This window comes from Schistocerca serialis, chromosome 7 (assembly GCF_023864345.2).
Source record: "Schistocerca serialis cubense isolate TAMUIC-IGC-003099 chromosome 7, iqSchSeri2.2, whole genome shotgun sequence".
Taxonomy (NCBI): domain Eukaryota; kingdom Metazoa; phylum Arthropoda; class Insecta; order Orthoptera; family Acrididae; genus Schistocerca; species Schistocerca serialis.
Window position 1 is genome coordinate 190,249,142 of NC_064644.1, and position 72,089 is coordinate 190,321,230.

The 72,089-nt window shown below is 44.0% G+C and overlaps 1 non-coding gene and 1 pseudogene across 1 annotated transcript; both read left to right on the forward strand.

Annotated features, from left to right (window-relative positions):
* Positions 1–9,982: 9,982 nt before the first annotated feature.
* On the forward strand, positions 9,983–10,057 carry Trnas-cga (transfer RNA serine (anticodon CGA)). Its single transcript has one exon. It is a non-coding gene; the product is annotated as a tRNA-Ser (tRNA).
* A 28,187-nt stretch (positions 10,058–38,244) lies between these two features.
* On the forward strand, positions 38,245–38,362 carry LOC126413681 (5S ribosomal RNA; annotated as a pseudogene).
* Positions 38,363–72,089: the final 33,727 nt, after the last annotated feature.

A 72,089-nucleotide genomic window follows, 5' to 3' on the forward strand; every position in this document is an offset into this window, starting at 1 on the left:
TGCGAGTTGGATTCCCCTAAATCACTTGAGGCAAATTTTGGGATGGTTCAGCTGAAAGGGCACGGTCAACTTCTTTGCCCTTTCTCATCAAATACGAGATTGTTCTCAATTTGCAATGACCTCGTTTGCGACGAGGCATTAAACAGTAATCTACCTTCCTTTATGCAACTGACTTTCGTATGTTATAGCCAAAAAGAAAGGCAGAAGTAGCGTGACCTTCGGCTCAAAAAAGGTAGTGTGGTAGCATGTTCAACCATGAAGTAGCCACAAGCTCAGAGCCGTATAAGCTCATCGCTTCTCAAATCGTGCTCATGCAGGTAAGCAGTGCCTAGATGTGAGCAATGCTGAAAGGAGACAAAGTAAAATAGGCACTTTTCAGTGCCACCGCAAATATTTCTGAAAGGACACTTGCATCTGAGTGGGGGTTTTGCCGGCCAGGGTGGCCAAGCGGTTAAAGACGCTACAGTCTGGAACCGCGCAACCGATACGGTCGCAGGTTCGAATCCTGCCTCGGGCATGGATGTGTGTGATGTCCTTAGGTTAGTTAGGTTTAAGTAGTGCTAAGTTCTAGGGGACTGATGATCTTAGAAGTTAAGTCCCATAGTGCTCAGAGCCATTTGAACCATTTTTTTGAGTGGGGAGTTTGTGTGATGGGTACCCACAGGGACTCTCAGTGTTACAGTACGCATCTGTAATGGTGTGGCTCAAATCATTATTCAACACGGCAAGATAACAGAGGCGATCCTTACAATGATGTACACGTATTGTAATCATAGCTTGCAGCCTTTCTTTCCTATCATAAAAAGAAGGCTAAGTGGACCTCAGCGCAGGGACAATTCTTGACAAATCTGAGCACTGAACTCCTTCATCCTATTCAGTTACAAGCATCGCTATGAGCCTTTTAATATCCAGAACTGAATAAAGGCATCATCTGGCATTTTCCATACCCTACGATATTTAATCATGCACTTTCTGCGTGTTTTCTCTAGTCATATAGCCTCCTTCTATTAGATCGTTGTCTCTGTCATTTCCTATCTCTATGCAGCAAGAAACATACTCTGTGCACCTGCTATCCAACCTCCTGGTTACATGTCCCACCCATGTGATTCACAAGGTCTGCCTCTCAACTGTTCGCTGAGCAGTCTTTACTTTTGAATTGATTTGACACTAAAAGACCGTGTCTCAATAATTCAAGTCAGAACTGGTAATAGTCATTTATTGTAAACTTTCCTCTTCGGACACATTGACTACTTGGTTTAGAACAGGCTGTTTACTCTACCAAAAGCATCTGAGGCCATTTTTAATCTTATACTCTCCATCCAGTCGTTGTCTTCCATTTTCCTTAATGCCAAAATCCATCAACTGGTTCTACGAATTAATTATTAATTGTCATGGTTTTCAAAAATGGTTCAAATGGCTCTGAGCACTATGCGACTTAACTTCTGAGGTCATCAGTCGCCTAGAACTTAGAACTACTTAAACCTAACTAACCTAAGGACATCACACACATCCATGCCCGAGGCAGGATTCGAACCTGAGACGTAGCGGTCGCTCGGCTCCAGACTGTAGCGTCTAGAACCGCACAGCCACTCCGGCCGGCTCATGGTTTTCTTTGAAGTTTATACATTGAATTTTATTTTAGTCTTATCCCAATTCTCTTTCAGGCTTACTTCCAAATTTGCTTTATAACGTTCTTCCACATGTTTCTGAAGTTTATCCGCACTAGAGACAAACAGGGCACGATCACGAGTGAAACGAAAATGCTGTAGATTATTCCATTGACACGTATTTCAGGCGCTGAAAACCGCTTCTGGGACTGCTGAAAATACTTTTGATGACATGGAATCTACTTGCCTGACTCCTCTATCAACTTTGTTTTTCCCTCTTTCCTCGTGAATTCTAATTGAAGATTAAGTATTACGGTACATATTTTGAGAGGACGAATCAATGCACAACCTCTTTTAATAGCTTTATAAACGGGCCAATTAAGTGGTGGACTGACATATCTCGCATATCACTGCTTTTTAATCATTTTATCGAAATGCATGTCCTCTTTTCATCGGCTGATGAACATCTAGTGCTGATAATATGGGTGATATTGGTGATTGCCAAAATCGAGTCGCTAACACACCTGTTAATGTCCCTCTTTCGTTAATTGCACACCCTGTGTTTGTTGTTCTGTGTGAATCTGACCGAGTGTTGGATGGGGCTTCACGAAAGGAGGGAGCAGGGCGCGCCGGTGGGCAACCCCCGGAGCTCCCAACGGAGAATAGCCGACTTTTAAGGACTACGTCGCTCGGAGCAGGAGCAATGACCCGGACACTGGTCGTCAGGTGGGAATTTTCAGGATAAGTGTATAGTCCGGCTTGGCACCGACGCCGCCCAAGAAGTCAAAAATGCACCTTCCGCGGCCACGCGCTGTGGTGTCCCGGAGCGTGTTTAATAAGGACCAGTGTAGTGAACTGTGTCTCACATCCGACCAGCGCAGAATAAATTATTTTTAGAAGTTGGTTTCTCTGCTCAAAGTACAAATTGGTGGGATACTTTTTCGCCATTAACGCTTTTCCTAGGAAACAGGAGTGTGCCATGTTGGCACAGCTTCCTCGTGGGAAGCTCAGCAGCTGTTTACTGGTAAAACATTGTTCTTCTTTCCTTTTAGGGGTGGAAGTGAGACACAGGTCCACGTGGAGTGAGAATTTCTCTTCGTCGTTAAGTGGGTAAACAACCCACTGCATGACGTAAAAACCTATCTCAAAAATGGAGCTCAGTTTTCTCTGGATTGTATGCACCGGAAGGGAGCCCACTGGGTACCTTATAAAACGTTTGCTAGCTGGACGGTGGGCTGCCAATACTTGGCAGAACCTTCTCATGGAGGAGAATTTATTGCTCAGGTTTTTTGCAGGGTAGAAACAAAAGACAGAATTTTTGTACACTGGATGGAGACACGGAAGTAGAAGCTTGGGGCTTAGCGACGTGGAAAGGCGGACGTTCTGAAACACGATGGAGGCATGACTTGTGTTTCTGAGAGTCCCCCGATCACAGCGCAGCTCGTCCGCAGCTCGTGGTCGTGCGGTAGCGTTCTCGCTTCTCGCGCCCGGGTTCCCGGGTTCGATTCCCGGCGGGGTCAGGGATTTTCTCTGTCTCGTGATGACTGGGTGTTGTGTGATGTCCTTAGGTTAGTTAGGTTTAAGTAGTTCTAAGTTCTATGGGACTGATGACCATAGATGTTAAGTCCCATAGTGCTCAGAGCCATTTGAACCATTTGAACAGCGCAGCTGATGACTAACAGTTGGCAGGAGGCTCCGCCGCATGCAGGACTCGATGCTCCAACTCATCAGCTACGATGAGATTATCTTGCAGCAAGGGCTAACTCCAAAGGAAAGCATATAGGCTTTTTTCGGTCCTTTACTTCTAAATTTGAATAGTTTCCGCAATTTAACACCTGGTTAGCAGTTCGAGGGCTTATATATCACCGAGCAGACTTGCCATTAGCATGCGGATTTAATATATTTTTCCGGGATGATGTGGTCAATCTTTGTACCCCCGTATGCAGTTACTTTCGAGAATGGCCTGTTGAAACGATAATCACTCCCGTCTCACTTGTTCCTTGCAAACCTTGCAAAGCCAACAAATCTCTGATTTAAAAGTGTTTCAATGTACGTAGTTGTCAGCTCCTCTGTCTTTGCAATGCATAATTATTGCTTTCTTGATTATTGACATGATTACGAAGAATAATTGAAATAAATTGAGGTTAAGCTTGCCCAAAAGTTTTAACTCGGTACTAGATAAACCACCTTCCAATTAATTAAACCTTTAATCCTTTTTGTAAGAGCTAGCACCCAGAAACTCATTTACGAGGGCACTCTTCTCATGTTGTACAATCCGTTGCGTGACGGAACCATTTTCGTATTTGGGCTCGTAGGGAACGATCCCTGTCTTGGTCTACCCACCCGGTACAGATCATCATAGTAACCAGAAGTCTTGTAACATGGCTGACACCTTCTACCATTACGCTGAGGAAACAAAAATCATGGGATATCTCCTAATACCGTGTCTGACCTCCTTTTGCCAGGTGTAGTGCTCGTTGGAAGTCCCCTACAGAGATGCTGAGTCATGCTGCCTCTATAGCCGTCGATAATTGCGGAAGTGTTGGCAGTATAGGATTTTGTGCACCAACTGACCTCTCGATTAGGTCCCATAAATGTTCTATGGGATTCATGTCGTCTGATTACGGTGGCCAAATCGTTCGCTCGGACTGTTCAGAACGTTCTTCAAACCAGTCGAGACCAATTCTGGCCCGGTGATATGGCGCATTGTCATCCGTTGTTTGGGAACATGAAGTCCATGAATGGCTGAAAATGCTCTCCAGGTAGCCAAAAATAGCCACTTCAGTGAATGTTCGCATCAGTTGGACCAGATGACAAAGTCCATTCCATATAAATACAGCCTACACCATTATGAAGCCACTATCACCTTGCACAGTGCATTGTTGACAGCTTGGGTCCATGGCTTCGTGGAGTGTGCGCCACACTCGAATCCTACCATCAGTTCCTACCGACTGAAATTGGGACTCATCCGACCACACCACAGTTTTTCAGTCATCTAGGTCCCAACCGATATAGTCACGAGCCTAGGAGAGGCGCTACAAGCATTGTCGTCCTGTTAGCAAAGGCACCCGCGTCAGTCATATGTTGCCATAGGCCATTGAAGAAAATTCCTCTGCACTGTCCTAAAGGATCGTTCGTCGTACGTCCCACACTGGTTTCTGCAGTTATTTCAAGCAGTGTTGCTATTCTTTTAGCAATCACAACTGTAAGCAAACTCCGCTCTCTCAGTCATTAACTGAAAGCCGTCGGCCACTGCATTGTCTGTGGTGAGAGTTTATACCTAAAATTTGTTATGCCTAGAATTTAGTGTTCTCGACACACTCTTGACACTGTGGGTCTCGGAATACTGAATTCTCTAACAATATCCGAAATGGAATGTCCGTAGCGTCTAGCTTCAACTACCATTCCACGTTCAACGTTTGTTAATTTCCGTCGCGCAGCCATAAATCACGTCGGAAACCTTTTCACATGAATCACCAGGGTACAAATGACAGCTACACCAACGCACTGCCCTTTTAAACCTTGTGTACGTGATACTAGGGCCATCTGTATATGTGTGTAGCGCTAGCCGATGACTTGTGTCATCTCAATGTAACACAGACTTTGTATTAAGTGAGACAAATGCTTTTTTAAATACCTTTGAATACTAGGAAAAGTTTAAATTCATATCCATTGCAAATGTTCCATTTGCCGTGTCCACTATAAAACCTGCTTGTTCCTTTGTCTGAATAAAAATCCTTTGTTTTTTATGTGATTGCTGATAATTTTAATGTATATCTTTTACTTTGTGGTAAGGAGGCTTATTGCCCTGTGTATTTCGTGTTTTGCTATTGCTTTTCTTATGAGATAGATTAATCATAGCATTTTTCCAGCTATGGGGAATTTCTCTTCCTTCGCGGACATGCTGTAAACAAATGCTCCTCCAGTTTTAACCATTTCTATCGGGCCAGCTCCATCTCCCGTTGCCTTTCCCTTCTTCATGCCTAGAATGGATCTGTAGAGTGATCTGGAGTTACTAACGGAAGATTACTGCTTTCATTATTAATTTCTGTTTCATGTGTTGAGCTGCACAAACATTTATAGACATACAGGTCTTTTCCATTGTAGACACAATCACAGAAAATAATTTCAATGATTACCGATTTTGACAATACATTGGTCATGTTCAGAACCTGTACGTTCTAGGCAGCGTTTCACAAATAAACCGTACATCAAATTCATTGTAGTGTATTGTAAGTCGATCACTGTTCTACGTAAACAAAATGTCGTTTTGCCTAATAATTTAAAGAAATATTGGCTGTACAAGAGTATCTCCGTTGTTTGTTTCTGTGCCATTGTCATCTTAACTGACAGAATGTGATGTTTACTAAGCATAAATTTGTGTTTCCTTTTCCTCTCTTCCTTATTGTTTTCAACTGTTTCTCCTATCCAGTTTTCATTTTATCTTCTCACATTTTCTCAAAGACTTTTTCGGATAGTTTTTACTAATTCAATACATTCTAGAATCTCCTCTTTATCGTTTGCCTTAACCTCTCCCATTCTCTTTGATAGCTATACTATTATACAACAACAATGATTAATTCGAATATATACTTGTATTACGGATTTGTGTAACTTAGTTGAGACATGTATCGTTTGTGCTACAGGCCTACCATGTAGTTTCCCATCTTTGGTTTCACATGTGTTCCTCTTTTGTTACTCAATCCATTCCACGCTTCTAATATCCTCTCACTCTCCAATTGCGAGGGGGTGCTGAAAAATAATGCCTCCGAATTTTTTATATGTAAACACTTGGAGTTTTTAAATAAAACATACATTATTTACATTCTACATCTTTATTCTTCATATCTACATATCTGCAGCCACCCGCCGCTAAAGGGCTCCGAATTGTTGTGTGTAGCATGGCGGCGTCTAACGTAACTATGTCTGTGGGTGACAAACATTGAGCTGTAATCGGGTTTCCAATTCTAAGAGTTTGTCCAGACATCGAGCACTCTATGAGAATCCTAGACCACGCAGACAAAAACGCTGCGACATCTGCAATACTCCGACGCCTTGGGTTCCACTATCATCGATCATCCTCCACAGAGTCCTGATCTGACCCCATACGATTTTCACTGTTTCCAAAACTTAAAGAGCACCTTCGAGGACTTCACTTGGAGAGTGATAAAACGCTGCAAGCAAAGGTGAGGTTGTAGTTCCGTCGCAATGTGAAACATTCCACAGTGACGGTATCAGCAAATTTGTCTCTCGTTGGGAGACAATGTTGAGAAATAAATATGTGGTTCCATGGTGCAGACCTTGGAAAATATGCGCTTTATAGATCGAAATCTTGTTCTCAGGTTAGAGAACTCAGCTGAGACATAAATTTCGATTACGGTATAACACTGAGACATCACCGGACCATGAAGACAATTCAAAGGAGAGACGGAAAGTCACTGTTTTGTTTCGACAGAAAGAGTATGGATATGCACATAAATGACATTCGTAATGTGTACGGTCAAGCTAACTATCATCAGTATTTATTATTGCAACCATTATTCGCGGAAGTGATGGAATAAACGAGGTGATATTTGTATTCTGTTTATGTAGTTAGCGTTTATTCGGGTCCTTGATTTTAATTTCTTTGAAACACAGCTTTTATAATTGCCTGTAATTAATATGGGACGAGCGCAAGTAACATCACTCCCCTAACACTGGTGAGACAAACTAAGGTAAATACTAGAGTAAGGTCTGGATATTGTAGGGGCGGACGTGACAGAACGTACGAGGCGATTCCAGCCCAGAATACACTCATGGAAACAGTGCCAAAGGATAGAAGAAATATATGTGAATAGATGTCGGTAGCAAATGAATCATTTATTAATTGCTCAGACACTGTCATATTTACTCAATGCCTGTCGTTGGCGGGAATTTTTGCACGTATCTCCGAAATAAATTAACGTCTTTGCCTGTGTTGTCTTATGGGGTGGTGTAATGTAATAAACCAAAAATTTTTATTTGTTTTGTGACTATTAGTGTAATGTAATAAAATAAAATATGAGCCGTGACTTATATAAAAAGAAACACATAAAAGAGAAATAACTAATGTAGGAATATTATTAACAGTGTAATATGTTGTTTAATTTAGCCCGACGTGTATAAGCACTCAGTAAACTAGCTCAGCTCTCAGGGTAGTTACGTAATCGTCGATACTTAATTGTCCTTTTCTTATTTATTCAACACTAGAGAATATTTGCCAAGTCTGTTCGATGTACACTACTGTAATACGTAACTTAATGTTTCGTCTCGATTCCCCAGTATAAGATAACAAGAGTAGCATCTACAAATGAAATCCTGTAATGCTACTGGAATCCTGTGACCAGACCTCTTCTGCCTGTGATGCTATCTCGTTATATACAGAAAATCTGTAAGTAAAATTGTTAAATTATTAGTAGCTGCCTCCGGTCTCGTGGGATCTGAAATAAAGTTAATTTCCTAACCGACGGCACGTCTCGTAGATGAGCTAAAAGAAAAATGTTAAAGATTTTCTAAGATGGCGCCTAACAATGAAAATTCTTTGTTAAGGCCCATATCTACTTAAGACAATAAAGGTATAGATTGACCACCTACACAAATTCTTTTGACAAAATAACCATTATATTTTTCGGGTTTTAAGTACAACTTACATTATCAGCTGGTACAGCAAGATGAGCTTTACACAAGAACGTCCTCTTAGATCCGAATCCAAGCAGATAAGACAAGCGAATGGCAAAGGAAAGATAGTTCATGCATAGAAGCGCAAGAGTCCATGGAATAACATGTCCATTGTAGTTCTATTTCTTCTTCTTTGGCGTACTTGTCGATTATTTATAAAATTTGTCGTAATATTTAGTTTACATTTATTTTTTTAAACCCAACTCCACCCAGGAGAAACAGTACAGTGGATATTACATGGTGAGTCGAAGTGTCTACGAAAAAGAGACAAATGAACAAAGAGGACCCTCGTTTCATCGTACGATACAGACGTGCTGATTTGCTCACAGTTTTTTCCGAAATTACGCTACACAGCATTGTAATGATTCATTGCACTGAAAAAAGCAATGTTAGGGTACTTAAACACTAACTTAATGGAAGTGTTATGATTTATTTATATTTAAACTGCCCCTCATAGCGACGTTTCAGAGCTAATATTTTCCATATTTATTAAATAACTGCAGAAAGGAACAGCACCTGGGACACGCTGCAAGGCCTGTGTCTTGTTACGCCAGCAGTAAGCAGCAATTTGTTACAACGTTGACTCAGATGAAGACATAATTCTGTTACTCGAGGGTAACAAGCTAAGTTCCCCCGGGCTGACAATATCCCGTAATGAGAAGATACGAAGTTATCAGTTTGCTTCCTGTTTGCAGAGTGACCAGGCCGCTGTGGGACGGACACGGCCCCGCCACCTAACTGCGTAATGCGAGCAGCGGTCGATCCCCTCGCGCGCCGCCGAGATTGGAATATTCGTGGAAGACGCAGCGAGCTGAGAGTTCGCGGTTCGTTTAGCACGCGTGGGTGGGAGGGCGTGAGTCCGTGCGCGCAGTACAGGCGCACGCGTGCGGCGCGCCGTCGACGGCCGCGTCTCCCTGTCGCTCTCCAGCTGACGTCTGCGAGCGTCAACACGGCTCGTTCGGAGGCCACGTACGGAAGAGATGACCGGCCGAGGTAAGTGCGTGGATGCTGAAATCGGCTATGCTGCAGTAGAGGAAGCATTACTATCTACTGTGGTAGTCATGTTTTAATTGTGTGACATTACATAATTAATTTTTCTTTTGAAACTTCTTGGCAGATTAAAACTGTGTGCCGGACCGAGACTCGAACTCGGGACCTTTGCCTTTCGCGGGCAAGTGCTCCACCATCTGAGCTATCCAAGCACGACTCACGCCCCGTCCTCACACCTTTACTTCTGCCAGTATCTCATCTCCTACCTCCCAAACTTCACAGAAGCTCTCCTGCGAACCTTACAGAACTAGCACTCCTGAAAGAAAGGATATTGCGGAGACATGGCTTAGCCTCAGCCTGGGTATGTTTCCAGAATGAGATTTTCACTCTGCAGCGAAGTGTGCGCTGATACGAAACTTCGTGGCAGATTAAAACTGTGTGCCCGACCGATACTCGAACTCGTGACCTTTGCCTTTCGCGGGCAAGTGCTCTACCAACTGAGCTACCGAAGCACGACTCACGCCCGGTACTCACAGCTTTACTTCTGCCAGTATCTCGTCTCCTACCTTCCAAACTTTACAGAAGCTCTCCTGCGAACCTTGCAGAACTAGCACTTCTGGGAGAAGTTTGAAAGATAGGAGACGAGATGCTGGCAGAAGTGAAGCTATGAGGGAGGGAGGCTGAGTCGTGCTTGGGTAGCTCAGTCGGTAGAGCACTTGCCCTCGAAAGGCAAAGGTCACGAGTTCGAGTCTCGGTCCGGCGCACAGTTTTGATCTGTCACGAAGTTTCGTATCAGCGCACACTTCGCTGCAGAGTGAAAATCTCATTCTGGAAACATACCCAGGCTGAGGCTAAGCCATGTCTCCGCAATATCCTTTCTTTCAGGAGTGCTAGTTCTGTAAGGTTCGCAGGAGAGCTTCTGTGAAGTTTGGAAGGTAGGAGACGAGATACTGGCAGATTGCCGGCACGGTATCTCAGCGTGTTCGGTCAGAGGGTTAGCTGCCCTCTGTAATAAAAAAAAAAAAAAAAAAAAAAAAAAAAACTGAGTTAATGATTCAACGACGAACTGAAATGGGTGTCTTGCGACGTCCGTCACGACCAGATGCAACGAACGAAAACGAACAGAATGAGATTAAAAAAAAGAAAAGAAAAAGATGGTAGAGCACTTGCCTGCGCAAGGCAAAGGTCCTGAGTTCGAGTTTCGGTCTGGCACACAGTTTTAATCTGCCACGAAGTTTCATATCAGTGCACACTCCGCTGCAGAGTGAAAATCTCAATCTGGAATTTTTCTTTTATTTGCAGATCTGCATTCAGAATGGACACGTTATTAACACTTGCAGATGAACAAGTTGCTTCCACAACGAAAGAAGACTGGGAAAAACCTGTGAACACGTAAATAAAACAGATTCGAAAAATGATATTCATAGTGATGGAAGCAATACTGATTCCTCAAGTGAAGATGCAAGTGAATCAACTGAAGAGTCTCATCTGAGAAAAGGACACAGTGCAAACAGTCATCATCTTTCTCAGTCTCGGCCAACATGGAAACAGCAAAGTCATAACGAGCACTGTAATCCGTTGGTTGGATGGTCTTCACGATCTGGACTTTGTACACCTGGAAAAGCAGTTGTTTGTGTAAATGGGGTGCACCAATCTCTTTGGAATCTGCAACTCACGTGAGGCTCTGCGAACTGGCTTCTTGGAACTTCTCACGAAGGCGTTGCCCATTGTCTGAATTGTCCGCACTAGGTCCAGGCCTGCCTGTTCTAGGGAGATCACAGATCTCGCTTGTTTCCTGAAACTTCGCATAACACAGGTTGATGCTTTTAACATTTCGGGCTGTCTAAGGTATGCCATCTGGAAGTTTCTGTTCGCTGTTTTTGGTGAATGTGTCTCGTGATACCAGCGGACACATTGGGCTTTCTCCTGAGTTGAGTACGTGATGTTTACAAAAGCTGTCCGCGTCCGTTGTTGTTACGTCACTGGACCGTGTAACAAACAAAGTGGCACTAAGTATGTATGTACAAAAACTTGAATATGTCACACGCAGTTCATGGAACCGTGCGGAGTGGCCGCGCGGTTTGAGGCGCCATGTCACGAACTGCGTGGCCTCTCGCGCCGGAGGTTCGCGTCCTCCCTCGGGCTTGGGTGTGTGTGTTGCTCTTGGCATAAGTTCGTTTAAATTATTTTAAGTAGTATGTAAGTCTAGGGACCGATGACCTTAGTAGTTTGGTCCCTTAGGAATTCACACACATTTGAACACTTGGGCACTTCATGGTAAAAAGTATTTTTCTCTATCATATTTTATGCTTTACGAACGCTTGTTATGTGGGACGCTCGATATTATGTCAGAGGATGAACTGTATTGTTTAATTACATTTTCTTATGTATGCACAAGTCGCTTCTAAAGCCTTTTCTCGTCCGCTATGGTAAGATACTTCATCCCCTCCCTGGGCATACGAATGTCTTCTGTTTGCATTAAGTGCACTGGCCAACGCAACAATCATTTATAAAAGATAAGACGCAGAAGTGATTGAGGTTTCCAAGACTTAATGTACACTATTGGCCACTAAAATTGCTACACCACGAAGATGACGTGCTACACACGTGAAATTTAACCGACAGGAAGAAGATTCTGTGATATGCAAATGATTAGCTTTTCAGAGCATTCACACAAGGTTGGCGCCGGTGGCGACACCTACAACGTGCTGACATGAGGAAAGTTTCCAACCGATTTCTCATACACCAACAGCTGTTGACCGGCGTTGCCTGGTTAAACGTTGTTATGATGCCTCGTGTAAGGAGGAGAAATGTGTACCATCACGTTTCCGACTTTGATAAAGGTCGGATTGTAGCCTATCGCTATTGCGGTTTATCGTATCGCGACATTGCTACTCGTATTGGTCGAGATCCAATGACTGTTAGCAGAATATGGAATCGGTGGGTTCAGGAGGGTAATACGGAACGCTGTACTGGATCCCAACGGCCTCGTATCACTAGCAGTCGACATGACAGTCATCTTATCCGCATGGCTGTAACGGATCGTGCAGCCACGTCTCGATCCCTGAGTCAACAGATGGGGACGTTTGCAAGACAACAACCATCTGCACGAACAGTTCGACGACGTTTGCAGCAGCGTGGCCTATCAACTCGGAGACCATGGCTGCGGTTACCCTTGACGCTGCATCAAAGACAGGAGCGCCTGCGATGGTGTACTCAACGACGAACCTGGGTGCACGAATGGCAAAACGTCATTTTTTCGGGTGAATCCAGGTTCTGTTTACAGCATCATGATGGTCGCATCCGTGTTTGGCGACATCGCGGTGAACGCACATTGGAAGCGTGTATTCGTCATCGCCATACTGGCGTATCACCCGGCTTGATGGTATGGGGTGCCATTGGTTACACGTCTCGGTCACCTCTTCTTCGCACTGTCGGCACTTTGAACAGTGGACGTTACATTTCAGATGTGTTACGACCCGTGGTCTACCCTTCATTCGATCCCTGCGAAACCCTACATTTGAGCAGGATAATGCACGACCGCAAGTTGCAGGTCCTGTACGGGTCTTTCTGGATACAGAAAATGTTCGACTGCTGCCCTGGCCAGCACATTCTCTAGATCTCTCACCAACTGAAAACGTCTGGTCAATGGTGGCCGAACAACTGGCTCGTCACAATACGCCAGTCACTACTCTTGATGAACTGTGGTATCGTGTTGAAGCTGCATGGACAGCTGTACCTGTACACGCCATCTAAGCCCTGTTGACTCAATGCCCAGGCTATCAAGGCCGTTATTACGGCCAGAGGCGGTTGTTCTGGGTACTGATTTCTCAGGATCTATGCACCCAAATTGCGTGAAAATGTAATCACATATCTTTGTCCAATGAATACCCGTCTATCATCTGCATTTATTCTTGGTGTAGCAGTTTTAATGGGCAGTAGTGTAACTTTAATAGAGTAGAGGCTTCCGACTTCGTGTTTCCAGCCATCGAGGAAGTGAATACAGAGCTGCGGTGCACGAGGGATACGAACAACGTCCTGGAACCGACACGGCGATGTATTTGACGAACTTTCCCCTCTCTTCCTTTGCCTGTTTCGCTTCTGTAAAATGATGATGGCCCATCAATAGTAGCTTTAAGAATTTTACCCAATAACTCACCTTCAGCCTAAGCGCTGAAAAACTGTATTTCTACCCTATGAGGATGGTCCACTAACGGTAGCCGGAGGAACTTTGCACAACGTCTTCAGCACAATTGCTGGAAAACTCCTTTTTATTAGTGAACGCGACATTAGTCTCTGACAGTATTCAGCTAACCGAGGACGCTACGAGATCCTGTAGAAGATCGCAGCAGAGTGGTCGAAACGTCGATCGAGCGGAAGAAATTGAAGACAAAAATGACGCGGCGTGGAAGATTTACCCTAAATCGATGCTGACTTAGTGGAAGCGCATGGGGATAATGCATCATCGTATGATACAATATTCAGATGGCAGGACACAAAATGTTCAAATGTGTGTGAAATCTTAAGGAGACTTAACTGCTAAGGTCATCAGTCCCTAAGCTTACAAACTACTTAACCGAAATTACCCTAAGGACAAACATACACAGCCATGCCCGAGGGAGGACTCGAACCTCCGCCGGGACCAGCCGCACAGTCCGTGACTGCAGCGTGTCAGACCGCTCGGCTAATCCCGCGCAGCGGCAGGACATATTCAGTGCAATCAGACATGCTAGAATGAAGAAGAACGTAGGTGTAGGCCATCTGTGGAATACCAAGAGAGGTGGATGCCGTGATGATCAAAGACTGGCGTGTCACAACCTCGGCAAAGGTGGAAAAAAGGGAAGATCAGTCATGGACCAGTTCTCAATATCTTGCACGACATCTGATAACGACAAACGTGTTTGCTTTCTGGGTTCCCATACCAAATATCCAGAGAACCCTGGCAGGAGGGGGAATGGTAGAGTTGTGTCAGACCAATACAGATCACTTCTTCAGCAACCTAACCAATATGTACGAGTTCCAGGTGAATTATTAAGACCCTGAGACAAAGAAGCACAGCAAGCAATGGAAATATATCAGTTCAGTAGCACCGAAAAAGACGAAGATCCAACCAGCATCAGCCAAAGTGGTGCTGGAAGTTTTCTGGGACTGCCATGCTGTAGTGCTAACATGTTACACTCGTAACGGGCAAACCTACCCAAGCCACCTGACGAGGTTACGTCAGGTTACAAGATGCAGCGTTTTGGAAAGCTGTCCGAAGAATGTGGGGCGTCGAAGAGACACACCTCCACGTTAGTTAACGTTAATCAGTTCCCAAATATGCTGCAGAAAATCAAGTAAAGGTTATCTGGGCATCACTGATTCGCTTCGTCTGCTGGTGCTTGCGTGTAACCTGACTTTCAGCTGTCGATTTCTACTCACCGGTCACGGACTAACCTTCCACTTGTTGAAGTGTGACGTTTGTGTCTCTCCCTTGTCACGTGGTGTGTGGAGCAACCGTTAAACAAACCCACCTTTGGTCGGCATTCTGTGAGGTTTGCTCCCAACACAAAATTAAATTAAATAAATTTACTCGCTTCTCAAAACTAAGCTGTATGACATGAAATGAAAACATTTCCACGTGAGCCCCTCCGGTGACGCGGTAAATTTCTAGTCTGTAGTCAGTTTGCATACAGGTCTGCTGTAACACTTCCGGAGGGGTAGCACCGATGACTTCCACAAACCGAGTATAGACGTCTTGAAGGTCCGGCACTACTGTCAGTCACGAAGCTCCAGAGAAAAAAAATCCAATGGTTTGAAGTCAGGGAATGTGGAGGCCAATTCATAGGTCCATCATGTTCAGTCCAGCAATCTACAAATGTTCGATTTAAAATTTTCCGAACATCCAACGACCACTGAGTGGAAGTATCATCTCAGTGAAACCAAACATATGATTGCTGACCTTTAACATAGAGGAACGCAAATTTCTGCGACATGCCTAGTTGAGTCGTTACTGTGACGTTCTCTCCAGTAAAGAAGAACGGTCTAGTCTATATCTGAATCCATACTCGGCAACGTACCTGAAGGTGTTTGGTGGAGAGTGCTTCTGCTACCAATAACTTAGATTCCCCGCTCCCCGCCCTCCCCTGTTCCACTCATGAATGACGAATGGGAAGAATGATTGTCGGTAAGCCTCTCTATCAACTCTAATTTTCTCGAATGGTTAGTTACTCACATACTTACGGTAGACACTGTTTCCAGCAATTTCACAACTGTGTAATTGTAAAGTATTGGATTTCTTTTGCTATGTATTACACTTTATTTACGTTCAGAGTCAACTGCCAAAGCCTACACCATTCATCAATGTTACGTAGGTCATTTTACAAACTGATAGTGTATCTAACGTTGCTATTTTCTTATAAAAAATACTTAACTCCTCCCGAACAGGCCACGAAGGCCCAACAGTACCAACCGACCGTCGTGTCATCCTCAGTCAACAGGTGTCACTGGATGCGGATATGGAGGGGCATGTAGTCAGCACACTGCTCTCCCGGCCGCAGGTCAGTTTCCGAGACCGGAGCCGCTACTTCTAAACCAAGTAGCTCCTCAGTTTGCCTCACAAGGGATTTTAACTGTTTTACAATCCCAGATACACTAAACACTATATCAGCCATCCTTTCGTTTGTTCGATAATTGAAAGGAAGAATGGTGCTGCAGTCCTCTATCGTAAACGAGTTTTTGAAAGGTAGGTTTAGAATTTCGGCCTTCTGTTTATCATTAGCTGTTACATTACGCGTACTGGCAGCAAGAGAATATTTTATGTTGACTATGCTACAAATATAGCACCATTCTTATCCGTCATCTATCAGAGACCATTGGAACGGCGGCAAGTTCCACGGGACTGGAAGAAAGCCCAGGTCATAGCAATCTATAAAAAGGGTAGAAAATCGGATGCACATAATTACCGGCCAATTTCACTGTTGTAGAATCATGGAACATATTTTGTGTTCAGATATAATGACGTTTCTAGACTCTGAGAAGCTCATCTGCAGAAACCAGCATGGTTTTGGGAAACAGCGGTCATGAGGGACACAGCTGGCCATCTTTGTGCATGATATACAACAGGCTGTAGATACCAGCTCCCAGGTTGATGCCATATTTCTCGATTTTCGAAAGGCGTTCGAGTCAGTCCCGTACTGTCGCGTGCTACAAAAAGTGAGTGCTTACGGTCTATATGATGAAATGTGCGGTTGGACAGAAAATTTTCTAACAGACAGGGAACAGTATGTCGTCCTGAACGGGGTGACTTCAACACAGACAAGCGTAACTTCAGGTGTGCCCCAGGGCAGCGTAATAGGTCCTCTGCTTTTTACGGTTTACATAAACTATCTGGTTCATAGTATTGACAGCGGCCTTAGACTGTTTGCCGATGATGCTGTAGTCTACAGGAAAGTAGTATCACACAAAAGTTGTGAACAACAAATCAATGAGGATTTGAAGAAAATAAATGCGTGGTGTAATGACTGGCAGTTATCTCTCAATATTAGTAAGTGTAACCTACTGCGTATAACAAGGTGAAAATCCCCATTAATGTACGAGCAGAAAATAAATGCCCAGTCTTTGGAAGCGGTAACGTCCGTCAAGTATCCGGGTGTGACTATTCGAAATGATCTCAAATGGAATGATCAGATTACACAAGTAACGGGTAAGGGGAACTCTAGATTTATTGGTAGAATCCTGAAGCGATGCAGTCCTTCAACATAGGAAACAGCTTACAATACGTTTGTTCGTCCAGTCTTGGAGTACTGTTCGTCTGTGTGGGACCTTTACCAGTTGAGTCTGATTCAAGAGATTGGGAAGGTCCAAAGAAGAGCGGCAAGATTCGTGACTGGTACATTTAGCCATCGCGGGAGCGTTACAAATCTCATAGAAAGTTTGAAGTGGGACACACTTGCAGATAGACGGCGCGCTAAACGGAATGGGCTGCTCACTAAATTCCGAAATCCGATCTTCACCGAGGCTGTAGAGCATATATTATTACAACCAACTTTCAAATCGTACAATTATCACCATTCAGAGGTAAGGGAAATTAGAGCTCGTACTGAGGCGTTCAGACAGTCGTCTTTCTCTCTCGCGATCCGCGAGTGGAGCAGAGGGGGGGGGGGGGGGGGGGGGGGGGAATATGATTTTGGCGCGAATTGTGCCCTCCACCACACTCCGCTTGGTGGCTAGTGGAGTATATATGTAGATGTAGACAAGGGGGTGAGTGCACCCCGCTTGCCAACTGCGCTCGGCAGACTGGATGGTCACCCACCCAAGTCCCGACAGCGCTTAAATTCGGTGATCTGACGGGAACCGGTGTTACCACTGTGGCAAGGTCGTTGGCACTTTCTTATAGACAATCGCATAATCAGCGAACAGTCTTGGAGAGCTTCCGACGTTTCTAGTAGCTCATTTCATGGTACTCCGTAAATTATCTTTGCATCTGCTAATTTTGTTCCGTTAAGAGCGACGTGTTGAGTTCTATCTGCAAAGATGTCTTGAATCCAGTAGAAAATCTGGCCCGATACTAAGTAAGTTCGTATTTTATGTTCACAAAACGGCAGAGCATTACGACGTAAAATGTTTTCCTGAAGCCAAGGACAACGGTATCAACATGAGCTCTATTGTCTACAGCGTCATGGATCTCATGGTGAAACACTGCGAGCTGTGTTTCGCAAGATCTCTGTTTGCGGAATCGATGTTAATTTTTATAGAGGAGACTTCCGTTTTCCAAAAACGTCACAAATCTTTAGGCTAAAACACGTTCAAGAATTAGACAACAGATTGACGCCAACGATATAGGGCTATATTTATGTTCTACTACTTTTTTTGAAAACTGGAATGAACTGCGCTTTTTTGCATCTTTTCTTAACTTGCCGCACATGAAGCGACGCGACGCGTTCACTTTCGGGCTATTTTGCACCTTTTCCCTGATACTGTGTGGATTTTGTGATTCCCAAATGGGAAGGCTTTGCTTAATCGCAGATCCAGGGACAAGACGGCGGGATTCCGAGAGATTCGGTTAAGCATTTTACACGCAAATCTACATCGCCATTGCTTGTCATCGGGCTTTATGGTCTGCGGTATCTTGTATGAATACAGACGGTACTGATTTTTGAGGATATTTGAACAGTTACGCTTGCCATCTGAAGGTCCTGTGAAGCCTGACGAATTGATGTGCGTGAACTTTGTTGGAAGGCTTCGCGGACATTTTCAAGTAGCTCTTCAGAGACACGCTGACCCTCTGTAGGCTCTTCAGAATGCTGCCAATGTCAAGAAACTGTCTGTGCCATACTGTTATGCTCTTGGCATCTGGTGCTACTTTCTTTTAAATAGAAACTATTTTAATCCGTACTTGCGGCTGGATGGTGTTTCAAATAGTAAGCCTTATAATGGTAAAGTCTGCTGACGATATTCATGAAAACAAAGAGAAACTTCAAAAAGTGTCAGCAAAAACGAAAAAGATCTTCATAGAAAAGCTTTAAGAAAATTAGTACCAAGAAGACCGATACTGCGGTATGCAATAGTCAACACATCACATTAGGCATGTACCACTCAGAGAAGTAAATAGCTTCAACTACTTCGGAAGTACAATGACCTCAGTTGGTAAGCGTTTAGTCGACATAAAGAGCGGAATTGCACAGGCAAGAAAATCCTGTCACAAGAAAAAGGTGTTGTCTACATCAAGAAACCTAAATCTAAAGACCAAAAAGAAATTTATTAGGAGCTTTGCCTGAAGCAAGGGCTTGTACGGATCGGAAACTACCAGTGCTTACGATAACAGGCGCTAGAGGCATTTGAAATGGCTCTGAGCACTATGGGACTTAACTTCTGAGGTCATCAGTCCCCTAGAACTTTGAACTACTTAAACCTAACTAACCTAAGGATATCACACACATCCACGCCCGAGGCAGGATTCGAACCTGCGACCGTAGCGGTCGCGCGGCTCCAGACTGTAGCGCCTAGAACCGCTCGGCCACTCCGGCTGGCGAGGCATTTGAAATGTGGTGCTGGAGGAGGATGGGAAATCTCATGGACAACATAGTTGACGAATGAAGAGATTCTTAGAAAGGCGAAAAAAGATATCTACTAGCGACAATATGAAAAAAAACAGTAAATTGGCGTATTTTACCAACACCATCGTTTTCTAGTTAATTTAATAAAAGGATGATTAAAGGCAAGAGAAGACGTGGAAGACAGACCACAACACTCCAGCCATATCAGATAGGACATAGAAGCAGACTCGAAATGAAGATACTAACAGGGAACAGAGAAAAGTGAAGAAGAAGAGCAATTGCTGTCAGTTAATCTTCCATTTATTCAATGAAGTTTCGCGATTGCAGCAGGATGACGTCGACTTCTTGCCACAATATTTCACCTGACAACCATTCAGCCATCTTCAGGTGAGTATTTTGCACTGGAGATTGCTGGTTCACATCGCAAATTTATACCAAAAATTTGCGCGGAGACGCATGCGCAGGGCAGCGGCTACATGAGCGACCTCTGCCGAGTCTCGCGCCCTCTTCGAATATCTGTGCCACTCAGGCACGAACTTAATGGTGATAATATATGGGCACTGCTTGTCGGGATACAGGCTCGTGGAGTTAAATTTCAGATGTCAAACTTATAAAACTGTCGTCAGACGTACCATTTGTCATAAAATATTTATCTTTCTGAAGATATTAAATCACCCGTTCAGCCCTTAACAATCAGAAATCCGCCATCACGATTAGAAACATCTTTCGCCAAGCATATTTCCACCGATTCCTTAATAACTGAATTCCAGAAGGATCTCGCCGAGGTCTAAATCTGCGTGACACAATAATCCATGGAATGTCCTGTGGAGAGGCAATGCTCGACTGTGGCCAACTTACTGGGTTGCGGGAGGCGAATGTGGCGGTTATGTCCAACGCACCTTTCAGGCCATGTGCGGGTTATCGGATCGCTGTGGGTGCAATCCTGAAACTTCGTTGGATACTCTTTACGCCGGAAAAATTTCAAGAGTAACAATCTTCGAATTGAGACGAAGACTGTGGACTGGTTCCAGATTTCAGCTCTTCAAAAGTGGAGCTGCAGAAGGATGTTGAAAATTGGATGAGTAGATCGAGTAAATCATGAAGATGTTGTGAATTGAATCAGGGATACATCAAATTTGGGGTACAACTCGACATCCTGAGTCATCGAGGAATCGTCCATTTGATTAATCTGGCCTCAGACAGGTCAACTGAACCCGACCGACCACTGTTTCATCCATCAGGCAATGGCCTCATGTTGATGCGGGATAGAGAGTGAGGGTTAGCAAATGCGCTCCCGTCCGTTGTCGGGTTAGCAGACCTGATGGAGCTACCTCTCTGTTAAGTGGACTCTCAGTTGGCTCCATGAGGCTGAGTGTGGGCGCAGGACCCATTCATTCCGAAACCAGGTAGGTCAGCAGGTAACAGGATCCACTCCTCCCGAACTGGCCTAATGGACTGCAGATAATAGCCCCGCAGCCTCCAGCAGTTTGCGGGCTCATGTCTCAGTCTTCAACAGATCATTTTAGAATGAACACGTCCTCCGACACGCTAGTAGTTTCACTAGTACGAGGATCGTTCAATAAGTAATGCAACACTTATTTTCCGAAAGCATGTTGGTTTTATGCGGGTTTTCAATATACCATATCGTTCCCCACTCTTTGGGCTACAGAACCCTATTTTTCAACACAATCTCTGTTCATTGCGACTGCCTTACGGCACTTTGCTGGCAGAGCCTCCATGCTCGAGTAGTACCACTCTACTGGTGAACTTCGGAGGCAACATCTCGCTGCATCAGTAAACATCTCATCATTCACGTACTGCTTCTCGCCGAGTGCATCCTTCATTGCACCATACAGATGGAAGACGGAGCCGGCCGCAGTGGCCGAGGGGTTCTAGGCGCTGCAGTCCGGAACCGTGCGACTGCTACGGTCGCAGGTTCGAATCCGGCCTCGGGCATGGATGTGTATGATGTCCTTCGGTTAGTTCGGTTTATGTAGTTCTAAGTTCTAGGGGACCGATGACCTCAGATGTTAAGTCCCATAGTGCTCAGAGCCATTTGAACCATTTGAATGGAAGACGGAAAGTGCGAGATACAGGCTGTAGGGTGGGTGACGAAAAACAGCCCAATGAATTTTTGTAATCTCCTCTAGGTCGCTCAGACTTGTGTGAGGCCTTGCTTTGTCATGGAGAAATAGAAGTTCGTTTGCATTTTTGTTGGGACGAACACGCTGAAGTCCAACACCACAGGAGTCAAAGCTGTGGCGGCTGCTCGACACGCGGGAGATCGGACAGATCCGTGCGACCTTGTTGCAATGGTGGCAGATGCCTCGCCCAAAGACTCAGCTTGCTTTTGTTCACTTCCATGTCTCCGTAGACATTCTGCAAACCCCTGTGAATATCTGCGTTCTTTGGTTCTCTGCTTGGAACGCACCTCCGTTACAGACGCCATTTTCAAGGGTTTGTATAGCGCCGTCACCCATTGCAGCTTCATGAAAGTATAAGGACTGAAGCGGGAATATTCCACAATGTTCCACAACAAAATCCTCACTTTTCCAACCGAAACTGGCTGATAAAAAATGTGTCGCATTACTTATTGAACTCCGCTCTTCTAATGGGAGGGAAAATTCACTTCTGAAAGGTAACACCTTCGGTTTTCAAAAATTGTTGAGAAGTGGTGTAGCGCGACGGCGTGCAACATTAAGCGTTGCACAAGCTTTATTAAAACTGTTTCTACTGAGGAGCTGGATGTTATGCAGATTTGTAATCTGAAGAGAAAGGCCACAGAAGATATTTGTGAGAGACAATCAAAGCTAATTTACAATCAGTTAAAAGGAGAAAATACGCACGAAATAACAATCAGAGATGTCGACAACTTCCGTAAATCTGTTCACAAATATAGACAGAAAATTCTGCCGAAATTGCCGATGAGTGTTGAAGAGGTTAAGAATGTTACCAACACGCTAAATGAGGAAACTACAGACGGACAAATTTCTTACTAGAAACTAATCTCGAGAAAAAGTGGCAGTATTTTTTGAATGTGAAAACCTTAAAATACTTACTCAATGTCACACAATATATGTTGATGAAACCTCCAAGTGTTGCACAAAGTTCTTTTGTCAGCTGTTTATAATACCGACATAATGGACATTATGTTCCAATAATTTTTTCTTTATTGAACTAGAAAAAACTGCGTCATATCACTATGTCTTTCTAACAGTTGTAGGTAAATGTAATGACATAGGTCCGAAATTCTCATGATTAACGGTGTTTTCAGATCCTGAAGGCAGCATAAGGAAAACTGGAAGTGAATTCTAGATTGACATAAGAATCCAAAGATCCAAATTTCATTTAACACAGACTGGTCGCAAATAATACAAACATTGGGACTTGCACATGACTATTACGCAAGAGATGAAATTGTAAGATTTCTGTCCTATATACCTGGTTTGCCTATGCTGGATCCTGAGTTGATTGGTGACAGTTTTGTTGAGTATTTCATGTCAGCGAAGCAAAGATCACAAAAATTGCAAATGTTTTGTGATTTTTATATAGAAGAAAATGCAGTCCTTCCTCCATCTATGTGGGCAGAACTAAGATGTAACAGACAGTGAAACTTCATTGGCTGTGAAAGTTTAAACAGGAAATGTACTACTCAGTTCTATTCATGCAGCCCATACATTTTAGGATTTCTTAGGTAATAAAGCAAATTCAGCTCAACTCTAAAATCGCAACAAATTCATTAAAAACCAAGAAAGAGAAAAGGAACTGTCCAGACTTGAGACTCATGGTATAGCAATAGCAAATTTCAAAGCTGGAAAAAATTCTAGATTTCAATATGAGGAACGTACATGTACACATCAGAATATAAATCTTGTAAATATGTCTAGCAACACAAAAGAACTAAGTATGTAAATATTTTTGGGGTATGAAACAGTTCACCTCCTCGTGGTGCGCCCTGGGTAAACCTAAACGACCATGTAGTCTCGACATGCATTAGCAGCTTTCATTCTATTAATACTAGAAAGAAATTCAATCTGCATTTCGACCACACCTCCCTGACTCTTGCGCAGGAGGTGCATAGAATTCTCGTGCATCCCTTTTCAGTGAGCCACCACGAGACACCAAAGAACTTAGCGGAAATCCTCGATCTTTAATCTAAATTGAAGAAAATCCTCATGGCACATTGTTTTCATGATGTATAGCAGTTTCTAGGAGAAATTTCAGCCAACTCCTGTGTTTCATTGCTCTTGTGCTAGTTCCTATCCAGCAGCACTTTTTACCGTCAAACGGAACTTGATAAGTAAAAAATGAAATCCCCATGTCGCATTTAACAGTATTCGCCATAAACGCGTCCGCCGCGATAACTGAGTGGTCAGCGTGACGGATTACCGTCTTACGGACCCGGGTTTGATTCCCGGCTGGGTCGGGGATTTTCTCCGCTCAGGGACTGGGTGTTGTGCTGTCTTCATCATCATTTCATCCCCATCCGGCGCGCACGTCACCCAATGTGGCGTCGAATGTAATAAGACCTGCACCAAGGTGGCCGACCGCTGTGACCGAGCGGTTCTAGGCGCTTCAGTCCGGAACCACGCGGCTGCTACGGTCGCAGGTTCGAATCCTGCCTCGGGCATGGATGTGTGTGATGTCCTTAGGTTAGTTAGGTTTAAGAAGTACTAAGTTCTAGGGGACGATGACCTCAGATGTTGAGTCCCATAGTGCTCAGAGCCATTTGAACCATTTTTTTTAACCAATGTGGCCGGACCTGCCTCGCACGGGGCCTCCCGGCCAATGACGCCAAACGCACATTTCCATACCATAAACGCGAAAAAATCTTACACCTTCTATTATAAGTACATATATTACGGAGCTTTGCTTGTCTGGAGTATTCATATACTTTAGATGAAGAATGGGCGAGGATGAGCACAGATTTATATGCGGAAATAGCCCGCGTGAGAACGCTAAGGATTTCGTGGGCTGGGTACACACTCCGGCATCATCGCCCGCTGCGCTGAAGGGCCTTCACCAGCTGCTAAAGATACGTCTGACTGCTTTAAAGGGGAGGCTCCTTTGTCGGGCTTTTGCAGGCTCGGGAGGAACGGCCCCCTGTTTTCTGACCACGGGAGGAAAGAGCCCTGCGCTCCCGAGTGCACCTCCTACCAGTCCTGCCACCAGCGAAAAATTCCTGGCAGTACCGGGAATCGAAGTAGGATCCTCCTCATAGCAGACACCCGCGTTGACCACTCGGCTACGGAAGCAGACGGAAGGGAAGCGAGGGGTAAAAATTGTAGCAAGGCTCGAACGCATTAAGCAGGTTCAAAGGGATGTGGGTTGCAGTAGTTTATCCACACGACTGGTGTTGTCTTTACTCTCCTCTCTTCCACAGAGCAAAGGTTCAGTTGGTTCAACAGATACTCAACCTCGTGTTCATCTTAACAATTCACAAGATTAAGACCTGACGCAGATGATCTTCACCAATTAGACGGCCGGACCACCCTCCGCGGTCTCGCAGCCAACAATAGAGCAAAGTTTTGGCCCGTCAGAAGTGTAAACGCAGAACAGAGGGGAAGACGCGGCGGTGGCGCCGCAGCGGAGGGAGCCGTCACCCATCAGCCGTCAGCCGTCAGCGGCAGCTGACAGGGTGGGGGCGGGGGTGGCGGCCAGGGGCGGGGGCGGAGGCGGGGGCGCATGTTTGTCAGCCAGCCCGTAACGAGGGGCGGCCCCCCGCGGCTGCAAAACACAAAAACACCGCCGCCACCCACCTGCACGACTGGCCGACCTGCCGCTCGCCCTCCCGAGCCCCTCAACCGAACCAAGATTTTCTCGGACGATTCGGCGTCCAGAATCACAATCTGCATAACGGCAACAGCAAACGTTCTCAAGCCGCACCCTCGTGAGAGATATAAACACAGCCCAAAACCATCAGTTTCATGAACAGAAAATTTTTTTGTTAAATATCTGGACGAATAAAATAAAACTGAAAGATAAAGCTGACCCGAAGAATTTTGAATATAATCCGTTTCCTTGAGACCCAAAAGCTTATGTCCACGAAACAGCACACTTTTAGAAAGTATCGCTCGTGCGAAACTCAGCTTTTATCTTTTCTCGCATGATATGCTATGAACTATGGATGAAGGGCAACAGTCAGATTCCATATTTCTAGAATTCCGCTTAGCTTTTGACACGGTGCCCCGATGCAACTGTTAACGAAAGCACGAGCATGAGGAGTAGGTTCCCAGATCTGCGAGTGGTTCAATGACTGCTTAAGTAGTAGAACCCAGTATGTTATCCTCAACGACGACTGTTCATCAGCGACAAGGGAATCGTCAGGTATCCCCCAGGGAAGTGTGATAGGACCGCTGTTACTTTCTATGTACAGAAATTATCCGGCGAGCAGGCTGGGTAACAATCTGCGATTGTTTGCTGATGATGCTGTGTCGTATGGGAAGGTCTCGAAGTTGAGGAGGATACAAAACTGCTTAGATAAAATTTCTGATTGTGCAATAAAATGGAATACCAGCAGCCGTTCTTATTATATGGCTACTAGTTTCGGTGCTTCAGTACACCATCTTCAGGGCTTAACTGGCGCTGAAGGGGTTAACACCACCCGGCCAATATCTATGAACTGGTTTTCGGTGACTACCTGAGACGACGATGTTGTGTCTCCAACCAACAACTACCAACTCGAGTTGGTAGTTGATGGTTGGAGACACAACATCGTCATTACTGGTAGTCTGTGAAAATCAGTTCATAGATGTTGGCCTCTGATGGAATCGTCTACGTCTACGTCTACATGATTACTCTGCAATTCACAATTAAGTGCCTGGCAGAGAGTTCAATGAACCACCTTGAAGCTATTTCTCTACCGTTCCACTCTCGAGCAGCGCGCGGGAAAAACGGACATTCAGATCTCGCCATGCGTGCTCCAATTTCTCTTATTTGACTATGACGATCATTTCTCCCTTTGTAGGTGGGCACCAATAAAATATTTTCACACCCTGAGGAGAAAGTTGGTGACTGAAATTTCTTGAGAAGGTCCTACCGCAGCGAAAATAGCCTCTGTTTTAATGACTGCCACCCCAATTCGTGTATCATATCCGCGATACTCTCTCCCTTATTTCGCGATGATACAAAACAAGCTGTCCTTCTCTGAACTTTCTCGATGTCCTCCGTCAGTCCTATATTATGCGGATGCACACTGCACAGCAGTACTCCAGAAGAGAGCGGACAATGTAGCGGGAGGAGGCTCTTTAACAGATCTGTTACATTTTTAAGTGTTCTGCCAATGAATTGCAGTCTTTCGTTTGCTTTCCCCGCAGCATTATCTACGTGAGCCAATGGCCTTGCCGCAGTGGTAACACCGTTTCCCGTCAGATCACCGAAGTCAATCGTTGTAGGATTTGGCGAGTCCATCCGGTCTGCCGAGTGCTGTTGGCAAGCGGGGTGCACTCAGCCCTTGTGAAGCAAAACTGAGGAGCTACTTGATTGAGAAGTAGCGGCCCCGGTCTCGGAAACTGACATACGGCTAGGAGTGCGGTGTGCTGCCCAGACGCCCCTCCGTATTAGAGATGGGCAAACTCGTTCATCCTTGGGAACTAATTCACTGCTGATCGTTCTTTTTTGGGAACCGTTCATTTTTACTCGTTCACCGTTCATTTGTGCTTGGTATATGGTTCTTATGAAAAACTGAAACCTAGTAGTGTAAGTGACTGAAGGATGGAGGGCACCAAGAGGGGCCACTTGCCTCCTCCCTGGAGTATAGAGTTTTTATTGATCACAGAATTCTTACACACTTTTAGAAGTAATTTCTGTGATCCTGCAGAACCTCTCGTTTAGCCAACCTTGGCCTTGTGTGGCTGATCGCAGGGAAATAATATAGGGTGGCACACGGAAAACCGGCCCCGAGTACAGACTGCTCGACAATTACGGACGATGTGTTTCCCGTTACGAGCAGATACAACAAACAGGCAAACATGTAATAATTAGGCAGCGAAGAAATAACAAGCTAATGCAAGCAACAATGGCGAAACAATCGATGACGATGTGCAGAGAGCTGGACAAGAGAACATGAAAATCTCACGCGACGCGCATTGACTATAGCACATGTAGTTTTGTAAACCTGTTAGTGGCTGTTTCCCAACTTAATAGGCCACAAGTGTCTTGTATAAAATTCTTCGTTTCGACTTCCACTACATAGCTATGCTACGTTGTAAACAAGAATAGTTTACACCCAATATATACTTCACGTTGTCTCTGAGTTCGTAGGCGAAGTAGACTTTATGAAGCACAAAATAAAATGTGGTTTTCTCATCATACTTGCGTCACACGCTTAGTAAAAATTAGGTTTTTATGTTGCATTATTAAAGTTAATGCGGCAATAATAATAATAATTAAGTTCGCAGTAATAAAGTTTTTGGTTTGAAAGCTCCGTCTGAACAAATGTTTTTGAGATAATAAGTAAATACGATTTAATGGCAATCTATGTCTTTTCAAATGGAGAGGCACCGCTTTTCCTACTGAGCCAAAATGACCCACAACCCACTTTTTTTTTTTTTTAAAGTAACCAAACTAGCAGGTAATGCAAATTGGAAACAACCAAACTTAAAAATGATTAGAGCCTTCCTAAATATATTGTTTTGTATATGAAAGATACACGAAAATCGTTTTATATGAATTTTCTTACACTAAAAATTAAGCAAATTATTGAAAGTTAGTTGCTAAATCAAGTCGATAAAACCAAAAAATATATGAATAACAAAAAAAACTTGCCTTGTTATAAGTATGTCTTCTGCTGTTCATCAATACAATAAAGTGAGCTGATATGCCCGTTTGTTACCTGAAAAGACGTACCTATTACATACAACGTAATTTTCATGTAATTTACGTAACTATAAAATACTTTTTGATTACCGGTTGTGGACGCTGAACAGCCAGACCCAAGTGCAGAACAGTTTGGAAAACATGTAAAATGGGCGAGCGCAGTGAACGAAACGAACAACTGGATACTGAACTAACTAGGAGCAGTCGGCAGTGGAACTGACACAGGTGGTCATGCGAAGAACGACGAGTGTGGCCGAGGGAGACCGAGACTGAGACGAGCACGCAACCCCGGCTGGAACGAGAACTGCCGAAGTGACCGCCGCGACCGCAGTGAACTAGTGAACTATGGACCGATCGTTCCTCGTTCCCGGGAACTATAAGTAGACCGCCGCGACCGAAGTGAACTACGAATCGATCGTTCCTTGGAATTCGTTCCTCGGTCCTTTCGTTCATCTTGGTGAACCGTTCCTTTGCGCCCGTTCGTTCGCGAACTACCCATCTCTACTCCATATCCGCATCGAATGACGTCTACAGGCGGTCGGTCAGTACCGTTAGGGTCTTCTGAGACTTGTTCGGACGGAGTTTTGTGTAATTATCTTTGTGGGCGTTCCAATTTAAGTTCTTCGTGATTGTAATCCCTAAGTATTCAGTTGAGTTTACATCTTTAGATTTGTGTGATTTATCATGTAAATGAGCACAGAGGTGGTCCATTGGCTTGAGGTTGCGGCCGTGGGCAGGCCAGTCCAATTCAGGAATGTTGTTGTCCACAAATCGTTGCCTTACTGATGCTGCTCTGACAGAGAGCATTTTTATGCTGATACAATCAATCAGTGTCTCCGAACTGTTCCTCTCCCGTACGCAGTGCGCAATGCTATAAAATGTGTTCACGTCTTTCCGCATTTTACGTTTGCTTAAGTGCAATAATAAGACCACGCCCTAGCCACGGGAGACACCCCCAGTCGTGTAAACGACTCGACTAAGCCCCTCAGCGTCAGTTAAGCCCTGAAGATAGTGTGCTGAAGCACGGAACCTGGTAGTCACATAATGAATAACGTCGTAAGGATGGCTGTAGGTGATCCATTTTATCACGTAAGTGAATAGCCAAAGTCCCTCAAACCTCCAATCAGAAGCATAGGCACAGAAAAAATTTCTGATTGACGAGATGAATGGCAGTTAGCTATAAACGTAGAAAAATCTAAGTTACTGCATACGTGTAGGAAAAGCATGCCCGTATTGTTCGGATATAGCATAGTAGTGTCTTGCTTGACACAGTCACGTCGTTTTAAATATCTGGGTGTAACGTTGCAAAGCGATATGAAATGGAACGAAGATGTGAAGACTGTGGTAGGGAAGGCCAGTCGTCGGCTGCTTTGTTGGGAGGGTTTTGGGAAAGATTGGTTCATCTGTCAAGGAGGCCACATATAGGAGTCTAGTGCTATGTATTCTTGCGTACTGCTCAAGTTTTGTGACCCGCACCAGGTCGGATTAAAGTGGGACATCGAAGCAATTCAGACACGAGCTGCTAAATTTATTACCGGTAGATTCGAACAACACGAAAGTGTTACGAGGATGTTTTCGGAACTGAAATGGGAATCGCTGGAGGGAAAGCGAAGTCCTTTCCGAAGAATATTGACTAACTTTAGAGACCGGCATCTGAAGGTGACTGCAGAACAATTCTACTGCTGCCAAAATACCTTCCACATAAGGACCACGAAGATACGAGACATTAAGGCTCCTAGGGAGGCTTATAGACAGCCATTATTCCCTCGCTCTACTTGCGAGTGCTACAAGAATGGAAATGACTAGTAGTATTTGTGCAAAATATCTTACACCACGCACCGTACGGTGGCTTGCACAGTATGTATGTACACGCAGATGTAGATGAATATCGTTTTGAACACCAAAGTACTCGTCAAGTCATGCTCGTATTGGAAGCGGTATCCTTCTTCCAGGACAAATTCGGTCCTTATCTCCGTTAGGCCATGCATTTTTTAGGTTTTCAGATAATCAACAGAGTGTTCTCATACATCCAATTCTTTCGTGTGTTGTGTACGTACAGAAGAAGCTACATACATGGAAATATGTAGGTGAACAGCAGATGCCACAACAGACATGCTGCTACAGCCACAAAAAAAAACAAAATACACTATTAGCAATTAAAATTGCTACACCAAGAAAACATGCAGATGATAAACGGGTATTCATTGGACAAATATATTATACTGGAATTGAATTGTGATTACATTTTCAAGCAATTTGGGTGGATAGATCCTGAGAAATCAGTACCCAGAACAACCACCTCTGGCCGTAATAACGGCCTTGATACGCTTGGGCATTGAGTCAAACAGAGCTTGGATGGCGTGTACAGGTACAGCTGCCCATGCAGCTTCAACACGACACCACAGTTCATCAAGAGTAGTGACTGGCGTATTGTGACGAGCCAGTTGCTCGCCCACCATTAACCAGACGTTTTGCCATTGGTGAGAGATCTGGAGAATGTGCTGGCCAGGGCAGCAGTCGAACATTTTCTGTATCCAGAAAGCCAACATGCGGTCGTGCATTATCCTGCTGAAATGTGGGATTTCGCCGGGATCGAATGAAGGGTAGAGCCACGGCTCGTAACACATCTGAAATGTAACGTCCACTGTTCAAAGTGCCGTCAGTGCGAACAAGAGGAGACCGAGATGTGTAACCAGTGGCACCCCATACCATCACGCCGGGTGATACGCCATTAAGGCGATGACGAATACACGCTTCCAATGAGCGTTCACCATGATGTCGCCAAACACGGATGCGACCATCATGATGATGTAAACAGAACCTGGATTCATCCGAAATAATGACGTTTCGGCATTCTTGCACCCAGGTTCGTCGTTGAGTACACCATCGCAGGCGCTCCTGTCTGTGATGCAGCGTCAAGGGTAACCGCAGCCATGGTGTCCGAGCTGATAGTCCATGCTGCTGCAAACGTCATCGAACTGTTCGTGTAGATGGTTGTCGTCTTCTAAACGTCCACATCTGTTGACTCAGGGATCGAGACGTGGCTGCACGATCCGTTACAGCCATGCAGATAAGATTCTTGTCATCTCGACTGCTAGTGAGACGAGGGCGTTGGGATCCAGCACGGCGTTCCGTATTACCCTCCTGAACCCACCGATTCCATACTCTGCTAACAGTTATTGGATCTCGACCAACGCGATCAGCAATATCACGATACGATAAACCGCAATCGCGATAGGCTACAATCCGACCTTTATCAAAGTCATGGTACGCATTTCTCCTCCTTACACGAGGCATCACAACAACGTTTCACCAGGCAACGCCGGTCAACTGCTGATTGAGAATGAGAAATCTGTTGGAAGCTTTCCTCATGTCAGCGCGGTGTAGGTGTCGCTACCGGCGCCAACCTTGTGTGAATGCTTGGAATAGCTAATCATTTGCATATCACAGCATCTTCTTCCAGTCGGTTAAATGTCGCGTCTGTAGCACGTCAATTTCGTTGTGTAGCAAATTTTAATTGCCAGTAGTATACGTTTGCATTATGCACACGTAACCACGAGATGAATGTGGATACATGAGGGGCGTTTAATACGTAATACAACGCTTTTTTCTCGGCCAGTTGCAGTTGAACAAATGCGGAATGTGTAGTGAGACTTTGTGGAATATTCCCTCTTCAACCCAACTCTGTAGTTGTAGTAGTTCCGAGAAGTAGCGGCACTATACGTAGTCTCCTCTAACGGCGGTGCGTTCCAAGCAGGAACTGTCATTGAGTTTCCTTTGCCGGAAAACCAGAGCATCGTACATAGTCATAGGGGCTTGCAGAATGTCTATGGAGACAGGCAATGAACAAAAGTACGGTGAGTAGTTGGGCGAGATTTCCGACATCATCGCAACAAGCTCGCGCAGACCTGTCCGATCTCCCGCTTGCTGGCCGGCCGCTCACACCTGCGACTCTCGCAGTGTTGAAAGTACGGACATTGTCAATGAAAGTGATCAACGGATCACAATCAGACACTTCAGTGCACAACTGGACGTCTGTCTTGGTAGTGCTGACTCACTCGTCCACCAGTTGGGGTAGTCAGAGGTTTGTGCCCGCTTGGTTCCTCGCAGCGTAACGGATGGACCATCTGTGCATAGTTGCTTTCGCTTTACGAGGCTGACCGTGATAATTTTTCGTCGAATATTGTTGCAGGTAGTTAAACATGGGTTCATTACATAGAGCCTGAGAAAAACGTCAATCCATGGAGTGCCGCCACATCACTTCTCTTCCGAAAATAAAGTTCAAAGCCGCACCCTCATCCGTTAAAGTTACGGCAACGGTTGAAACGTCCCCTTTGAACAATTATACAAGACTGTGCTTAAACTGACATACAATATTTTTAGCGCAACGCAATCTGACTTTCAAAAATCCCTACAAAAGAATGGCCCTGACTAACATTAAACTATACCTTTCAGAAATCACTTACCTCACAAAAATCTTCATTACTCGAACTACTGCAATACAGCGAGCGCCACTACTGCTAGCTAAATAAAAGATTCAAACTACGGAAGGCACTAACTACTGATAGGGATAGTTAGCAAATGAAAGATATTAATAGGGAACAAACAATGTATTTACCTTAATATCATCATATATCTAGCAGTTCATGACAAATTACAAAACTCCGCCATCTCTCTCCCCACATCCACCACTGCTGGCGGCTCACCTCCAACTGCGCAACGCTACGCGCTGTTCACAGCCAGCTGCCTAACACTACAATGGCGAGTATTACAACAATGCAAAGCAGCCACAGACTGCACACAGCACAGCCAGTGATTTTCATACAGAGGTGGCGTTACCAATAAAAAAACCTAAACAGCCTACTTACACGGTCTCCTAGGTCTCTGAAGAGATCATTCTGTTTGACGTCCTCCCTCATGGTGCAAAGGTCAACTCTGAAGTGTACTGTGCTACCCTCAGGAAATTGAAGAAAGTACTTCAGAGCATGCAAAAAAAAAAAAAAAAAAAAAAAAAAAAAAAAAAAAAAAAAAAAAATTGCAAACAGTATTCTCCTTGATAATTTGTATTTTGGCTGGAGCCACAGTCATGGTAAATTTTTTGAATGATGCTGCCACCATTTAACCGTAATAATTTTTATTTCATTGCTATACAATCCAGGCCTTAGGCTATTCTCAAGTACAAAATGTTATTTGACACAGAAATACGTCGTTGTACTTGAGAATGGGCTAAGGCCGATATCTGGATCGTATAACACTCCGTCTTGAGGCCAAGAGTGGCCTACCGGGACCATCCGACCGCCGTGTCATCCTCAGTGGAGGATGCGGATAGGAGGGGCGTGGGGTCAGCACACCGCTCTCCCGGTCGTTACGATGGTATTCTTGACCGAAGCCGCTGCTATTCGGTCGAGTAGCTCCTCAATTGGCATCACGATGCTGAGTGCACCCCGAAAAATGGCAACAGCGCATGGCGGCCTGGATGGTCACCCATCCAAGTGCCGACCACCCCCGACAGCGCTTAACTTCGGTGATCTCACGGGAACCGGTGTAACCACTGTAGCAAGGCCGTTGCCCTGGATCTTATAACAATAAAATAAAAATTATTATAGTCAAATGGAGGAAGCATAATTAAAAAAGAACTTTTCCTTCTCCATGACAACGCATGGTCACACAGAAGTCTGTGCACGCGAGAGAGCTCGCAAAACTTCACTAGATTGTTCTTCTTCATCCACCCTGCAGCCTGGATCTCGCACCTTCCGGGTTGCATGTGTTTGGCCCAATGAAGGATGCACTGAGGGGGAAGCTGTACGTGGATAATGAGGAGGTTACTGATGCAGCAATGCATTGGCTCCGACGTCGAAAAACAGAGTGATATCATGCCGGCCTACAGTCCCCCCCCCCCCTCCCCCTTCAGTAAGGTGGCGCATTGAACGGAGATTATGTTGAAAAATAGGGATCTGAAAGCTATAAGTATGGCTAACGAAATCTGTTTGTTCATTTAACACAGATTCAGGCTTTGTGATTTTGGGGAGGTTTGTTTCCAGCTGTTACAAGTTAGGGTCTTACCATTGGCTTCATTGTGTAGTACTACCGAATTGCATTCTGTTCTCTTGATTATGTGTTTGGTTTCTATCATATGCTGTGAAAGAACTGATTTTCGAAAGTGGTTGAGTGTGAAAGAATTTATGTCTTCTAGGAAATGGGTTTTGAAATTTCGGTCTGCTTCCCCCACATAGTAGGAGGACAACTGGGTAATGATACTTTATACACTCCACTGCTGTTGAATTTTTGGTTATCTGTTTTTATGTTGTGGGTGAGTTTAATTTAAATTATTATTAGTGAATAGTGCAATTATTACATTCTTTCTTTACGTTAGCAGTTTTTTTGTGATATGAGGCCTAGGTATGTGATACTGGCAAATAATTTCTCTTCTTTCTTAGTGTGGTAATTTTTGTCTTATTTTTGTGTGTCTACATTATCAATTGTTTTGGCTTTGTAGCCATTGTTTATGGCAATACTTTTTACTGTGGCCAATTATTTCCTAATCCTATTTTCTTCTAAGAGAAATGAGTGTGCTATGAGTGGCATGGAGCTAAAGTGGGATGGCATGATGCACTGTCTGTTGTTATATCTGCTTTCTGTGTAAGCTGAACTTACGTTTTTGTTGGAGATTGGTGATTCTCAGATTCAGGGAATTTATGGTGTGGTTGTCCTCATGTCGTACAGCGACTTTTATGTTTTTGTGGAATTCATGGCGTAATTTAATGAAACACTAAAAAATTGTGACTGAATACAGTCACGTTCACAGGTGCAAAATGTGGATAAAGTTACCCCGTATAATACCGGATGGAGCACGAAAATACGGCCCCTGTACTAGACTGCTCATTGTGGCACGCCAATTGTCATCTATTTTTTCGAAGCTGTTGCGGCTACGTTTTGTTTTGTCAGTAGTACTGACGCAGTACGAAAGCTTTTGCGACTTGATTAAGACGCGAGAATTGAATACACACACCAAACAAGTTTTGCATCACACCGGTTCCCAGAACTCCTGAAGATCAGCAGATGCATAGTGGCGGTGGCTCGAGATGAGCAGTAGACACCTGCTCCTCACGAAGGACATAGTGCACCAGACTGCAGCAATCTTGCCCTTAGATCGGCGCCGGCAGAAGTTGTGGCGCGGCATCTCGGAGCGTTGTTTGCGCCCCTACCCCGACCCGTACCCTCACCACTTCTCCAGCCCCTACCGGCGCCGGTTATTATGAGCGCTCGCAACCGCCCGCCACCACCACCACCAGTAGCACAAGCAGCAGCAGCGGCAGCCGCCTCGTCGCCAATATTTGCCGGGCCGGATCTCCTCCGAGAGGCCCTCGACGGGGCAGCCCGTGGTGTTGACTGTGCTCTCGACGCGCGGAATAATCCCCCGGTTTGCTCACAGCTAAAACAACGCGAGCCGCTGCCGCCGCCGCGCGCACTCACGTGTCTATGCGCGTCTCGCAGCTGGTGCCCCGCCTAATGGCACACACTAACTTCCCCTACTGCCCCGTCATACGATTCTCAGCCGTCATCGCCTAGTGATGTCCAGCTGTAGTTAAGGCAGTGGATTCCTCTTTATGATGAACGAGGTTCAAATCCCAGTCCAAGCATCCTAGTTCCAGTTTCGCATAGGTTTCTTATGTTCTTAACGGACAGAAACCTTCAGAAGTAAAGGGAACCTTTGTCGTTCTGCAGAGGAATTTTATAGGACTGTTACTTTTCACGACATGCACGGGATGTCCCGGGGGGGGGGGGGGGGGAGGGGGAGGGGGAAAGGGGGAGGGGGAATATGACAGGAAAGACCGTTCGAAGCAAATAAGTTCACAATTTTATGAAATAATATATACTGCAGCAGTCACTTGTGACTTTTATTAGGACGAAGTGTTTCGGCAGCATGGTGTTATCATCAGGTTCACTTTCAGTTACTTTACGCAGCAGCTCCAGATATGTATGTAATCCTTTGGACTTGATGCGTAATAAATGTCTTTCAAGTACATGATAAATTTTACATACGTTTTCAAGTCCTGTCTTCCATGCAGTATCGTCCTTTCTGTTGATCTTTATTTGTTATTAATTATACACTACTGACCATTAAAATTTCTACACCAAGAAGAAATGCAGTTGATAAACGGGTATTCATTGGACAAATATATTATACTACAACTGACATGTGATTACATTTTCACGCAATTTGGATGCATAGATTCTGAGAAATCAGTACCCAGAACAACCACCTCTGGCCGTAATAACGGCCTTGATACGCCTGGGCATTGACTCAAACAGAGCTTGGATGGCATGTACAGATACAGCTGCCCATTCACCTTCAACACGATACCACAGTTCATCAAGAGTAGTGACTGGCGTATTGTGACGAGCCAGTTGCTCGGCCACCATTGACCAACTGGTGAGACATCTGGAGAATGTGCTGGCAAGGGCAGCAGTCGAACATTTTCTGTATCCTGAAAGGCCCATACAGGATCTGCAACATGCGGTCGTGCATTATCCTGCTGAAATGTAGGGTTTCGCAGAGATCGAATGAAGGGTAGAGCCACGGGTCGTGAAATGTAACGTCCACTGTTTAAAGTGCCGTCAATGGGAACAAGAGGTGAGCAAGACGTGTAACCAATAGCACCCCATACCATCACGCCGGGTGATACGCCAGTAGGGCGATGACGAATACACGCTTCCAATGTGCGTTCACCGCGTGGTCGCCAAACACGGATGCGAGAGTCATGATGATGTAAACAGAACCTAGATTCATCCGAAAAAAGGACGTTGTGCCATTCGTGCACCCACGTTCGTCGTTGAGTACACCATAGCAGGCGCTCCTGTCTGTGATGCAGCGTCAAGGGTATCCGCAGCCGTGGTCTCCGAGCTGATAGTCTATGCTGCTGTAAACGTCGTCAAACGGTTCGTGCAGATGGTTGTTGTCTTGCAAACGTCCCCATCTGTTGACTCAGGGATAGAGACGTGGCTGCACGATCCGTTACAGCCTTGCGGATAAGATGCCTGTCATCTCGACTGCTAGTGACACGAGACTGTAGAGGATCCAGGACGGCGTTCCGTATTACCCTCCTGAACCCACCGAGTCCATACTCTGCCAACAGTGATTGGATCTCGACCAATGCGAGCAGCAATGTCGCGATACGATAAACCGCAATCGCGATAGGCTACAATCTGACCTTTATCAAAGTCGGAAACGTGATGATACGCAGTTCTCCTCCTTATACGAGGTATCACAACAACTTTTCACTAGGCAAAGCCGGTCAACTGCTGTTTGCGTATGAGAAATCGGTTGGAAACTTTCTTCATGGCGGCACGTTGTAGGTGGCGCTACCGGCGCCAACCTTGTGTGAATGCTGTGAAAAGCTAATCATTTCCATATCACAATATCTTCTTCCTGTCGGTTAAATTTACCGTCTGTAGCACGTCATCTTCGTGGTGAAGCAACTTTAATGGCCAGTAGTGTATGTTACGTTGTTGTATGTTCTGGCTTTTAGTTTAGTAGTGGTCAGAAATAAATACCAGTCTGCAACTGACAGTTAGTGATAGCAGTTGTGACAGATGATCAGCGATTATGTTATTTCTGTTTGCGCCTATTTGTTTACTGACTTTTCTTCCGTTGTTATTCTATTGTAATCAGTTGCGTGTTATGTTCTGACATGTCGTAAATAATGGTCAGAAATAACCGTAATTTCCAGTTGAAATTTTGTGATAGCAATTATGTCAGATGACCATTAGTAATGAAATGCCAGAACGTAACACGAAACTGATTAGCACTGGAATAACAACGGAAGAATCATCAATAAACAAATAGACAGAAACAGAAATAACGAAATCTCCCATCATCTTTCACAACTGCAGTCACTAACTGTCAGTTATAGTCTGAGATTTATTTCTGACCACTAATAAAGTAAAAGCCAGAACATACAACAAAACTGATTATTGTTGCTACATTAACGTAAAATATAATCAACAACAAATAAACATCAACGGAGACAACGATACTGCATGGTAGTCAGGACTTGAAGACGTATGTAAAATCATATTATCAATAAGCAACTCACACTAACGGCCTTACCGCAGTGGTAACACCGGTTGCCGTCAGATCACCGAAGTTAAGCGCTGTCGGACTGGGCTAGCACTTGGATGGGTGACCATCCGGTCTGCCGAGCGCTATTGGCAAACGCGGTGCACTCAGTCCTTGTGTGTCGAACTGAGGAGCTACTTGCTTCAGAAGTAGCGGCTCCAGTCCCGTAAACTGACGTACGGCCGGAAGGACGGTGTGCTGACCACATTCACCTCCATATCCGCATCCGGTGACGCCTGTGGCCTGAGGATGACACGGCGGCCGGTCGGTACCGTTGGGCCTTCTAAGGCCTGTTCGGGTGGAGTTGTTTTTTTTTTTTTTTAGATAAGTAACTCACATGTAGCACAACAGATGTACCAAAATTTATAAAATGTTCTATTACAGATAAAATGATGATGGCTGTGCAGCTGTAATAGGCCTATAGTTCAAATAAAAAAGCAACACTCGTCGCTGCGTAATTGATTACACAAATTCATCATGTGCAATTACTCTTACGTTGTAACTAATATCAGGTGAAGTTAGTTTCCTTTCCTATGTGTGCCAGTGAGGTTATGTGGTACACACAGCAAAGGAAACTAACTTCACTTAATCTTAATTACAGTGTTAAAGTAACTGTAAACGCCCCTGAAGATGGCAGCATGCTGCCGAAACGCGTGTGCTAATAAGATATTAACAACAAGTGACAGTTGCAGTATATGCTGTCTTATAAAAATCTTACAGTACAGTCGCAGCCCTCAAATAACATCCTTATAACATAGATACATGTAAGTAAAAAAAGGTGTAGCAAACATGGGCCCTAAAATGTCTACTTTAAGAGCTATGTATTTCAATGTAAAGAAGATTAACAAATGCTCGTAGCTCTTAAGATACGCACTTTCAGAATCCATATTTACTGAAAATCTTTTTCTTGTTTTCGTCCATAGTACCACCTTTCAAAAAATGGAAAGCAAAGAACTTGCAGCAGAAGAGATTCGTTTCACAGTATCGAAGATAAGTAAGTGCTCTTAGTACTTAAGGTATGCGTTTTCGAGCCCATGTTTACTAGAATTTTTTGCTTCGAATGACCGTTCCTATCATAACTCTGAATACTAGCCATTATTCCTGGGACTCCATGTATAGATGACAGTAAATAACTTCGTAAGTTGCATGGGTCTTTTCGTAGATGTTGATGATTTATACAAACAAGTCGGAGCGGTGGGAAAACGTAGCGAAAAGCCAGAAGACATGCACAGGGTTGTCGCTTGGTGCAGGGATAGTAAGTTGATCGTCAACATAAACAAATGTAACGTACTGCCTACAAATAGGCAGAAGGACCCATTAGTGTATGGTTACACAAGTGCAGAACACTCGCTGGAAGCTGCATATCTATAAAATATCCAGGAGCATGTGTATGGAGCGATTTAAAGTAGAAGGACAAATGGCATGTAAGGAAGACCCAGACTGAGGTTCACTGGAAGAATATCCAGGAAGTGTTGTCCGCCCCCAAAGCACAACGCCCCAGTTCGATCAGTACTCGAATACTGCTCATTATTCTAAGATCTGTTCCAAATAGGATTGATAGAGGAAACAGGAGATCCAAAGAAGAAAGAAATATGTTCAAATGTGTGTGAATTCGTATGGGACTTAACTGCTAAGGTCATCAGTCCCTAAGCTTACACACTACTTAACCTAAATTATCCTAAGGACAAACACACACACCCATGCCCGAGGGAGGACTCGAACCTCCGCCGGGGATCCAAAGAAGACCAGCGCGTTTCGTTACTGGTTAATTTAGTAAGTGTTAACGCTCAGCCACCTCCCACTGCAGTCACTGCAAGAGAGGTGTCCTGCATCCTGCGTCAAGGTGTGGTTTACTGTTGAAATTCTGAGACCGTACGTTTCTAGACGAGTCAACCAATAAATTGTTTCCTCCTACGAATAATTCCCAAAAATGCAGAGGAGATAAAAATAGAGAGACTGGGGCTCATACGGGGATAACAACTGCTTCATACCCGTGCCATTCGCGACTGGCACACGCAATATGGGAACTGACACTGACACACAAAGTCCCCTCCGCCACGTACCATAAGGTGGCTTGCTTAGTATAAATGCAGATATAGGTGTAGATGTAGTTATACACTCACAGAAATGGAGAGCGTTGCACCAAGAACACTTTGACCTAACACTACAAAACATATCCATGTATTTACGTCCTGTTGAATATTTTGATAAAAATTTCATCACATTATGTGACAAATCGGACAAGTACATGTAAATAGTAATGTAGGAAACACGATACTAATGCTAGTGAATGAATTTTGCTGCGTAATAGCAAATGACAACAAAAACATAGCGGGTGTTGAATAGGAATAGCAATGGCCATACAAGTCTTTATAAATAAGAATATTTTTTAACAGTGCAAGTGAATGAATTTTGCTGCACAATAACAAATGACAACGGAAATATTGTGGGTGTTAAAAAAGGAATTTCAGTGACCAGACAAGCCTTTAGAAATAAGAGAATTTTTTTAACAGCGCAAGTGAATGAATTATGCTGCACAATAAAAAAATGACAACAGAAATATTGTGGGTGTTAAAATAGGAATTCCAATGGCCATACAAGCCTTTGGAAATAAGAGTATTTTTTTAACAGTCAGCTTAATACAGAAACAAGAAAGGAATTCATCAAGGCAATTATTTTGAAAATTTTTAACTTATCTGTGGGAAGAATGGACTCTCGAAGAAAAGGAAAGAAAAAAAATGAAAGCACCTGAAATGTGAATACGGAGGAGAACCAGAAAAAGTGTAACGTACATGCAACAAATATGTAACGTAGCTACAGCCAACATTGCCTATATTCATCTTTGAAACTGGACTCGATAAGCAACCTGAGCTATCTGTAAACGGAATCTGACGTGCATAACATTGTGTGCGTGTTGTGTGAGTGCCAGTTTCACTGTCACTTAAGCCCTCAACAGATCGTAACATGAAAAACTTAAAACTAACGTTTGAATAAGCTATCTGACTGCGCTTTTGAACAAGAATTTACAGGTGACACAGAATCTGACTTGTGCAACGGAATTTGCTGGACTAGAGTACATGGCATGTTGTGGTGTGCGTGTCTCTGTCTGGCACTAAGTTTTACATTCGCCCCTTTAGGTAACTGCCTTTTTCCATGTGGTTTACAGCAATGCAGAGGCAGCGGCTAAAGCTTATTGTTAGAAGAATGAATTTAATAAAAAGGAGTTTGCTTGGGTCCTGCTAACTACTAAATAACTTTTGAGAAGGGATTTCATAAATTAAGTCTATTTAAAACTTCAGAATCATCCTGAACAAGTATTAATAATGGCAATACAATATGACATATGTATCAATAATGGCTGAGTGCCAGATTACCAAAATATTTCTATTTCAAAGTTACAATAACATTTAGTAACCACAGTATATTATTTAGATGTGGGGAATAATGTTTTGACGATGCCGTTACGGCTTTAGCACTTTAGGACATGGTGTAGAACAGGTACGCTTTAACTTATTTTATCTGTACATTTCCCAGTTTGTATGAGAGTTTAGCGTGATATGAAATGCTGCATTGTTTTGAAAAATAGACAGCCCACTAGGTGCATATATCATTTTTTATACTGTGGATGTGAAGATGGTCATTATTGACTGAAACAGATCATCGTCAAAGGAATTTATGTTGTGATCAAAGATTGGAATAAAAAAACATTTAACATTGGAAAATAATAATTGTTGTTTGAAGGATAAGGAGGCTACTTTCACTGTGAAGCAAAACAGGGGATTATTGCAAACTCGGACTAACAATCACGAGCCTAAACCTGAAATTGCTTTTGCGCTATGCTTGCGAATTTTACCTTAAATTCCATCTTCAAGCGTAGTTAAACCATCTAAATCTCTCCTGGCTATAGAATTGATATCAGACCTTCAGTGTGGTAAGATCTAACATCATCGACGTGAGGGCAGCGTGACACGTCTTCTGTCTCCGAGCTCTCGACCGACACTACTACTATTTCCACTCTCACAGACAGGCCTCGTCTCACAACAGTGCTTAGAATCGCGCTCCCATGTTTCGCCTTCAGATTGTTACTGGCGATATCTGAGTGCTTATACAATGCAAAGAAAGGCGTTAAGTTGGATATATTGTTTTATCTAATAGAGAGTTCTGACACACTCCTTACATCCAAGACTGAGAAGAACCAATGAACAAATTTTGAAAATATTAAAGAGAAAAGTAAAACTGATTAACATTATATACATGCGAAAAAATGAAGTACATGGTTGCCTAAATCTGCATAACAGTTTCGTAAAAAAGTAGAAGGAAAGATTGTGGGAAAAACCACAGGTACAGAACATCCGTATTGCGAAGCGTTATCAATGGAATGAGGTGCTGTAACTACAACCAAATGATGAAGGCGGCGAAGGACAGAGTAGGATAGCTACACCAACAAGGTGTTGCCTTTATATCTTACGATGATGTGAGCTCATTATCAATGGTTTCAATAGAAAAGGACGCTGAGTGAGGTTATCCGTCTCACTTCATAAATGATATAAAGACTCTATTCACAAAGATCGAAATTGTTATAGATATGGGAAATACAATCTCGAAACCATTGAACACAAACAAAGGGGTACGGCGAGGGCGCTTTATTTCTCCGACACTGATGTGATCAGTGAATGCAAAATGTTAAATAAAAAAATAGTACATTTCGATCGTGACGCTGGACTAAATGTAATTTTATATGCAGGTGATCTAACTCTAATTGCAGAGAACGTAGGTGACAACGAAACGTCATGCTTAAGAAATGAAGAAGAGTGGAAGGATGTACAAGGGAATATCGAAAAAGCAACGAGGATATGAGGAAAGTTTAGTAATCTAAACGAAAAGATAAAGGTAAATAAGAGAAAATTGAAGAAACTTGGAGACCATGTAGTTGGAGAAAGACTCCTGTAAAGGCTCTCAGGTATAACTGCCCTGGAAGAAGAAGTGTAGGAAGACCATACAAGAGATGGAGCACCGTAAAAGGCAATTTGCCTGATACATGAAGTGGAGAATAAGCAGAACTCTATTCCTACATATGAAGAGTGATGTGGGTATATGACGGCTATCTCGTGTGGCTAAGGTTCCCACAAATTATCAGGTGGAGAAGGCAACAAAATAGCCCAGAAGACATTAAATTGTCGTGTATCGCCGTCTTTCGGGCTTTGACAAAGATCAAATCAATGGCGTGACGGACATCGGAACAACATACCGACAAATTGCATAGACAAGCTGGCTGCAGGGCAATGGCTGCATAACGTCTGGTGATGATATGGACTTATGGAAAGTATGTGACAAGAACAGTGGCCACAGGTTCACCCAGAACAACCACACCACGGCAGGACTGCTCGACTGGCTCTGATGATAAGATCGAGGCCAATAGAACGAACATGCGCAGGTGTTACTGGCAGTTTGTTACCATGAACCGTTGGGAGTAGACTACTGGAAGTTGGGTGAAGTTCTCGAGTTCTCAAGTGTCATTTACCGCTGACATCATACCAGACACACACACACACACACACACACACACACACACACACACACACACACACACCCAAACATCGAGAAATAACAGGGGCACTGTCAAGGAATCCGTTGCGTGCGAGCTCGCAAAAGGTCAATGATGCTTACGCCATTTGATGATGACGATGTATAGTTTGCGGGGCGCTCAACTCCGCGGTCATCAGCGCCCTTAGAAAGTCCCGATTTTTACGCAGTCTAATTATTTACTCAGTCCAATTTAGCTACTGTCACGAATGATGATGGTGATGAAATGATAAGGATAACACAAACACCTAGTCCCTGGGCGGAGAAAATCCCCAACACGGCCCGGAATCGAATCCGGGACCCTTTGATACAGAGGCTACAGAATTTGATGCCCCGCATATTGCCTGCCATGTAACCAAAATATAGGCTGCTAATGGCAACAAGGGAGAGACCGGAGGTACCCAACGGTGAGCACAACAAGAGGGTAAAGGGTGTAGTTGTACTGCTTACGCAACGAGTAACCCATAGCAGTGCTATGGTGTCAGCGATGTTGGTACAAAGCAGAGCAATTGCAACGGTAAACAAAGCAAACATTGCATTATATCTACAACAACAGCTGCCGAAGTTGACATTTCCTCAAAAAGGAACCAAAGAAATTTCGCAGAGTCAGAAAGAAGTGGTAGATGAACTATTAGCGTTTCTGGAAGACGTACCGGTGGAGTGTGTGGTGTCGTATACGCTCGACTGTGCAGACAATGTACATGATGAGCATAGTGATGACGATACGTGCTTAACAAGTGAAAGTGATACTGAAACAGGTTTAGAGCCATGTAGTTCATCATCCTTTTCGGACAGGGAGCCACAAATCCCGTCTCCAGTGAAACGTACTAAAGGACGATCGTTGTCCAAGCAGCTGGTACTAAACATAATTACGTACATGGAAGGTCATCTGCAGCATAGGAAACAGCAATTATGATCAGATTTTAAATAAGTCCGTAGCAATATTACCGTGTATTACATAACAAAAAATATGGATATTCATGGGAGGACAAGGCGCACTTATTACAAAAACGCGTTTCAAGCATTCAAGATAGAATTTACAGGATGACAGTGACCTACTATGTTATGCGCATCGAATTGCGCGCGACATAGATTACAGACCACAGAGTTCCCCAAGATGGATAAAGGTATTCAAACTGAGCTCCCCCTTGTGGTCACAACTCGCTCCTCCCATAGCCGAGGAACGAGGCCGATCAAAGACCAACAGCGGCAAGGGCATCCTGTGGTAGTGGCCCCTCCTATGGCAGTCCCGAAAGGCGAACTGAACAAAGCAGAGCAGCAACAAATCCAAGAATGCACAGCAACCAGCTCAAGTGCACATTTAACCACACAAGACACCCCTGTAGTTAGGTTACCGCCTGTTTACTCGATTAGGGTATACCCTAACATCGAGTACACCATGCAATTGGCGAGGCTGGAACTGTCAACTACCCTGACCACAGCCTTAGGAGATATGGTTCGTGTGGGACATGAGAACGGCAGAAAAGTCATCTTCTGGGTAATGGAGGCTGTAGACAGAATACAGCTAAAGACAGTGAATCTTCCCACCGACTTCGGAGCCCTGCGGGACTTACTAAAGAAAGTCTTTGAATGACGAGGCGAGAAATTCCACCTCGATGACATTTACGAACAATGTATTTTGGCAAATGGATGAATTACGTTCGACTGGAGTAAGACTTGGCCAAACGATCATATCCATACGCTTTCCATAATGACCAAAATTACCATTGGCCAACTTAATACTCACAACAGCAGACTAGTGATACAGGAACTGCGTAAGGAGGTGGAGGAGAAGGGACTGGATGCGCTCTGCCTGCAGGAGCCGTACTCCCTAGCTGGAAAAATAGCATTTGCAGCCGCGACATGGCAAGTCGTCAGCAGAGGGGAAGACCCGAAAGCGGCGATAATAATAACAAATAAATCCCTGAGGGTTACGATACTCTCACAGTACACAACTAGTCACTGCAACGTCTTGGAGTTGCAATCTCCCGTGGGAGTAATTACACTTGTAGCCGGCCGCATCAGTAAACACCTCATCATTCACGTACTGCTTCTCGCCGAGTGCATCCTTCATTGCACCATACAGATGGAAGACGGAGCCGGCCGCAGTGGCCGAGGGGTTCTAGGCGCTGCAGTCCGGAACCGTGCGACTGCTACGGTCGCAGGTTCGAATCCTGCCTCGGGCATGGATGTGTGTGATGTCCTTAGGTTAATTAGGTTTAAGTAGTTCTAAGTTCTATTGGACTGATGACCTCAGATGTTAAGTCCCATAGTGCTCAGAGCCATTTGTACCAATTACACTTGTAAACATGTACTTCCAATACGGTGATAACATCGAGAGACATCTTGACCACCTGACTACAGTAATCACGGCGTTGCAGGGGCGAAAAATGATAATAACTGCTGACATCAATGGAATTCCCCCCTATGGTACAGTGGTACAAGGGATACGAACGGAGAAAAGGTGGAAGAGCTCATCATGGCCTTGCAACTAATGATGGAAAACAAGCCCGGCAACCCTCCAACCCACGCAGCGGGAGGAGGACAAGGCACAAACATTGATGTGACCTTAGTCACATCAAACGCAGTCAACATCATCCAATATTGGAAGGTTGAAGAAAATGCCACCACTAGCGACCATAATCTCATAACTTTCACCATAAGTGATAGAGAATGCCGCTGGGCCATGGGATGGGAGGTGCAAATGAATTATCAAAGAGCTGATTGAGAACGCCTAGCGAGGGAGTGCGACATTCCTGCTTTGCCAGAGGGTGACACACACCAGAACATAGACGTGGACGAGAGAGCTGTGGAACTGGTGAGTGTGACAACTAGAGCGGTGAAAGCGGCTGTACCAACTAGGAGGAAGGCCATGGCGGCCTCTCCGTCACCATGGTCGGCCGAACTCGAGGACATGCGCCGGTCTGTCAGAAGGTTGAGGAGGCACTACCAGCGTAGTGTCGTCTGGCTGGAACGGCAAAGATGGTTGCTACAGTATCGGGAGGCCAAGCAGAGGTTCCAAAAGGAACTACGAGCGGTAAGGATAACATGCTGAGAGAGCTACGTCCTGAATCAATTAGCTTTAGACCCATGGGACACACCCTATAAGTTAGTCAGAGAGAAAATCCGCTCTCCTATGGAGTTGTCAATAGTCAGACAGGGGACCGGGATGATGGAATATTGGCAGGAGACTGCAGAGGTCCTCCTCCAGTCCTTGTTGCCTGACGATTGAGCGGATCAGGAAAGTGAAGGGCGCTATAGTCTGGAACCGCGGGACGGCTGCGGTCGCAGGTTCGATTCCTGCCTCGGGTATGGATGTGTGTGATGTCCTTAGGTTAGTTAGGTTTAAGTAGTTCTAAGTTCTAGGGGACTGATGACCTCAGAAGTTAAGTCCCATAGTGTTCAGAGCCATTTGAACCATTTTTTGAAAGTGAAGGGCAACGGCAGCTACGATATGACCTTGGCGAATATAACAATAGCACGACGGTCTACCCCTTTTTTGAAGAGGAGGTGGCTGTCCACATAAGATCGCTGAAGAGAGGTAAAGCTCCCGGGCCAGACGGTATTGTGGCGGAGGTGGTGCCATTCTTAGCCCCCCTGCTAATTGCACCACTCACTCATCCATATAGCGAGTGCCTCAGGCAAAGGAAGTTGCCGAAGATCTGGAAAAACGCGAATGTTGTGATCATCAAAAAAGGACCTGGCAAAGACCCGGCAGAAACGAAATCATATAGACCTATATGTTTGTTGGACCTACTTGGGAAGACACTAGAGAAATTGCTGGCTGACAGACTGGCTGCACACCGAGTGCTGTGCGGGATGAACAGCATGCAGTTCGGCTTCAGGCCTGGGCGATCGGCATCTGAGCCCTGGCGGCTGAGGTCTGTGGGTCTACCCCACACAAGTACGTAGTCGGCATCATGATGGATATCAGTGGTGCCTTCGACAACCTGTGGTGGCCTTCGCTTTTCTCCTGCTTGTGGGAGAAAGAGTGTCCAGGGTTGTCTGAGGCGCTATTGCGAGGATCGGGAGGACTGGCTATCATTCCCTAGCGGGAAAGTGGGAAAATAAGTAACAAAGGGATGCCCCCAGGGTTCCGTCATAGGTTCCCTGTTGTGGGACAACCACATGGAACCGCTACTGGTTAACTTACAACAAAGTGAAGATGTGCTAGAGGTGATAGCTTACGCATATGACCTCCTCCTGTTGGTTGGCGGCCGTAGCCCAGAGGACATAAGAGCCCAAAATAGAGAAGGCTATAGATAAACTGCATCCATGGTGCCAGAACACAAAGATGAAAATATCACCAAGTAAATCAACAAACCTTCTGCTAAAAGGACAGCTGATCAGAAATCCAACTGTGAGAATTGAGAGCTCGCCGGTTCTTCGGCGACGTGACACACGTTACCTGGGAATCATCATTGACGAAAGGTGGAACGTCGGGAAACACATTGACACCGTAACCCAGAGAGCCCTCCAAGTACTAACAAGGGAACCTCCCCATCGCACCCCCCTCAGATTTAGTTATAAGTTGGCACAGTGGATAGGCCTTGAAAAACGGAACACAGATCAATCGAAAAAACAGGAAGAAGTTGTGTGGAAGTATGAAAAAAAAAGCAAAATATACACACTGAGTAGTCCAGACGCAAGATAGGCAACATCAAGGCTGCTGTGAGCTCAGGAGTGCCGTGGTCACGTGGTTAGCGTGAGCAGTTGCGGAACGAGAGATCCTTGGTACAAGTCTGCGCTTGAGTGAGAAGTTTAATTTTTTATTTTCAAACAATTATCAAAGTTCAGGCACTCACACATAATCAACTTCGCTCTCCAAAATTCCAGGACATGTTCAGATTTGCTTGGACATACGCAGGATTTGACGGCATACACACGGAAAAATTTGAAAACGTTAAAAACATATGTTTTGACAGAGCACAGGAAAAACTGTGCGACTGTGAAACTGTTGAATTCATTTGTTGCAGTTTATGTGACAAACTCCTATGTTTTCATCACTTTTTTGGGAGTGATTATCACATCCACAAGAAAACCTAAATCGGGCAAGCTAGAAGAATCTTTTTACCCATTCGCCAAGTGTACAAGTTAGGTGGGTCGACAACATATTCCTGTCATGTGACGCACATGCCGTCACTAGTGTCGTATAGAATATATCAGACGTGTTTTCCTGTGGAAGAATCGATTGACCTATGACCGTGAGATCAAATGTTTTCGGTTCCCATTGGACGTCCTTTCGTCTACTAATCACACGGTTTTGCGGTGCGGTCGCAAAACACAGACACTAAACTTATTACAGTGAACAGGGACGTCAATGAACGAACGGATAGATCATAACTTAGCGAAAATAAAGAAAGTAAATTTTCACTCGAGGGAAGATTTGAACCGAGGACCTCTCGTTCCGCAGCTGCTCACGCTCACCACGGGACCACCGCGCTCCTCAGCTTCCGTTTTCCTTGTTATTGCATATCTTGCACATAGACTACTCAGTTTGTATATTTTGCTTATTTTTTTCATAGTTCCACACAACTTCTTCCTGTTTTCTCGACTGATCTGTGTTCAGTTTTTCAAGGCCTATCCACTGTGCCATCTTATAACAAAATCTGAGGGGTGTGCGCTGGGGAGGTTCCCTTGTAAGCAATCTCATCTCCATTGGACATAAAAGATTTCTTCTTCCCCCTCACCCGCCATGACTCTGAGAAGAGCAGAGAAATATGATATAGGACATCTCCAGGTGGAGCCCTATTAGTCTTAATGGGGCTCTGCCACCTAGATATCAAAATCAGAGACCGGGCTGCGTGGTTCTGGGCCAAAAAAGGGAATACTGCGAAAATGTAGGACGCATTAGGCATTAGGGTTGAGGATAAGGGTGAGATAAGGCAAAGAGGTGAGCAGTTATGACAGGAATCGTGGGAAACAGGTCGTAGAACATTTGAATTTCTATCGAATGTTAGGGAACGACTGGGCATGAAGTACTTTAAACCAACCCGAGGATTATTCCACTTCTCAATGATCATGGGCCCTACCCGACATATCGATGTCGGTTTGGGAAGAGGGCTGCACCTGCGTGTGCATGTGGAGCATCGGAGGGTACTCCCGACCATGTGGATTACGAGTGCCCCCTTTTCAATGCATCTACATTACGAGACCAACTACCCGACCATGACACCTACCACTTACTTAGACGAGAAGACACCTTTCAAACACTAAATAAAGTGGCTAACGAGGTCTCACGAAAAGTGTTGAAAGAATACCTGAGGGACATTGATTAGCTAATAATCTGAGACATATTTAATACCAGCTGAGCCTGGTGCCCTATTCCCATACAGCCTGTGTGTGGACAGGCCGACTTTCCTCATAGTCTGGAATCCACCACGTACAGGACTAGGGGGAGTGGGGTACAACACCACCGATATAGGGCAAGCACCGGATATGACATAAAATAGAATTAGTCAGTAGGACTTAAAATTAGGAAATTTAGTTAGGAGCCTGTAGCGATTAACATCCTAGGCCTGCCCGGTGTCAGGGGTACGCTCATCGGGATTAGCTCGATGATCAAGGCTCCGTAAGTAGGTTTGTATACTGCTGACACACCTGAGACGCTGCAAGCAGTAGAGACTAATTATAGGTAGGCTTTCTAAAGAAAATATTAATAATAAATCAGTTGCCCATTGTTAATTTTGTTCTGGCTGTAGCTCACTTAATGAAATTGTAATTAGCTTAATCAATGTTTTGTTCAAAAATGGTTCAAATGGCTCTGAGCACTATGGGACTTAACATCTGAGGTCAATAGTCCCCTAGAACTTAGAACTACTTAAACCTAACTAATCTAAGGACATCACACACATCCATGCTCGAGGCAGGATTCGAACCTGCGACCGTAGCGGTCGCGCAGTTCAAAACTGAAGCGCCTACAGCCGCTCGGCCACACCGGCCTTCTCAATGTTTTGTATAAAGGTTTAGGATCCACTAATCACATAAGGAAGTGGGCTAAGATTGTATAATTATAAAGTTTTGTGAATAAAGAATTTTTTTTTTAAAAAAAGGGTTCGAAGCCTGCCTCGGGCATGGATGTGTGTAAAGTCCTTAGGTTAGTTAGGTTTAAGTAGTTCTAAGTTCTAGGGGACTGATGACCACAGATGTTAATTCCCATAGTGCTCAGAGCCATTTGAACCATTTGAAAGAGTCATTATGGGGCTAAAAACCACCCACCTATCAAAGAGCTGCGGGTGAAAAAACAGTGTAGTCCATGACGCGAGAATACCCATATTTTAGTCATTTATTATTTGAATAAGAGAGCACTTAGAGATTTGGAATAAAATTTGTACATAATTTCAAACTTTATTGAAACCTTTTCTCGCTTACGACTCCCACAAAATGATGAAGGGAAAAAAGTATGTCGCTCATGACATCTTCGTTGTGCATAAGAAAAAACTACCACTGGAAGCATCATGTTTTAATAGATTACTTTTTCCTTCTAACTATATTTCGTAACAGATTTTGCAGACTCTTTACACTTATAACACTGAATTTACTACAAAAATTACAGCATTGTACGATAGTGAAGTAGACACTACGCCGTAAACACTAAATGCGAGAAAATTACTGCATCATGGAAGACGCTCGAATTTATTTCTTCGTTGATACTAACTCTATTTGCAACACTTTTCGCAGACAGTGTCTACATTGGTCGCTGAATATACTTACAAAATTATATATACTTACAAACGTGTGGTTCCTGAAGAGGGGCAGCAGCCTTTTCAGTAGTTGCAAGGGCAACAGTCTGGATGATTGACTGATCTGGCCTTGTAACAATAACCAAAACGGCCTTGCTGTGCTGGTACTGCGAACGGCTGAAAGCAAGGGGAAACTACAGCCGTAATTTTTCCCGAGGGCATGCAGCTTTACTGTATGATTACATGATGATGGCGTCCTCTTGGGTAAAATATTCCGGAGGTAAAATAGTCCCCCATTCGGATCTCCGGGCGGGGACTACTCAAGAGGATGTCGTTATCAGGAGAAAGAAAACTGGCGTTCTACGGATCGGAGCGTGGAATGTCAGATCCCTTAATCGGGCAGGTAGGTTAGAAAATTTAAAAAGGGAAATGGATAGGTTGAAGTTAGATATAGTGGGAATTAGTGAAGTTCGGTGGCAGGAGGAACAAGACTTCTGGTCAGGTGACTACAGGGTTATAAACACAAAATCAAATAGGGGTAATGCAGGAGTAGGTTTAATAATGAATAGGAAAATAGGAATGCGGGTAAGCTACTACAAACAGCATAGTGAACGCATTATTGTGGCCAAGATAGATACGAAGCCCACGCCTACTACAGTAGTACAAGTTTATATGCCAACTAGCTCTGCAGATGACGAAGAAATTGAAGAAATGTATGATGAAATAAAAGAAATTATTCAGATTGTGAAGGGAGACGAAAATTTAATAGTCATGGGTGACTGGAATTCGAGTGTAGGAAAAGGGAGAGAAGGAAACATAGTAGGTGAATATGGACTGGGGGACAGAAATGAAAGAGGAAGCCGCCTGGTCGAATTTTGCACAGAGCACAACATAATCATAACTAACACTTGGTTTAAGAATCATGAAAGAAGGTTGTATACATGGAAGAACCCTGGAGATACTAAAAGGTATCAGATAGATTATATAATGGTAAGACAGAGATTTAGGAACCAGGTTTTAAATTGTAAGACATTTCCAGGGGCAGATGTGGACTCTGACCACAATCTATTGGTTATGACCTGTAGATTAAAACTGAAGAAACTGCAAAAAGGTGGGAATTTAAGGAGATGGGACCTGGATAAACTAAAAGAACCAGAGGTTGTACAGAGATTCAGGGAGAGCATAAGGGAGCAATTGACAGGAATGGGGGAAATAAATACAGTAGAAGAAGAATGGGTAGCTTTGAGGGACGAAGTAGTGAAGGCAGCAGAGGATCAAGTAGGTAAAAAGACGAGGGCTAGTAGAAATCCTTGGGTAACAGAAGAAATATTGAATTTAATTGATGAAAGGAGAAAATATAAAAATGCAGTAAGTGAAACAGGCAAAAAGGAATACAAACGTCTCAAAAATGAGATCGACAGGAAGTGCAAAATGGCTAAGCAGGGATGGCTAGAGGACAAATGTAAGGATGTAGAGGCCTGTCTCACTAGGGGTAAGATAGATACCGCCTACAGGAAAATTAAAGAGTCCTTTGGAGATAAGAGAACGACTTGTATGAATATCAAGAGCTCAGATGGAAACCCAGTTCTAAGCAAAGAAGGGAAAGCAGAAAGGTGGAAGGAGTATATAGAGGGTCTATACAAGGGCGATGTACTTGAGGACAATATTATGGAAATGGAAGAGGATGTAGATGAAGATGAAATGGGAGATATGATACTGCGTGAAGAGTTTGACAGAGCACTGAAAGACCTGAGTCGAAACAAGGCCCCCGGAGTAGACAATATTCCATTGGAACTACTGACGGCCTTGGGAGAGCCAGTCCTGACAAAACTCTACCATCTGGTGAGCAAGATGTATGAAACAGGCGAAATACCCTCAGACTTCAAGAAGAATATAATAATTCCAATCCCAAAGAAAGCAGGTGTTGACAGATGTGAAAATTACCGAACTATCAGCTTAATAAGTCACAGCTGCAAAATACTAACACGAATTCTTTACAGACGAATGGAAAAACTAGTAGAAGCCAACCTCGGGGAAGATCAGTTTGGATTCCGTAGAAACACTGGAACACGTGAGGCAATACTGACCTTACGACTTATCTTAGAAGAAAGATTAAGGAAAGGCAAACCTACGTTTCTAGCATTTGTAGACTTAGAGAAAGCTTTTGACAATGTTGACTGGAATACTCTCTTTCAAATTCTAAAGGTGGCAGGGGTAAAATACAGGGAGCGAAAGACTATTTACAATTTGTACAGAAACCAGATGGCAGTTATAAGAGTCGAGGGACATGAAAGGGAAGCAGTGGTTGGGAAGGGAGTAAGACAGGGTTGTAGCCTCTCCCCGATGTTGTTCAATCTGTATATTGAGCAAGCAGTAAAGGAAACAAAAGAAAAATTCGGAGTAGGTATTAAAGTCCATGGAGAAGAAATAAAAACTTTGAGGTTCGCCGATGACATTGTAATTCTGTCAGAGACAGCAAAGGACTTGGAAGAGCAGTTGAACGGAATGGATGGTGTCTTGAAGGGAGGATATAAGATGAACATCAACAAAAGCAAAACGAAGATAATGGAATGTAGTCGAATTAAGTCGGGTGATGTTGAGGGTATTAGATTAGGAAATGAGACACTTAAAGTAGTAAAGAAGTTTTGCTATTTGGGGAGCAAAATAACTGATGATGGTCGAAGTAGAGAGGATATAAAATGTAGACTGGCAATGGCAAGGAAAGCGTTTCTGAAGAAGAGAAATTTGTTAACATCCAGTATAGATTTAAGTGTCAGGAAGTCATTTCTGAAAGTATTCGTATGGAGTGTAGCCATGTATGGAAGTGAGACATGGACGATAAATAGTTTGGACAAGAAGAGAATAGAAGCTTTCGAAATGTGGTGCTACAGAAGAATGCTGAAGATTAAATGGGTAGATCACATAACTAATGGGGAAGTATTGAATAGGATTGGGGAGAAGAGAAGTTTGTGGCACAACTTGACCAGAAGAAGGGATCGGTTGGTAGGACATGTTCTGAGGCATCAAGGGATCACCAATTTAGTATTGGAGGGCAGCGTGGAGGGTAAAAATCGTAGAGGGAGACCAAGAGATGAATACACTAAGCAGATTCAGAAGGATGTAGGTTGCAGTAGGTACTGGGAGATGAAAAAGCTTGCACAGGATAGAGTAGCATGGAGAGCTGCATCAAACCAGTCTCAGGACTGAGGACCACAACAACAACAACAGCATCGCACGACACATAGTTCAGGAGATATGACATCAAATATTGAGATACCTGAAAAACTGCCGCATCATGCATGACGTTTTAATTTATTGCTTCGTTGCTACTAACTCTATTCGCAATACATTTTACAGACAGTATTACGCTAAATGTACCTAAAAAAAACATTAGAGAATTCCAGGCTCATTACTTCATTCCTTAGTACCTCTGTATCTCAGCTCTTTGGGCGTTGATTCTTCCTGATGGTTCTCTTAAACTTCAGCCTACTCTTCGTCATTACCAAATTGTGATCTGAGTCTGTATCTGCCCCTGGGTACGCCTTACAAACCAATAACTGTTTTCGGAGTCTCTACCTGCCCTTGATGTAATCTAACTGAAACTTATCTGTATCTCTCGGTATATTCCAAATATACTTCCTCCTCTTGTGATTATTGAACAGCGTATTCATTGTTACCATCTGAAATTTATTGCAGAACTGAATTCGTCTTACTTTTCTCTCATTCCTGCTACCAAGCCCTTATTCTCCTACAATCCTTTCTTCTACTCCATCCCCTACAACAGCATTCTTATCTCCCATGACTATTAGATTTTCATCTAAATATACGTACTGAATTACCCCTTCAGTAGAATCATATACTTTATGTATTCGTCTTCTGCTTGCGACATCGCTATGTATACTTGAAATATTTTTGTCGGTGTTGGTTTGCTGTCGGTTCTGATGAGAACAGTCCTGCCACTGAACTGTTCACAGCAACTCGTTCTCTGCCCTACCTTCCTATTCATAACGAACCCCACTCCCGTTGGCCGGCCGGTGTGGCCGAGCGGTTCTCGGCGCTAGTCTGGAACCGCGCGACCACTACGGTCGCAGGTTTGAATCCTGTCTCGGGCATGGATGTGTTTGATGTCCTTAGGTTAGTTAGGTTTAAGTAGTTCTAAGTTCTAGGGGACTGATAACCTCAGCAGTAAAGTCCCATAGTACTCAGAGCCTACTCCCGTTGTACTATTTACTACTGCTGTTGATATTACTCTGTACTCATCTGACCAGAAATTCTTGTCCTCTTTCCATTTCACTTCACTGACTCCTTCAGTATATGGATGGAGCCTCAGCATTTCCCTTTTGAGATTTACGCGTCCCTACCACTTTCAGACCTGTGACTTTCCGCGCTCCGACTCGTGGAATGTTATCCTTTCGTTGGTTATTCAGTCTTTTTCTCATGTTCAGCCCCCCCTCCCCTGTCAGTTCCCTCGCGTTACGTGTCTGTAAGGCGATGGTTTCCATTGCCTTCTGCATCCTCATGTCGTTGCCATTGGTGATTATTCCGCCTTTCCAATGACAACAGAGTGCCCTGAACCTCTGTCAGCTCATTTGCCCTCTCTGACACGGCCGTTGACAGAGTGAAGGCGACATTATGGCGGAAATCTTCGGCCGCCATTGCTGATGATTTTTATTCAATGTTTAAGCAGTGGCGGTGTTCGAACCCGGGATTGAAAACGTTACTCCTACACCACAGATGTTACAGATTGAAAAGAAATACTGTAGGGGTTGGAACCACCAGCCTCCCATTGGTGCGAGTGTGATAACGTGGAGAGAGAAGTGAGGACGAGGAAATGACCAGCGAGAGGGTAGGAGAAGACAGGCAGAGATAGGAGAAGCAGGAGATGGATAGAGATAAGGGATGGGGAAATGCCAGTGAGAGGGGAGAGGACGAGATCGACAGAGAAAGGAAAGAGGAGGATTTGAATTGACACTGGGGGAGGAAGAGACAGGCAAATGGGAGAGGAGGAGATGAAGAGGCAGGAAATGGTTAGAGAAAGAGAAGGGAAGGTCGTCTAACCAATGGTGGGCTTGCTACTGGACGTTAAGGAATCCATTTGTTTTGGCTCCGCTGCACTCGACGTTATTGGTTGCACAAGCGTAACATGCTTAATAAGTTGTACTGTTTCCATCTGGAGAACCCGTTTGCCTTTCTCATTGTGGTTCATACGTTGATGGCAGATTACGCATGGGTCCTGAAGATGACGCTTTCCCGTGACGAAAATGGTAGCTGTACTGCAATTCAAACATCGTTCGAATAAACGGTGTTTGAATTATAATACAGTTGTTGGTTTCAGTTTCCGTTATTCAAGCACAAAGGGTACTAGGAAAGTTTTGCAATACAGATTTATTTATTTAATTTTTTCGCAGTTACTTCTGCCACATTGAATATACGTCTCCATTATTCGTAACAAATTCCTAAACCAATTCTCCCAAGTTTCTGTGGGGAGTAAGGCACACTCGTTGTCCCAAGCCTTCTGGAGATCCTCATCGCTTGAAAACTGCACTCTTTCCAGCTTCATTTTCACATGCGAGAAAGTGCAGAGTCAAAAGTAGCAAGGTCTGGTCTGTAAGGAGAGTACTCAAGAAGTTTCAGTCCTGTACCCGCAAATATTCGGTGAGTCCTCTGGCGGCGTGAGGTTCTTCAAAGATTGTATGACTTTGGGCAGGCACTGCTCAGTGTATCACTTAGCTGTGACTGTCTTCTGTGTGTCCAAATCAATAAGCTCCACAATTCCACTCGGTTTAAAAAGAAAGAACAGCTTTCATTTTCTTCTTTAATGATCGGTACTTTCTGACAGCTACGGGTGTGTCGTCACCTTCAAAGACCCAAACTTTGCTTTGAGTATTAGTCGACACGTCATAATAGTACAGCCAAGCTTCGTCACCTGTCACAATGTTATTCACATACAGAAGTGTCCCATAGAAAACTTCTTTAACAACTCCCTGCACCAAGTCACACGTCGGGTCATCTGCTATTCCGTCAGTCTGTGCGATAATCATAGACAACAAAGTTTCTTTGGTTGCAAATGATCATGCAGAATCGAACGAACTGCCAGTTCACTTAGCCCTAAGGTATGCTCTATCTGCTTGTAGGTCACTCGCCTGCCTTCACCTAGCATTTTCTTCACAGCATCAGTGTTTTCCTCCGTAGCTGATGATCGTGGCCTTTCCATCCTCACAGCGTCCTCCAGAGTGAAATTTCCTCTTTGGAATTCCCTGTACCACCTGAATATAGTTGTACGATGTGGACACCCATCACTGAGTGCAAGAATGATTTCTTCGAAGCACTGGTCTATGTTTAAACCAAGCACGAAGTTGTACCGCGAAACTGCCCGAATCTTCGTGTCGACGATGTCGTAGCAAGCAAGCGCTTCAAACTAACGCTGCTAGTGAACAACTGCGCCCATAGATTTGGCACAGCAGCTACAATGCAAGTATGAAGTATTCTCAGAACACACCATCCTGCGAATTATTATTGATCGTACTGCAAAACTTTCCTAGTACACTTTGTATTTCATGTCCGCCTATCATCCCACTGTTCTACAATGGATTATCGGAGACGACAGTGTTTTGTTCACAGCGCTGCAGTAATTGTTCTTAGTTTTATGTTCACATGTTGACGAGATAGGGAGTGAAATGCAGCAGTTCATCGTAAGGAATCACGGGAATTCACGTTGTCAGCTATTGTCACTTGCCCTAGATGACAACAAACAGGGGAGACTCACAGTACAGCACTACGACGCTACCGTATTCTCAGACCTCGCGAGCAGTCACGCCACCAACAAAGCTTTCCCCAATCCCGTGCGGCGTCGATGCCCAAATGGTTCAAATGGCTCTAAGCAGTATGGGACTTGACATCTGAGGTCATCAGTACCCTAGAATTAGAACTACTTAAACCTAACCTAAGGACATCACACACATCCACGCCCGAGGCAGGATTCGAACCTGCGACCGTAGCAGCAACGCGGTTCCGGACTGAAGCGCTCAGAACCGCTCGGCCATAGCAGCCGGCGTCGATGCTCAGCCCAGTGCTTCAACAATTTGTGTAATTGCGTGTGGAGTATTGTTCCATTAGTAGGAAGTGTATTAAAAGCAGAGCAACTAGAGGTTTCCTTACGACGGTCGCTTTTACAACTCTTTCCTTAGTCCCCAGTGGAGTCCATATCACAGTCCAGAGCTTCAAGAATTGTGTAATTGCATATGGAGTGCGGCTCAACATGTAGACGGGGTATTAAAAGCGGAGTAACTAATATAGTTACAATGAAACAATGTGGTGCATCGGTCATCAGTGACAGGACCAATTCACGGTATGTAAATATAAAATTTATTTATTTGGATAGTGCTAATCAATATTTCACTTCTTGCTGGATGAACTTTGTTCCTCTTTGCCCACAATTCATTTCATATTTTCTGATTTCTGCTTCAGGGCTGTTCGCTCTTATGAGACTGTTTTCTTTTCCTTTCTTATTCTTCCCTTCAGATGACTTTCTGAATTTTGTTCCAAATTCCTATTATGCTCGTCAATTATGTTGACGTTTGCTTTTTTTTAGATCATTTAGTGTCTATGTAAACCATGCTGATTGTCCTTTCATACACATAATTTTAATTTTACTAAAGCGTTTTTTTTTTCTCATTAGCTTCTCATCGCCTATTCTAGCCAAACACGCGAAGAACGGCATTCTTCTTTTCTGCATGGTGTGTTATGTTCTGTACCCGTTCATAATTTTCCTTGTTAGGATGTATTTTGTTTCTGTTTTCCTTAGGCCAAAGATGCTTCTAACCGCTCCTCCTTTTATTTCAAAATTCTGGTTTTGCCACCTTTCCACGCTGGTTTTAGCGTTTCGGCAGCATACAGAGCCTCAGATCACATTACTGTATTACAACGTCTATTTTTGGTGTCCACAAAAAGCTTTCTTCTTCTATATATCTGTGACATCTTGCAATTGCAGTGTTTATCTTTTCTGCACTTATCTCCACACTGTCCTTCTCATGTGGTTTATGTTTAGCCACTTAACTAAATATTTAATTGAACTGACTTTCTTGATTTTGTTTTGATGTATGAGTAATTTCTGTGAACAACTTTAACGTTCGTTATAAATGTTATTGTATAAGTAGAATAATTTCGTGCCAAATTAATTAATTTTTCCTTATTTTCAAATGATAATTATCAAACAATCATTAAACTGTACGTGATGCCATAATACTCTTTTGCGATAGCCAAATGTATACCGACATAAATATGTTCGACAGTGAATTTATTTTGGTATTAATACATTACTAAAATAGCATGTGATATATGTTCAGACGTAGCCGCGGATGATATATTTTCAAACATATTTGCATTTCCTACTCATACACTGCATTTACTTATATAGGGTGTATCTGAAATGAATGTAGAAATTTAGAGGGCGAGTCATAACAAGCGTATTTCACATAGTAGCCCATGTCCGCGTCCTTTAGCGTATAGTGCTAGAGTCGTTGAACAGCATCGCGCGCCGCCAAGAAGGTAGGCACACAACATGCCATCCGAGCCGTCATGGTAGTAGGCCTGCAGGGCAATGTTTTCAATATGTTTGTGGCCCCAAGGCAAATGAAAAGTCGAAATTATGCCCTCCTGCTTGAGTGCACGCCGGGCAACGACGCTGGAGTGACTGTCGCACTGTTTCAAACACTCCAGGCAAAGTGGGGATTGCATCGGAAGATGCCACAATGTGCGCTGCCAGCTCTCCATCAATGGCTGCTTCACAGACAACTGAACCTACAGTCGGTAGCCGGCCGGTGTGGCCGAGCCGTTCTAGGCGCTTCAGTCTGGAACCGCGCGACCGCTACGGTCGCAGATTCGAATCCTGCCCCGAGCATGGATGTGTGTGATGTCCTTAGGTTACTTAGGTTTAAGGACGAGGGTGAGTCAAATGAAAGCCTAAATTTTTTTTAAATATTATTTATGGGGCAGAAGTGGTGCAAAGCTGTATCATTTTTCAACATAATCTCCCGGACGCTCGATGCAAGTCCTCCAGCACTTGCAAAGTGTATAAATTCCTTTAGAAAAAAATTCTTTTGGTAGTCCGCGCAACCACTCATGCACAGTGTGGCGTAACTCTTCATAAGAACGGAACTTCTTTCCTCCCATTGCGTCTTTGAGTGGTCCAAACATAGGGAAATCACTTGGCGATGAAGAATGGCTCCATTCGTTGCTCGCTCTCTTCGTTTCCGGTTGGTGTAAGTCAACCCAGGTTTCGTCCCCAGTAACGATTCGTGCAAGGAAGCCATCACCTTCTCGTTCAAAGCGCCACGGAAGTTCTTCACAAGCATCAACACATTCTCTCATTTCGGGAGTCAGCTGCCGTGGCACCCATCTTGCTGACACTTGGTGAAACTAGAGCACATCAAGCTCAGTGTGGTGTGCTGACCCATGACTAATCTGTAAACGTCATTCAGTGCCACTCGGCGGTTTTCCCTTCACCTTGGATTCAACTGCTGCAGTATTCTGTGGAGTCACAACTCATTGTGCCTGACCTGGCCGAGGAGCATCTTCCACTGAAGTCACACCATTTGCGAACTTCCTACTTCATTCGTAGACTTGCAGCTGTGACAAACATGCATCGCCGTACTGAGCCTTCATTCGTCGATGAATTTCAATAGGTTTCAAACCTTCACTACGCAAAAACCGAATAACAGAACGCTGTTCTTCCCTGGTGAAAGTCGCAAGTGGGGCGGCCATCTTTATACTGATACTGTGACGGTATGTGTGCATCTGCACTATGCTGCCACCTACAGGCCTTTCTGCACGCAGTTTGTAGCACGCTTACCAACTTACAGGATAACGGCGCGAAATTTCGATTTGTTTTATTACAAATTTAAGGTATTCATTTGACTCACCCTCGTTTTTCTAAGTTCTAGGGAACTGATGATCTCAGATGTTAAGTCCCTTAGTGCTCAGAGCCATTTGGACCACGTAGTCGGTGGAACGTGCAGGCTAAGCCGCCGGCCCACCGCGCCATATACAGTTCTCACCAAAGTTTTCATCCAAATGCATTCGCACTGCATGTGTGAAGTGCGCAGATGCACCATCGTGTTAGAGCCACATTCACTGTCGCAGGTTGAGTGCAGCATGTTCCACCAAGTCTGTTACAGCTTCTCGTAAAAGGCTTAAGTATCTGTTTGCGTTCAGTCGCCGGCGGAACATGTATCGGCCGACCAGATTATCGCCTACCAAGCCGGCCCAAATGTTGACAGCCAAGCGATCTTCGTGACCACGAACAAAGGTGGTGTACGAATTTTCTCGTGCCCACACGTGTTCATTGTGCGCGTTGAACATACCCTCCCGTGTAAGGGATACCTCATTCGTAGAAAGTACACGATTCGAAATGCCTGGTTGAATGGCACACCTTTGCGAAACCACTGGCAGAATTCAATTCGACGTGGAAAGTCGTTTGGATTAAGAGCGTGAACCTTCTGAAGGCGGTGGGAGTGCAAATCATTTTCTTGCCACAAACGCTAAATTTTGGAATGGCTTCCATTTAGCTTGCAGCAACCCGTGCATTTGTTGAGCGTATGTTTTCCATCAGTGCTAACACTTCCTCTTCAACCTGTGCAGTACGCACAGTGCGTTGACGACCGTGTCCGTAGGCCTCCGCACCTGTAACAGAAAATGAATATACCGGGTTTCAAAGTAGGTCTTAAATGCACATGGGCCACTACGAGAACGTGCCCGTAGAAAACGTAACTCAAGTGAACCTGTTTCTCGTAGGGATCTGCGGATGGCAGTAAATGTGCATAGGTCTGGTACTGGACGATTCGAAAACTGCCGAACGTACGGACGTTGGGCAGCGTGAGCAGTTCCATCCGCCGCCCCGTAAGCACAGTGCTTCTCTGCCCTTTCCTCCCAAGGGTAACGTTCCATTTCCTGTCCTATCCACACAGCAACAAACACATGAGTGTCCCCGTCTGATGACAAACTGACGCAGGGCGAACCAGACTCCGCAGTGTGCCCAGGTGCTGCCCTCTATGCAGCGCGTGTCTAACAGGCTTTTGGACAGCCAATAGCAACGCGTCCCTGTCCTAGTAAGAGGCAGAAAACCCGTTGTGCTGTCCCGCCTCGAATATCCGCAAATAAAGATCATAACACTTCAACCCTACGTCTCTTTTACTGTGATGTCACAAATACACTCCTGGAAATTGAAATAAGAACACCGTGAGTTCATTGTCCCAGGAAGGGGAAACTTTATTGACACATTCCTGGGGTCAGATACATCACATGATCACACTGACAGAACCACAGGCACATACACACAGGCAACAGAGCATGCACAATGTCGGCACTAGTACAGTGTATATCCACCTTTCGCAGCAATGCAGGCTGCTATTCTCCCATGGAGACGATCATAGAGATGCTGGATGTAGTCCTGTGGAACGGCTTGCCATACCATTTCCACCTGGCGCCTCAGTTGGACCAGCGTTCGTGCTGGACGTGCAGACCGCGTGAGACGACGCTTCATCCAGTCCCAAACATGCTCAATGGGAGACAGATCCGGAGATGTTGCTGGCCAGGGTAGTTGACTTACACCTTCTAGAGCACGTTGGGTGGCACGGGATACATGCGGACGTGCATTGTCCTGTTGGAACAGCAAGTTCCCTTGCCGGTCTAGGAATGGTAGAACGATGGGTTCGATGACGGTTTGGATGTACCGTGCACTATTCAGTGTCCCCTCGACGATCACCAGTGGTGTACGGCCAGTGTAGGAGATCGCTCCCCACACCATGATGCCGGGTGTTGGCCCTGTGTGCCTCGGTCGTATGCAGTCCTGATTGTGGCGCTCACCTGCACGGCGCCAAACATGCATACGACCATCATTGGCACCAAGGCAGAAGCGACTCTCATCGCTGAAGACGACACGTCTCCATTCGTCCCTCCATTCACGCCTGTCGCGACACCACTGGAGGCGGGCTGCACGATGTTGGGGCGTGAGCGGAAGACGGCCGAACGGTGTGCGGGACCGTAGCCCAGCTTCATGGAGACGGTTGCGAATGGTCCTCGCCAATATCCCAGGAGCAACAGTGTCCCTAATTTGCTGGGAAGTGGCGGTGCGGTCCCCTACGGCACTGCGTAGGATCCTACGGTCTTGGCGTGCATCCGTGCGTCGCTGCGGTCCGGTCCCAGGTCGACGGGCACGTGCACCTTCCGCCGACCACTGGCGACAACATTGATGTACTGTGCAGACCTCACGCCCCACGTGTTGAGCAATTCGGCGGTACGTCCACCCGGCCTCCCGCATGCCCACTATACGCCCTCGCTCAAAGTCCGTCAACTGCACATACGGTTCACGTCCACGCTGTCGCGGCATGCTACCAGTGTTAAAGACTGCGATGGAGCTCCGTATGCCACGGCAAACTGGCTGACACTGACGGCGGCGGTGCACAAATGCTGCGCAGCTAGCGCCATTCGACGGCCAACACCGCGGTTCCTGGTGTGTCCGCTGTGCCGTGCGTGTGATCATTGCTTGTACAGCCCTCTCGCAGTGTCCGGAGCAAGTATGGTGGGTCTGACACACCGCTGTCAATGTGTTCTTTTTTCCATTTCCAGGAGTGTACATTGAAATCGTTGCCCTGCGGAGCTGCTACCATGACGGCTGAAATGATATGTTGTGTGCCTATCCTCATGGCGGCGCGCGACGCTGTTCAACGACTCTAGCACTATACGCTAAGGGATGCGGGCCCAGGTTGCTGTGTGAAATATGCTTGTTATGACCCACTCTACCAGCCCTCCCATTTACTACATTAACTTCAGATAAACCCTGTATAATAAAGAAATTTGTGTCTATTTAACATACATTCTGAGCGCTTTACTATCTTATACTGAGACACAGGAATCCGCCCCCGGTAGCTGAGTGGTCAGCGCGACAGAATGTCAATCCTAAGGGCCCGAGTTCGATTCCCGACTGGGTCGGAGATTTTCTCCGCTCAGGAACTGGGTGTTGTGTTGTCCTAATCATCATCATTTCATCCCCATCGACTCGCAAGTAGCTGAAGTGGCGACAAATCGGAAGACTTGCCCCAGGCGAGCGGTCTACCCGACAAGACGCCCTAGTCACACGACTTATACATTCGTCTCATTAACTTTTCACATGAATATTCCTGAGACGTTTACATATGCCTAGTCTAATTTGCGTAAATTAATGAATCAGCACAAATGGCTGCGGTTGTGTACCGTTTCTAAGGTGATAATGTCATTTTGATTTTTGTGTGTCATCGATATGCATGTTAGAGAGAGAGCAAGTTATGTTACTGGTAAAAACTCTTTGGTCTTGTCGTGCCACAGTCTTTGCCTCTGCGCAGTCTGATACATTCTTAGTTGAAGTTTGGTAGATGATGGAGGTATTTAGTAGTGCTGTGCGGATTTGTGATAGTATCTGTTGGGTAAAGAAAGGACAGCAAGGAAAAGTATGATGGGTACAAGGTGAAAGGAATATAAATTTTGAATAATGTCATTATTTTTGAAGAGATGAAGCTTGAGGAAAGACAGCAGTACTGCGCAGCTAGGAATGATTATTGTCGGCTAGTTAAACATCTCAGAACCGAAAGAAAGACTGCTCAACTTCCCTAAGTCATGGATTTGCATATTAATTGATTAAACTGTTTGATTTTTATAGAAATTCTCTGTTAACTTTGTACCCTTCTTAAATCATTGTTCACTTTGTTAAGCGAAGTATTGTTCAGACCAATGTTATGTGTGAAGATCACGCGAAGTTTTCCTCGGTCTTTTGAATGCATATTTCGTTCTGAAATCGTTCTCTTGGAGGATCATTTCATAGGAATAGTTACTCTCTGCATCCCACTGTTTGTAATTGTGCATTACCACATGCAACAGTTAGAATATGTATTTAGAAGCCGGCCGCTGTGGACGAGCAGTTCTAGGCGCTTCAGTCCGGAAACGCGCTGCTGCTACCGTCGCAGGTTCTAATCCTGTCTCGGACATGGATGTGTGTGATGTCCTTAGGTTGGTTAGGTTTGAGTAGTTCTAAGTCTAGGAGACTGATGACCTCAGGTGTTAAGTCTCATAGTGCTTAAAGTCATTTGAACCACTTTTTATTATTTAGAAGTCACAATCTAGCTTAGCCGCTACCTGCTTCCTGTTTGCTGTTGTGCTGTCAATAAATTTGCAACAATTGTAAGTAGGCTGTTTAGGTTTTTTTATTGGTAACGCCACCTCTGCATGAAAATCACTGGCTGTGCTGTGTGCAGTCTGTGGCTGCTTTGCATTGTTGTCTGCCATTGTAGTGTTGGGCAGCGGCAGCTGGATGTGAACAGCGCGTAGTGTTGCGCAGTTGGAGGTGAGCCGCCAGCAGTGGTGGATGTGGGGAGAGAGATGGCGGAGTTTTGTAATTTGTCATGAACTGCTATATATATTATGACTATTAAGGTAAATACGTTGTTTGTTCTCTATTAATATCTTTCATTTGCTAACTATCCCTATCAGTAGTTAGTGCCTTCCGTAGTTTGAATCTTTTATTTAGCTGGCAGTAGTGGCGCTCGCTGTATTGCAGTAGTTCGAGTAATGAAGATTTTTATGAGGTAAGTGATTTCTGAAAGGTATACTTTAATGTTACTCAGGGCCATTCTTTTGCAGGGATCTTTGATAGTCAGATTGCGTTGCGCTAAAAATATTGTGTGTCAGTTTAAGCACAGTCCTGTATAATTGTTCAAAGGGGACGTTTCAGAATGATGTCAAGACGCGAAGTAAGTGGAAATTTTGATTAGCGCCAGATAATTATTTTACAGATCAGCTCAAATTACGTTCTGTTTAGTCAAAGTTTAGCATACGAGTGTAATTGAGATAACAGTTTCTGGGGACAGAGTTTTTGGTACTACGTAGACTTTTATAGAGTGGGAGATAAAGTTGGGCAAAATTTCAGACAGAAGCAAAATATAGAGAGCAACTTACACGATTACATAATAGTACACTACAGTAGGCTCCACACATACCTTTATGCTTTACTAAGGTTTTACTGAGTTAGCAGATGTTTCTTATACATATTATAATAACAACTCTACATCGTATGTTTTCTGCACTTGCCGTATAATTACAGTTATGTCTTCTCATATATGAATAGGTAACGATTTGTTACTCGCTCACAGGCCGTATAATTACAGTTATGTCTTCTCATATATCAATAGGTAACGATTTGTTACTCACTCACAGATGTAGTTCGTTTATTGCTGGTATAATTAATACTTTACTAAGTCTAAGATTATTTAACGTAATTACCATTCCTTATTTGTGATTTTTTAAACTTTTAATCTAAATTTTAGCTATCAATTTAATTTGTATCAAAAATTTAAATTTCGATGTCGATGCAGCCTTACGTAGAGACACTTCGGGTTCCGCACGCAACTGGGAACTCAACGGTCAGGACGCTCCATGCTGAGACTTCACCCAGCAGACTTATCGACGATGCAGAAGCGGCGCGCGCACAGGCGTACGTAGCAAGCCATCGGCAGCTCCTATAAGCAGCACACTCGTACTCCAGCGATGGTGAGGTTTATGGGTAGCACCGGCGGTACAGGCTGCAGTGAATTGGAAAACACACACTGATTTCTCTGTTGGGTTTTACCTCGTCACTGGCGCTGACACAGTTCTACAAAATGCCACGTATATTCCAAGCAAGTATCAGTCACTGTTGTCGGGTAGTGACCCAGTTGAAATGTAATATATTAGAGAGCTGAACTTACCATCATGTGCTTCCCTTCCTGAACTTTGCAAGCAATAAGTCACTTCAACTATATATTTTTTGTGATTATTATTGTTGTTGTTACATATGGAGCAATCTTTATTGAATTACTTGATAATACTTTTAAAGAAATCAACTTGGACTACGAAACGTACAAATTTATCGTACCTGTGAACTTTAATTCATTGCTAGACGTTCTCGAGCTTAATTATGGAAACTATGTGATTACTCCCAACCCGTGATCAACTGCTGGGCCTAAAATTAACGTTTGGTAGCTCCGCTGCACACAGTGTAATGACCATGGTTCCTCGGTGGAGAGATCTACAGACGTGTTCAAATTATTAGACTAAACTATTATTTTTGATACTCTTAAGTTTTCTGGTGTAAAAACAGGAGAGAAAAGGGTAATAACTCATTTGTCTTAATGGTTTGATTGTTGCCACGTAATTTCCCTTCCAAGCAACTCACAGATCACTGAATTTTTCACAGCTGGTAACAATTGTCATTTTCCCTCCAAATCGTGTTGGTGTTAGTTGTCTATGTACATGATTTGAAACTGTCTTTAAAGAAATGTTTTATGTTTCTATGGTGTACTTCAGCTTGTTATTTATTCTTGCTACATTAACAAAACATTATATAGTTTGTCAACTTGCATGTTTTTAGCTATAGGAATAAATCGTGGAGTTTCCAAAGAAATTGAGGTTATGGGGCAGACAAAAGATGTTTCCCCTCTCGAAGTTTCGGCTGTGGTAGCACTTCTTGTTGAAAATCGTTACACACAGCAAGAAATTGCTGACAGAATGAGAATATCACAGAAAACTGTCAGCAGAATAAAACTTTCAGTGCAGAAAGGTGGTGAATAAAAGCCAAATAGGAAAGGAAAATGTGGATGCTTTAACGTCTACATTAGTCCTAGAACAATGAGAAGACTTACAAACATGGCAACAATGGACCGTAAGCTTACTTCTACAGACATGAGCCATCAGCTGAAAGTTTTGGATTTTGTAGTTTCACCTGTGACAGTGAATAGGTCGCTGTTTGAATGTGGTTTAAAGGCATGCCGGCCAAGAAAAAACAGAAAATCAGTCCTGCCATGAAAACCAAAAGACTACAGTGCGCTAAACAACTTCAGGAGTGAAAAAAATGAGACTGGGCTAAGCTATGATATGGTAAATTAAGTGCGTCTGATCTCCAAAGTTAGGAGTTTTGGCTTGAAATTGTGATGTTTTATTCATACTGAAGAAACCTACATATGAATTTTGGGACTGTTGAGGTCTCCTATGCTACTATTCCAAACTTTTCTAACTTCTAATTTTGTACACATGCTTCAGGTACGCTTCAGTGATGAATCTGTATTCACTGTAATGGAAGGAAGCAGCCAGTATGTTAGTCGCAGACCTAGAGAACTGTTCAAAGCTGAATGTGTGCAGCAATGTGTGAAGCATCCAACTTCCGTTATGGTCTGTAGTGTGATGTCCGTGAAAGGTCCTGGCAGATTACACATTGTTGAAGCAACAATGAGGCAAGAAAAATATGAAGAAATCCTTCAAAAGGAACTTTTCCCCCAAATAAATGAGTGGTTTCCTAATAAAGACGCCATTTTCATGCTTGATGGGGCATTTTGCCATAAAGCCAAAACTGTTTCAAAGTACTTGGAAGAAAACAACTGAAAGTGTTGCCCTGGCCAGGTAACAGCTGTGATATGAACCCAATTGAAAATTTATGGCTGTTGTGAAACAGAGGATAAGGAAATTTACAATTACCACCAAACAAGATCTCATGGATAAACTAGAGGAAATCTGGTACCATGACAATGATATTAAAATGTAATGTGAAAAATTAATAAAAACTATGCCAAACAGGATAAAATGTTGATTAAGAAAATGCATGCATACAAAGTATTGAATGTACAAATATAATCTGTATGTGGATGTATGTGTGTAATAAATGCAAAGTTTTGGAAAAAACGCCTTTAGTCTAATTATTTGAACACGTCTATAAATACTCAACTAACAAGTATCATTTCTCACTCTCTTTAATAGCAAGGGGGGTTTCGCAACGATCCTTGATCCCGTGGAATGTGAACTAAACAGTGAAATAGAGTCCTGTTAGTCCACACAGCAAACGGTAGTAGTTTCCTCATCGCTGTTAATCGAGAGGCACATGTCACGCACTCTGAAAAACGTCCTCAACCCACACTTCATCAGAGAAAAAATTGTGAGCAGGTTGTTCCAGACACTTGCAGACATTGGTGTATTCACAACGAGGTCAACGGATTTGGCTTGCCTCACACATTCGGACCCCAGATATAGAGACCGACTTTTGGGATGAGTACAAGTCGTCCTGAAACAGGTGTGCGAAGAACTGGAACTGGTGCAGACGTAAAAAAAGCACTTCTGTGCTCGGTTCTGCATGGAAACCTATATCATCCACATCGTTTAGAACGTATACAACATCTCATGCCATTACACCATCATGCCAGATTACATTTCCGCGAATGAATTCTAAGTTGGAGCGCTGATGATCCGCATTTCAAAATATGCATTTTATTTATGGGTAAGGTGGGACTCGGAGTAGGATTTATTTATTTTTCATATGGCTTTTTGACACACTGGAAAAAATACAGCATGTAGAACATAATATTTGCAAAGTAAGATTTTATAAACAAATGTCTAGAGGATTTATATCACCTATCGACTTTGGAGTCGCCAGCAAGAAGATTTCTGGTCTACCATGGTATGATCTTGTGGCGCATTCCTCTGTGGTGCGCCTGATGGACTGTGGTTCTTCACAATCACAAACTGCGGATGATTGTTTACGCATTCGTGTATAAAATGTGCACATCTGCCACGTTGGGCTCTAATTCTGTTTAATACTGACCATTTTTTAGTGGAAAGTCAAATCTTGAGGTTTTTGGGGGGATACATTGCATATTATTATTTTGTTGTACAGTCCATTTGAAATGTCCCCTTAGAAAAATTATTCATGACTGAGCTTAAACTGACACACAATATTTTTTTAGCGCAACGCAATCTGACTTTCAGTAATCCCTACAAAAGAATGGCCATATACCTTTCATGAATCACTTACCTCACAAAAATCTTCATTACTCGAACTACTGCAATACAGCGAGCGCCAATACTGCCAGCTAAATAAAAACTACTGAAAGCACTAACTACTGATAGGCATAGTTACCAAATGAAAGATTTTGATAGAGAAGAAACAATGTATTTACCTTAATAGTGTTCAAAAGTCATAATATATATAGCAGTCCATGATATCCAATATTACAAATTTACTCTTTCTGATGGACACACGTCCAGATCGTCCGCTCTCAAAATTCCGCCATCTCTCTCCCCACATCCACCACTGCTGGCGGCTCACCTCCAACTGCACAAAGCTAATCGGCTGTTAACATCCAGCTGCCCAATACTACAATAGCCAACAACAATGCAAACCAGCCACAGACTGCACACAGCACAGCCAGTGATTTTCATACAGGGTGCTACATGGCGTTACCAATAAAAAAAACCTAAACAGCCTACTTACGTAGCCCCCATGCTCCCCACAAAAAATTTTACAAATTGTTTTGGTCACTGGCCAATACATATTTGTTAAAATTTTTTCACAATTACAATAACAAAGAAATCAAATGCACACACTTATTGATGCAATGTTGGTCAAAAGCTAAAATTTTCTCACAGTCCATAAAGACAGTCCGGAACGTTCATCATAGTAAAATTTCAGTGTTTTTCTCAAAGTCTGAGCAGTAAAAGAGAATGCATACGGAAGTAGTGGATTTCTATGCAGTCTTGAAGAAGTAATGTTGTCCTTCCAACGGAAAGACAGTGCTGACTCTTGACATGCAGACAGGTATCGGGCCACAACAGAGCAAACCCACAGCAGAGTCAGTCGAAGTTTTGAAGAATACTGCTAGGTAGGTCATCTCAGAGCAGAGCCACTGTAGTCCTGGTAGAGATTACGGTAATGGTGGGCCACCAGAGGTGCAGACCCACTGCAGTCCTTGTAGAAATAATGGTACTGGTGAGTCAACAAAGGTGTAGACCCACTGTAGTCCTTGTAGAAATAATGGTATTGGTGGGTCATCAAAGATGCAGACCCACTGTAGTCCTTGTAGAGATGGCCTGCAGCCATCTGTTGTGACTGTGCGGGTGCACAATCACCATTGAAGAGTCTTGCGGATAATATAGCAAGTCCATAACCACCACTTGTGCACTCACAAAGTTTTTGGAATCGTCCTTAGAACCAGCAATGCTGTTATCCAGTCCCTTGCTGAATTATTAACACATGTGCAAACACTAACAGTCCCTACTTCTCACATATTGTCCATATACTATGACCAACAGAAACGTGTGCAGTGAAATGTAACTTACAAGTTACTTAATTTGATGAACTGGTGTCCATTACAATTTTATAACATAAGAATACAATAACAAAGGCACAAAATACATCATTAAAGAACATAACAGTACAGATAACATTTGTAGTAACACAGGCTTTACAAAATAATAGAAATAAACATATACATCAGTGTTACAGGAATTATGATATAAGTAAATACATAAAAGATCAGAATACCTTTGAAACATAAACTTCACACATGAGCATTAAAATAGAACAGAATAAATAATACATCATTAAAGAACATAACAGTACAGATAACATTTGTAGTAACACAGGCTTTACAAAAGAATAGAAATAAACATATGCATCAGTGTTACAGGAATTATGATATAAGTAAATACATAAAAGATCCGAATAGCTTTT